General features: G+C 44.1%; 3 protein-coding genes across 3 annotated transcripts; 1 reads left to right on the forward strand and 2 right to left on the reverse strand.

Annotated features, from left to right (window-relative positions):
- Positions 1-18,566: 18,566 nt before the first annotated feature.
- On the reverse strand, positions 18,567-21,865 carry LOC131281897 (inhibitor of nuclear factor kappa-B kinase subunit epsilon). Its single transcript, XM_058311264.1, has 5 exons — positions 20,619-21,865; positions 20,266-20,545; positions 20,112-20,187; positions 18,898-19,569; positions 18,567-18,804 (listed from the first exon to the last, which is right to left on the reverse strand). The coding sequence occupies exons 1-5, from the start codon at positions 21,730-21,732 to the stop codon at positions 18,694-18,696; spliced, it is 2,253 nt and encodes a 750-aa protein (XP_058167247.1). The 5' UTR covers positions 21,733-21,865; the 3' UTR covers positions 18,567-18,693.
- An 818-nt stretch (positions 21,866-22,683) lies between these two features.
- On the forward strand, positions 22,684-26,014 carry LOC131289170 (myotubularin-related protein 2). The gene is made up of 5 exons (XM_058318381.1): positions 22,684-23,058; positions 23,127-24,152; positions 25,027-25,197; positions 25,267-25,474; positions 25,543-26,014. Exons 1-5 carry the CDS (start codon positions 22,960-22,962, stop codon positions 25,836-25,838), a joined length of 1,800 nt encoding a protein of 599 aa, XP_058174364.1. The 5' UTR covers positions 22,684-22,959; the 3' UTR covers positions 25,839-26,014.
- Positions 26,015-26,832: 818 nt separating this feature from the next.
- LOC131293256 (beta-1,3-glucosyltransferase) lies at positions 26,833-39,324 on the reverse strand. The gene is made up of 7 exons (XM_058321336.1): positions 39,234-39,324; positions 36,485-36,594; positions 32,453-32,671; positions 31,636-32,016; positions 30,121-30,259; positions 29,870-30,032; positions 26,833-27,790 (listed from the first exon to the last, which is right to left on the reverse strand). Exons 1-7 carry the CDS (start codon positions 39,322-39,324, stop codon positions 26,833-26,835), a joined length of 2,061 nt encoding a protein of 686 aa, XP_058177319.1.
- Between the last annotated feature and the right edge of the window lie 24,157 nt (positions 39,325-63,481).

Below are 63,481 nucleotides of genomic sequence, written 5' to 3' on the forward strand. Positions count from 1 at the left end.
ATACCCGTCCACCCACTTCTCAGGGGCGGTTCGCGGACCGGTGCTCTATCAATAACGTAATTCGTTGCGGGGTCAACGGTTTCAAGGGACCGGCGCGAGTTCAGCCACTCCCGACCCACCCAGCCGTGCTCCCTCCCGTACAAAGGCTTGCACTCTCTTGCAGCCGCGGGCCGCTAATAAAAAACAAAACGTACGCGGACTACGAGCGCGGAATTGAATTGGGAGAGATTCGATCAGGAGAGAGCGGCACAATTTGCGCGCTTTTCTTCGCGCGTCAAGCCCGCGGAATTAGTTCCTCCCAGATGAAAAACACACGCACACATACCCTCCCCCAAAAGGCACACATACACACACCACACGCTCGCCATCAGAGGACAAAGGGGGCGCTCCACCGCGAAGATGAAGACCACCATCGTCGTCGCGCCGCCATGATGGTTTAAATTTTATCCGCGAGAGAAGCGAAAAGCATGATTCGCCGCGGAGAAAGAGAGAAACAAGAAAAGCGCATGCTCTTGGAAGCATTAAAAAAAATCCTGTCCGTCTCCCTCTCTCTCCCGCTTTGCGCCACGAGTCTGCGCATGATGCGGGCCCCTGCCACCTCACCCCCAACTCCCACTTTTTCATCCTGTTGGTTCCGCAAACAATGCGGAGCTTTCCTCCGCTTCCTTTCTTTTCTTAGTGCGAAATAAACTAGTGTGGCACGGAACACGGGGGTGTTTTTGAGTGAGTATGTGTGTGTGTGTGTGTCTGCGCATCCGAGCCTTCTTCGCCGACTCATAAAGACGGCGCGACTACCGCCCACAGCTTCCCTGCCTTCCCTTCCGGTGCTGTCCGCACTCCATCTGCGTTGGCTGCTCCACACAACTCCCGCCCCCGTGTTTCTATTTTCCCTTTTAAGGCGGAAAATTCAATCACGCTGCATCACCGCCAAACCACCCTGGAGCATCGTCATTGCATTATCTGACACGCAGAGCATCTTGTTCGCTCTTTCACTCTATTCAGCATGGTTTCAGCCCCGCCGGTTGGAGGGTTGGTAGTAGTTTGTCTGAATTATCAAGGTATAATAACACCACCCGCTAGTCAAAAGGTATAAGTAGCAAAACGTTAGCAGACATCGGGTGCCGCGCTTCGTTAGAAACCACGTGTGTGCAGTGGAATTGGGTGTCATGTCGGATGAAGATGATGAGGAACAAGAAGAGAATGTGGTCAGGTCACGTTAGTGTCCACGCGGTATTTGGGCGGTGGGTGCCTACTATTTGCCAATCACTTGTTGGATGAAACCGAAACAGGGTGAATCTAGAGTACTTGGAATTTGTGTTCCTTATCTTGTTTTATGGTATACGAGTAAAGATTTCAAATATTTCCGAAAAATAGTTGCTTAAACTTTACTCATGTCATTTTAGATAGTCAACGTTATTGTCACTGATTAAATTTATGTAGAACCACTTCTTGATATTCTGCAAGTTTTGACAAAGCATTACAGTACGGCATGAACGGGGAATATTATGATATTTAAGTATGATTAGACAACAATTATTATGCAACGAAACGTTCGAAAAGAAAACAATAGTAGGAACAGCACGAGAAAAGTTTGCAAAAAAAGAGTTGCAAAATTTTCAATTCGCAATTTATCGGTTAATTATATAATTTATACGTATAGTTTAGAGAAATCCCGTGTAGATGTTCAAACTATAGTAACATAAAACAAGTCATGATCATGGATTAAAATTCTTGTCAAACTCCCGGAAATATTAATAGTGCAATTTTTAGCCACACATAGCGAAAAGTATTTATAAAAAAATATCAAGGCAACCATAGAAAGAAACTTTCTGATACATGCTTTAAAAAGGGAGCTGTAAAAAGGCGCGAAATCGACCTTATGATTTATCAAAGATCGGCAGGGAAAGCCAACCAAGCCGGAATGGGAAGTAACAGCACCACATCACGAAAAAGATTTAAGAAAAGAGAAGAAGAGAGTCCTGAAGAAACATGTTCAATTTATGTTCAATTTCAGTTCAATCATTGTTGCCGAACAATTCTCGCACGAACAGAGGACGCAGCCAGAATTCCCTTTTCTACACCAGGGGGGGAATAAGAATCGAATCCGATGGAAAGATGGACGTGAGCGCGCGAAATATACGCGAATGTTGCAAAAATACCGCCAATTTTGACCAGCATTTGATTTTGGTGAAGATGAACGAATTGGGGGATCGAGGACGAATATGCGGCCCCATGCCTTCCCCTAAAAATTGGTTAGTGTTGGTGTCGCGAATGTGTGGATTTTTAATTTCCTTCCCAATACCACCACCTCCCTCAGATCGTCTCGAGCGAACGAAGTTTTCCAGGTCTGCCTCACTCTTCATCAGCTCTTGCGCGGTATTCATTTTCCGTCAATCGTGTTCCTCGCGTTTCATGTTTTCTCTTCCATCCTTCGAAAACACACGCACACACATACAAAAAACACATCCCTACCACTCGGCGGGAGATTAATGTAGGATAAATTAATGGTGGCTGCAGAATGACAGTGGGTGTGGGCAGACTTTTTCCTCCTCCTTCGCCCGTTGCTACCTGGCCCCACCCCACGACAAAACGATTCTCGTGTCCCAGCGGGGAGCCATAAAATGAAAATGTACGCGGGGGGCGCACACATACCCGGTACAAACATGCCCCGCGGGAAGCGGCACGGCGCGATCTTGCAAAAAGGAAAAACGACGATCATCATCATCATCATCGTCGTCGTCGTCGTCTGCTTTATTGTCGTCGAAGAGCGAGTGGGAGAAGGGGTGGAAACAAAATAAGCGGGAATAAAAGCAAACCGACATGCTACATGGATCTCCCCCCCAACCATTGTTTTATTTCTCCGCCTCTTCTTCTTCGACCTACACAGATCCCGCACTCGATGCGGGCCAGCAGCCGCCAACATTCTTCACGGTCCAAAGGACATGCCACACCACACCATTGTTTCGTTTCGTTCCACCTCACCAACATGAGCGTATTCAAAATTACTTTACCTCCCCCTCACCCTACACTAAACAGATGCGGGGGGTGGGATAGATGGGGCTCCAAACTTCCGACTCCGAAGAACATGTGTGAACAAAAGGGTGGCAAGCATCACACCACACACCCGGTGTAGAATTAATGTTTTATTGTTTCGAAAGCAAAACTTACGATACTGCTTGCTGTTTCGTTTACGTTTTTCCAAAATATTTTTTAATTTTGCCATGCACCTCTTGTACCATTAGTTTGTTTAATCACTTGTTTTCCTTGCATCTATTTTATACGAACTTATTATACCCCCTCTCACCCTCCTACCGATTTCTGCTTCCCCAATACACAACAATCAAATCACCGCCCCTTCGGAGGGGGAGTAGTGTAAGGAGGCCGGGCTCCGCGTTCGTTCAACTTGGTTTGTCTCAAAAAAAAAAGCGCAGGCGGCTACACACGGACGACGAAACGCGAAAAAGTCGCGCGAATCGTGCGTGTGTGTGAGTGGTAATGGATGGGAGAATAAAAAATGAAGAAATACACGCACCTACGAAGAGCGCAAAAAGAATAAATAAAATAAACGAGTGCAAAAACAAAAAGACACACGCATGAAGAAGAACATGACCGCAGGGGGGCGACTCCAAGTGTTTCGGGTCGCGTTCGTTTCGTGGTTGTGTATTGCGCGCTCGCGAGAATCGATACAAAGCGACTTTTTTTTTCCTGATAAATACAATTCCATGTTCACGCGGAGGATAGCAGAAGCGAAGAGCACCGACAGAAACGCGGTGGAAATTAATCCGCGGAGCAGACGAAGAGAAGTAATCGAAAAACCAGTCCGTCCGTCCGTCCCACCGCTGCGCACGACATGACGACGGCGTTCTTCCCTCCCCCTCCCCAACCCTCCGCTGACTCGAGCGAGGGGGAGGGGGGAAAGATGAGGGTAACACAAAAAAAAAAGAAACAAAAACACAATCCTGCCCCGCCTCCTGCTGTCAGAGAATGGGAGATCGATGACTTTTTTCTCTCCCTCTTTTAGCGATACTTTGTCTCGCTCGGTTTTGGAAAGGGGTGGGGGATGATGATGATGGGGGACAGCTAGGGGAACTTTTCCATCGCTTTCTCGCGCAACCGCACACTCCATGACCTGTGACACAACTATGTTTCTCTTTCGCTCTTTGAAGTATTTTTTTTTTTGGTAAATCATCGCCGCTGAATGCTGAATACGAAGGACCAGACTACCAGGAATTTCATTCGATGAACTTGAAATTGGAGGTATGTTTGGTTTGCAGTAGTATTAAGGGCTTATTTGATTTGTTGTCTAGTAAATCGCGAAAAATCGCCATGATTTCTCAGGTGAGTTTAAACGTCTTTTCAAGCCCTCCCAAAATTTCAAGTATGTAAATCATGAGCACTTAAACAAAAAACAGAAAAGAAAAATTGAGTGAATAACATATTCTAAAACAACATATTTTTGAAAACGAAATAACTTGTTATAAAAATTCTAAATCCTTCAATAATCATACAAAATTAATATACAACGCCCCGACCGCGGGTACATGGGCAAGGAAACTCAGCGAACATGCAACAAATAATCCAAAACAATCAAACAAAGTAGAAGACGGCGAGAAGAATTCGATTCGAAGATTGTTTGCCGTCACTCTGTCCCTACCACGGTCCCTCCGTATTCTCTTCTCCTTCCTCTAATAAAAGCCGGGGAGCTCCCGCACGCGCTCTCCTCAATCCCTTCCACTTCTAACCTGTCCTAGAGGGGCGGCGTTCTATTGACAAAGTTTCTCTTTCAACTCTCTTCATCAGTTTCTTTGCCGTCTCGCGACGAGCATCGGCAGCATCCATAATCGGCACCCAAACCCCTTTGCCATGCTTCGGCTTTGAGGTCTGTTTCCTTTTTTTATGGTATTGTATTTTATTTCCAAAACCTCCATTTATTCTTCCTCCTTCGTGCTCGTGGTTCCTGTGCCTTCTACGCCCCATTGTTCAATGCAACATTAAAATATATTTCCTCTTCCAAGTGCACGTTTGAGCGTGACAAGATGATGTTCTTCGTAAGAAGGGACTATAAAAGAAAACATTGTGGCATAATGCAATAAAACACACACAACTCGTGTGAACCACATTTGGAGCATTTGTTTTAAATTGGAAACTTGCCATTGCACACACTTGCTCCATTCTGCAAAGCAAAATATAATCAATCCGCTTTGTAAAACCTTTTATTATTGCTCAATAATTTTCACTTCCCCTTTTTTTCTCAAACTGATCTCAATTCAAAGATATATTGAGTCAAAAAGATTGCTTATATTGACGATAAAATTACTCGCAAGCAATCGTCATTGTAATAAATATTGCCATTGGGTTCGATTTTTATTACTTCCATTATCCTACGCGAGTTGGTTCCCCTTGCCACAACCGTTCGATCGATTCCAATGGCTTTTCCACAGAAGGTGAGGAAGGAGAGGCGACGGTGTAAGATCGATTACATTTCGATGGTAAAAATCTGACTCCAAGGCGGCACCAGCACAGTTTATGCTGGAAAACTGGTTCCAGTCAACTTTCTCTCTCTTTTTCTCTTTTGCGCAAGGAAAATAAAATTGAAAACGCCAACTTCTCCAATGGAAAAAACGGCCCAAGAGGAGGCAACGAAAAACGCTGAATAAAGCTCCCTTCTCCACTGCCTGCAGCGCCACACCGTGACGGTTTGCATCAACTAACCGATTCTCTCCCTCTCTCGTTCTTGACAGCAAGGGATGTGCATCTGTGTGCCGCACCCTTCCACCCGTTTCTGCTATTTCTCATGATTCTAGTGGTGGTGGAAGCGAGGAGAGCTCCCGCACACAATACACGCAATCATGCGCCGCGTCACTCACTCCACTCCTCTTATGCTGGTGGTGGTGGTGGGAGCGGCAATGGCTGCGTTCGTTTGGTTGCTTTCCACCTTCTGACTGGCTGCGTTAGTTTATAATCAGACTGGCCCAGTAAACGCCTCCTTTTCTAACATGCTTTCATTGTATGTTTTTATGAACGAAATGTGACACGAAGCCGTGTTTACGGAAGTAATTCGTTAGACAGTTGTAGGTAAATCATTGCTGTGTTTCGTTTACACTGTATGCCATTGTACACCCATTTCTAGATCATCCCATATCTGCCCCAAAACACAATTCGATCTAAACCCACACACGCAGGTTCAAATCTCCATCAACATCAACAACACAGCCACTTTCACTCACCGGTGTTATTGTTTATAAAATTATCGCCACCCTTGCGTTCTACGTCTTGCCTCTGCCACACTTCCGTTGCCCAGATGCGGGATTAGATGACGATGCGAGACGGCGATGATGATGGATGGAAGAGGCGTTTACCTCTACCGTCACCCCGTTGCCTTACTTCGGGGAAACAACCACACTTACTGCACCGTACACACGACACGCACGCACACACACGCACACTAGCAACACAACAGACGCAAGTTATGATGCACTTTTTTTTATCACTCTTCTTGCACTTTCCTGTACTTAAACGATTTGGACTCTCTGCTTCTACGGCGCACTTCTACTAACTTTATCTCTGCTTCACTGGATAGATTCAACGACATTCACACCATCCGCACGCACTTGTGATTTAGCACCCGTTTTTTGAAACAACCCGCTGCTGTGGCGCAAATATCGATGGTAAAGAAAAGATAAACAGTTAGTTACTGCAATGCATAGTGCTAAAACAGAAAGTAATCATTTAACTGCCCTTTCTTTGCTTATTCCATCATTTCCTGGCGATAATTTTAAATAAACCATCAAGATATCCCTTAGTGATGCGGGTGATGCACTTTCATTCTACACCCATACACACACGCACGTGCACATACAAACACCCATGAAACTCGAAAAAATTAAACAGACTCTAAGCCGAGGACGAGAAAGGACAATATTAAAATCTCGTTTCCATCTGCAGTAGGCGATGATGCTGGTGGTGGTAGTGGTCGTAGGAGCGACAATGCGTGCATGTTTATCGCCAAACACGCAAGTGTTCTAATGTTCCCCTCGTTTCCTTCAAACCCTCCATTAATGGTTTATTACTGTCCTCTGCTATTGCTCTGTGGACATTGTTGTTAGCAATCGACATAACGATGATGATGTTGATGACGGTGGTGGATGACGAGAAAAATTATGCCCGTTGCGGTAATGGTGGTGGTGTGGTGTGAGGCTTTGGTGGGAAAGGAAAAATAAAACATGAACCCCACCCCAACCAAACTGCATACAGCGCACTTGTACGCACGCACACCACTCTCTTTCCACTTCTGGTTCCCCGCATCTAACGACGACGCCAGCCACGATAATAAAATGCGCCTGGTACGTTTCCATATTCGATATGAATGTCGTTCGTCGTCGATGTCGTCGAAAAATAAATTAATCAACCAAGACTTTTTTCATATGCTTTCATTAACGCACATGGGATGGTTTTAAGAGTGCGCCTCTACATCGGAAAATAGTGCTACCAATGATGCACCACACATACCATATGCACATCCAACTGCAGATGTTGGTGTGGTGGTAGATGGTAAAAAGGGTTGACACACGAGAAGGGAGCAAACATAAAGTTTACATTCATGATACATTATCAATTTAAAAAAATACTCTAAAGATCACAAGTTACTCCACAGGAACCTAAAAATATACCTCTTCTTTTCTTCTGAAAACCTAAAAAAAACTTATAAAACATTGTAAATTACAATTTTTATTCATACAATAATGAATTATGCTAGAATTGTACAAGTACGGGTTTTTGTACCACTCCCCCAACTGGGATAATTATAATATTGCATTATTAAAAACTGCTCCCTTATAGGCGTCTCTTACTCACATGCATGTTTGCGCGAGTTCTGAGCGAGACACGTAGAGAATGGAAGAGCAGGAGTGGAGCGCGAAGCAGGCGCTGCTGTGGGGTGTAAAATATAAATTCTACTACTAAATCTATTTTTAAACACTCTTCCTCCGCTCGGAACCCTGCGCAGGAGGTAAAACAAGAAAACGAGAAAAAAAATCGTTTGTCAAAATTACCACCAATTCTTCTGCTGCCAACGGACGGACAACGCAGTAGAAAATTTTATTTTACGAGAAAAAAAAACTAACCACCCATAAACGAATGCAAAGTGAAATGTGGGTGAAGAAAAAGGGAACAGTACAGATGACCTCTCCATGCACATGCACTTTTCACGTCGAGAATGATCAAAGACGACCGAAAACGGGGGAGGGAAAGCTTTCGACGAACCGAACTTTTTCCAACCATCATCATCCATCGACACTAGCGGTGGAGAAGAAGGTTGTAATAAGAATTGAACACTCCACTCACACCGACGACACAGGCCAAGGTGTGAAGTGGGGGGAATGCAGCAGCACTGCAACGCAAATAATTCACAAAAAAATCTCCTGCATTTTTAGTTGATACAACTTTTTTTCCGGATGCCGAACGGGAAGGGACGAATGGAAGAACTTGTGAAAACGAAAAAAAAAACCCTAGACTTCTCTACACGCACATACACACACACACACCGACACAACACCCGACGTCGTCAAAAAGTCAATCGAGCAACAGCAGCAGCAGAAAACGGCGCAGGCAAATGGCGACGCGCTTCTATTCCTGGGACGGAGCCCCGTGCGTCGCGCTGTCCGATAAGAAAATGTACCCGTCTACCGTCGGGGTAAGACAAGAGGGTCCGGCGGACAGTGAAAGCGCACAGGCGGTGGTGGTGCCGCAGGTAGGCAAGCTGCTAGAGCAGGGACGACAACCAACCGCACCCCCCGGTAGGAAAAGTAGATGAAACCAGCGCTTCGCTAGAGCCCCAGCGAAGCAAGCAAGCAGCAGCAGCAGCAGGCCAAGCAGGTCAAGCAGCAGTGTAGCACAGGAAAAAGCGCACTCACAGAACACGAAAATCCTAGACGGCGGTGCGCGGCAGAGTGTGGTGAGAAACTGCTCTCTAGACCCGCACCGCGATCGCAGCGAACCCACGAGAGCACACGACCCAACCACGGTCGGTGCACGGCGCTGCGAGAGCAAGCGAGAGAGAAAGAGCGCGAACATCATTCTTCTCCCGCCGCTGGTTGGCGGCCCGCGTCTGGCGTGTGTGCTTTTTCGCTCACTCGCTCGCACCCAGCGGCGCTTCGCGCTCGCGCACTTCATACCGCTACCACACACACACGCACTTCTGAGCAGTGATCTCTTTTTCGCGTCCGTGTGCTCTCCGTGGCATCGGATCACATCATCAACGGGTGACGACGACGACGAAGAAGACGAAGGCGCTCTTCTCGTTGCCGCACGTCGTTTTGCGCGGGCGCCATGACTCTCACTCTCTTCAGCGAATTTGCTTTTTACTCGCGCGACGGCGGCGTTCAACTGTGACGGATAATTTTTTTTTTCACCGTCACATTCTTGCTTGCAGTATTACAAATTTTGCTTCAATTTTCCTATTAAAAAACCCCTAATTTAACATAAAAATTGAATGGAAAAACAGAAAACAAAATTTCTCATTCTCATTTTACATTCAACCAATTTGAAATCCGCACATCTTCTTCCAGGCGGAAGCGGGAGTTTGAAAAGGGTACGCTGACGACCTCTGCTGACAAAGAAGGTTGTGGGGAGGTAATTTTCAGTGCGATTGAAAATGAAAAACCCATTTCGCGGGACCAGCAGGCGCGCATTTCCCCCCATCCCGCGAAGTGTGTGCAACTTTTCGTGTTTGCTTGAAATTTGCCTTTGAAAGGGACAATAATGGCACGAAATCAGCTTCTCTGTCTCCCAAGTGGCGCATAAGAAAAGCAGCCACCACCCGTCCGCCTTAGCAAAGCAAAGAACCGTCACCGTCGTCGTCGTCACCGCCGCCATGTCCGTGTCTCGTGTGTCCGCCGCTGATGCCGCTGCGACCGACCTACCACCACATGTTCGCGCTTGTTCACGCACACAACACCCGTTCTTCGCGTTCACCCTTTTTCCCGCATCCACAATGCGCGACGACATTTCAATTCGTTGCTCTGCTTCTTCTTACCGTTCCCCCTTTTGCCCAAAAGCAAGGGATTCTTTTTTTCCGCGCTACGCTTCGCTGCCCAACACCGACTACGACCGATGTGTGGTTTCTCGCGCGTCTCGCTCTCTCACGTCGTGCATCTCTGTTACCCCGTTTCGTCCTTATCCGCGGCGCAGCAGCAGTGCGTCTCGCCCGCATCTTCAACGGGTGTTCGAAACGCGCGACCGCGCGCGCTGAACCGCAAAACTTTCCGACGGTCAGACCGGTCGCCGTCGAGGAAGGATTTACTGCTCCTGCTGACTCTGCTGGTGGTAGGCATAGCACAGGGTGCCGGGCCAATATAAACACACAGCGCAACATGCACCCTCAGCTACACAAACACACGCATACACATACGTCGAGATTCTTTTCCCAGTTTATGCTTCGTTTGTTTGTTTTTTTTTTCTTGACTCCTCATCTTACCCGAGCCAGGGTGGTACTTTTTCCTCAACGCAGCAATTTTTGGGAGCACGAGAGAGTGATAGAGAGCACCACTATGCGGACCTCCTCAACCAATAACACAGTGAGGAAGAGAACACCGAAATGTCCTTGGGGCAAAAAAGGGCAATTTATGGGGCCCGCGGAACGAAAAAGATTGCACGCACAGCGACGGCCCCCGGGGCCAATCGATGAAAATACCGGCTCCAAAATTTTCTGCCGGAGTTAGCAGTCAGAACCTTCATATTCAAAGAAAAAAAAAAATGCCGAGACAGAAACGAGTGTCAAGTGTTCGTTCCGTAGGGGTTTTAAAAGAGATAGTGAAAATCTTAATTAAATAATTTTATCAATGGAAAGGATTAACATTTCTTGCATATTATGTAAATCACTTTCTACAACAACATTTTCGATGAATCATTCCTGTAAATGGGATATGTTGCGATTGATTTCCAGTTGTCGCACCACATACTAAGAGGGATGGCTTTATTACAAGATAATATTAGGTGATAGGTAGTTTAGGAGTTGGTTGAACAGCCTTAACCAACGGATAAATAATTTACGAATATCTTTAACGTTTATGGTTTGCAGAAGTAACACTTGTAAACAAAATCAAAAGAAAATAAGTTGTACAGGAAAAAACCGAGGCAAATGGCTTTGCGATGAACAATTATTTAACAAAAGTAAACCTGAGGGATTGCTCATTGCACTGTTATGATGCACATTTGAATGCGATACGAGTTTAGGTGCCAGAGAAGTGATCAAAATTCCGGCCACAGTTGGGGCACTTATTTTGGGCTCAGCATCCAATTACAGCGTTTTACATCTCACCTAGCAACCACGGCAGTATATGTAGAACATCAAGAATGATAGCCTACTGTAGAATATTTGATGTTTAATAGCAAAACCCACAACTGGCAACACAAACGGGTAAGTAGAAAATTCATCACTTTCCAGGATCTACCAGAATGAAAGTTATCTCGGTCAATATTTCCAGGTTAGCTTGCGAAAGCCCAGGAAGCTGGATTCAAAAGCCGTACTGAAGTAAACCCTCGTCAAAGAAGAAGAAGAAGAAGCCGAAGAGTTCAAAGCTGTGGAAATTGAAAAAGAATAAATGAGAAGAATAAATATGCGACTGGATAACCAAAGTTGGTATGCCAACTTTGATAGTGCAATCGGTGTAAGGAAGGAATGAATGCTATGCCTTCGCTTCTGTCCTGAAAAATGCTTTCGGTAAAGAAAGTGTGATGCGAAGCGTCGCCTTTTCTGCTGCACCTTTTTGGTTTTTTTGCCAGACCACGAAAATGCGACGGTGGGGTTTAATTTCATACCACCGTAAAATATCATAGCGCTGTAGTCCGCTCGAGACGAGACGAGTACACCACACCAGTACCCTGCTCCCAGATATGGCTGCGTCCTTTTTCCGGATGGAGAGAATAAACGGCGGACGCAGGCGCGTCGAACGGGGGAAAGAGTTAGAAGATGCAAACATATACCGCCTATCCGGGAAGGGGCAAGCGAGACGCAATGATACGCAAAGTGTCGCCATCATGGCGGCGACACGGCACGGACGACTGCGGCCCGGCCAGGCCCACACTGAAAAACCGCACACGCACCTTTTTACGACTGAAAAGGGTTCCAGGAAATGGTCGCACTGGGGGCTTTTTAAAAATATGTTTTCGTGGGCGCGCAGGTAAACAGCAGGCGAAAGAAAAAACAACATTGCGAAAATTTCAACGGCATACCATGCAATTGCTAATTCACAAGTAACGCAACCTTCACCTTCTATGCGCACGATCATAAAAAAATGCCGACAAAATATGTCCTTACTGAAGGTAAAAATATTTATGCGAAGCCCGAAAAAAAGTATATCCATCAGCATAATTCAATGGACGGATTCACAACATCGTGCCCGCAATACCTTAAATCTTGCGATATTCGCAGTAATAGGGTGGATGGATTCACCGAAAGCTGTGCACATCGGCGGTGGCGATGAAAGGTATATTCAAATGAATATCAATGAATATTTAGCAATACATCGACTAAAACAGGGGAGATGGATAGTTATTTTCAAGAAATCTTATAAACGTCTTAAACTTCGCGGACTGTGAAACGAACCTCTATACCCAAGGAGCGCGGTCTTTCGGTCAAATTAGACACAGACGGAGTTTCCTTTTTTTTCTCTCACTATGGTGCAAATTTTTTCCACCGGGTGATAATTGTTTGCCGGGTTACAGGAATAACCACGGAGCAAGAAATCACGGTACGCTGAAACCTTTCGCGAGGCAATCCCATATCATCGCTGGCCGAGACGCGAGAAAAAACGCGCGATTTTACCACCAGCAGCAGCATCGCGACACCTGCATGTTGTTTGTACGCTTGTTTGCTTTTCCCATACACCATCCATCGTTCCAGTCGAGTCGAGACAGACCGCGTCATCAGACCCACCATCATCGCCATGACCATCCCCCGGGCGACTGATACCGTTTGCCAACGCAACAACGCCAAGCAGCTAAACACTTCACTTCACAGGAATTATTTAATGCAACCTAATATTTCTACCATCACGTTTTCAGTGCGTTCGGCAATAGTCTTCTTTTTTGTTTCGCCGTCCCAAACAGATTGCTTTTGTTTACGCTATTTAACACTGGCGATAAGACAAAAATAAACACGCACACACCCACCGAAAAACCCGCCCAAATCGCGACTTCAGTGATAACGTGGAGAAGAAAAACATAAGCCCGCCGACTAAGAGGAAACCGAAAAGTTGGAGGCAAAACGCCGGTAAGTGTTCTTTTCCTTCCAAAATAGACAACCGATGTACGACCATAACAAAAACCGGACCACACGGCTTGACCTTCTTCGCTTCGCTCGTTGGGACAGGTTCCCGCGATTTTCCCATTGCAACCACCGGTTTCGAGTTTTCGCGCTCACGCGAATTTCCACCGTGTTCCACTATTCGTCGAACGAAGGAGGCCGCGATGGCAACCGGGGGTGTCTAGCCGGTTCGGTTGCTGCTGCTGCTGCTGATTTTCGTCTTTCTGCAGCACTAAGAGTGTCCTCCTTTCCGCGGGCCCGGTTCGTCCGTTCCATTGAGGAAAGACAAATTTTCACCCTCCCCGTCGTTCTTCACTGTCAGTGTTCACACGCTTTTCTTGTCGAACAATTTCACCTGCTGCCTTTCTCCGCACACAGCCGCGCACACACACACACACACACTCACATAAACACACCCACCTTGGCCCAAACGGGCGGGCCGACGACGGACGGGTGTGAAAGAAGTAAGAAGCTTCACAAATCAAACATAGCCGCTGCTGCTGTTGCACTTTCAGCCGCCGGTGCATGCAAAGCAAGCAGAAAGGGCTGCGTATGCTGCAGCTGCACACTGCTTCACGCCGCAGAACGCTTTCGACTTCGGCTCGCCTGCCTGGGGCCTGGCCTGGCCGCTGCTGCTTGGCTGGCTGGCGGTGCAAGGATTTTTCGCAAGCACAACGCACCACTAACCGGACCGACCCGCGCTAACCGACATCGATTACTAGAGAGCAGAGCAAGGTAAGCACGGCACACGGCAAAAAGGACGGCCACCGCCACCGCACGGAAAGGGATTCAGCGCAAACGTTGCGCTCCCGCTGCGTTTCCCAGGACGAAGGGAGAGAAAGAGAGAGGGAGAGAGAAAGTGTGCATACCACCGTCGCCTAACTGCTCACGCACGGGCGAGGAAAAGGAGACACCGCAGCGCAACACGAAGCACACCCTGGACTGTCATGGCGTCCCTGTTTACCAAAATGGTGTGTATTTTTTTTTTTTACTGCCTGCCCCCTGCGCGTTCTCCGCTGAAACCCGCGCTCTCTTCAGCGCGAGAGCTGCGTACAAAAACAACAACAAAAACTCTTGCCGTCTCGTTCGCTCATACCACACAAGTAATGTAGCCACAGGCGAATGCCGGTCGAGCACAAGAGAGGGAAGGGCAAAGAGCCGCACCACATACAGTTCACCTTTCTGTGCTCTCTCGTCCCGACGACGACGACGTTGGTTTTGCTGAATTGCTGCGGGCCGCTTGCGCTGCCAACCGTCCACACCAGAGCCGGGGAATGGCGGCGACAGTGGCGACGAAAGAGATTTTTAAAGAACTGCTGCTTACTCTTTCGGCAAAATCCAAGCGCGCCCGATTCGGTTCCGGACAGGAAAAAAAAAAACAACGATTGCACTTATTTGATTTAAAACTGCTTTACGCCACCTTTCCACTCAACGACACCAGCAGCCGAGGGACATCCGCCGCACGCGTGGTTTTTTTCTATTGCAAGCTAAACTTTACCCCCGATGCTCGTCGTTTACGGAACGCGTTTGTCAGCAGACGGCGGTAAGCCTCGCGGAAGTTACACATGCTAAACGGACCTGCCGAAAGGACCGCAATGGCAAAAGAAAGGACATCGAGCCCGGGGATTCGGGACGAGACTAGCGCGACAAGCGTGTGTGTTGACGCACACGGGCAAGGTATCAAAGGTGGCTGAGGAAAAATTAGGAAAGCAATAAAACAAAGGGAAAAAAAAACACTTACATTTCCTACACCACTGCTTCTGCTGCTGCTGCTGGTGCTCGGCTGCTCTTCTCGTCCCACTTCACGTACACACTACCTTGTGCGCCGGGGGTCGACGGGGGTATGACGGTCGGTTTTCGGAATTGACCGTACAACAAAAAGCCGCCGCGGAAGGTAGACGACGCCGCGAGAGAGCACATATACGGCAGTCGTACGCCGTGCGCCGTTTCGCCTCTATTCAGCACTTTTTGCCAGGCCTGCCCATTGCTCGGAAGAGAAGCGAAGCGAAGAAGAGCACACCTCCGCTCTCTTCGGGTGGAAGAGCACGTCTCTCTTTGCGGCGGAAGAGCGGAGCGGCACCGTCATTGGACCGAAGGAGAGAGAGGGAGAGTGTATATGTGTTGTTGTTCGTTTCGCATTGACAAAGCGCAGCGCTGGCTGCGTACGTGCGAGCGTTCTATAATGGCTGCGTGTTTTGTTGTTATTATGTCATTTTTTGGGGGTTTTCTCGGGGAAAGGGAATTTCAGTAAAAAGTACAATTTGTGCCACCATCGGTTGGTGTTTTGGCTTCCTCTATAAATCAGCATCTCCTGCAAAGAGAGGTGCATACGGACCGAATCATCTCCGCACATTTTCGACACCATCTTTTTCACCACCCCTGTACAAAAAAGGCGGCACCAAAAAAAGCGTAATCGTCTGCGTGTGCGGTTAATATCCAAACGTTGCGTTCTCCGAGAGCGGAGCGGAGCGCGTTGCCTCGCGGGGAGAGCGCGGACCACCTTCGACAAAATGTCCGCCGCATCGCGTCGTCCACCATTTGAGGGGGAAAGGCGTCGTAATAAAAAAAAAACATGATCATTTCACCGTCGCACCACCAAACCGCTCCCGGCGCGAAAAATGGAAAACCACAGGAGGAAGGGTGCGGCACATTACTGACCGATGAATTCACCGGCCCGGAACCGGGCAAGGGGTTGCGTACCCGGTTCCATCATCACCATCATCATCATCATGGCGCCTCGTAGGAGGTGAAGGTTAGCACATGTTGGTGTTGCATTTTTAATATGCCGGCTTCGCTTTTGCCGCATGTGTATCGCGATGGCGACCCGCGGGTCTGGATCGAAGCAAGCTCTTTTTTGTATATTGGCGGTAAAAAGAATAAAATCGGAGCACCCCTACGGAAGGGGCAAACACAGCAGAAAGAAAACCTCCATCCCTTGGATAGCAAACCGAACTCGCTCCTCGCGCTCGGACGCTTATGCTCACTGTGTTATGCTCTCTTTTTTAGCGGAAAAGAAAAAATGATGCAAAATCGTTGGACCGGCTTTTTTTTTGCTTACCGGTGCCCCCTTAACACCACCCCACCGGAGAGGGTGTAACCTACCTCCAAATTGTGGTTTCGCCTGCTTTGTTTGTTTGGTTTCTACAAACACTCCACCACCGCAGGGCTTCGAACCAATGCCGATCGGCGCAGGCATTTAAACTTGTTCAAGGCGTTATGGCCTGTCTAACCCAACACCATTTTTTTGTTTCCATTTGTTTTATGAAAAAGAAAAAAATACACAAAAATAACGGAAGAGAAAGGTCGAGTTTTCTCGTACGAGCACCTTTTTCTTCCGCAAGGTTTGATCCCTCGAAGGTACCGGCACAAGGATGAGCACGCTTGCGCAATTCGAATCATTGGCCACGTGCATGCCTCGACCGTTACACAGGACGGCTAGGAAGGACACAAAGAGAATAGCAAGCGATGGAGCGAAAAAAAACCCTCAACCACCACTAACCGGCTAAATGCACAACGAGCGCACCAGCCAACTTTCTCTGTATCCTGTTGGTGTTTTCCTTTTTTCCCCTACCTGCCATCAACTTTCGGTGGCAATTGTTTTTTTCATCACCGCTTCACCTGCTTTGCGCTCGTCCCGCGTCCTCAGGAGTCCTTGATGTCCTTTGACGGAACCCGGGGGCAGCGACCAGGAAAAAAAGGTCCTTGGTTATCATCCCATTTTCATTGCCAGCATAAGGGCACCCCGTGCATGAGTGTGTGGGTGTATGTAGATTTTCCAAAAGGGGACTCGGGGGAGATGGTTTATGTGCCCGTTTTACCTCGTTTTCCGCCTGTTCTTTCCTACTTTTAGCTCGCTTGTTTCGCATTCCGCACGATCAAACCGCGACCTTACCAATTCGACGCGTCAGGTACCGTTATCGCTTTTAGGAAGGCTGATAAAGGGAAAAAAAACAAGGGAAATCACGCAAGCGGAAGTAAGCGGCAAAGGATTTTCCACCGTCTGGCGTCGGAAAGATGACTGATGATGGGATATGCTTTTTTTCTTGTACCTTTTCCACCCGGGCGGTGAAGATGCGTGCGAACCTTTTAACCTTCAAGCATAAATAAAGGATGGACACCCGCCTCCCTGCTTGGGGGAGGCAAAAATGGGTAACATCTGTTTTTGGGGGTAACTTCATGGCTTTATCGTGTTGTTGTTTTTTTTTTTGGCTCAGACCCAGGTTTGGCTTCGATTAATTGAATTCTGTTTGTCAGTGCAAACAGTGGTTTGAGAAAAGAAGCTGAATAATCTGATAATTAAACATTCTATAATCATGGAAGCAGCGGCACAAATTTCGAAGAAGAAAACTAAACAATTTGTTGCAAGAACAACACTCGTAAAGTTATTTTATGCCCACGGTCAAATCGATGAGAAACTGAAAATATGTAAACTTTTAATCGATGATAAGTAAAGAAAAATCATATTATACAGTACCTTAAAATCTGCTTACCTCGTCCATTATTGCCTTGTTTTATCTATTCATTATTTCAATATCGAACAAATCATAATGCTTCCTGCTGCCGCCGATGTAACGAACCGCTATTCGGAAACCCTGCGTGGGCTGGGAAAATCCAACGGAAGTGTGTGAAAAAATCGATATCGTAAATGATTTTCCAGCTGTTGTACCACCGCCAGACACCGTCAGGGGCCTGTTATGAAGGAAGTAGAGAACATTGCGTGAGAGTGAGAGAGAAAGTCGCAGTCCTATGGACGCGGGTAGGATAGAAGATGTGTAAAAAAGAAAAAAAACGAAAAAAGAAGGGTGTGACAGTGTCCTTGCGCCGGGAGAAGAATACAAAAAGAACACAACAATAACTATTATGATTTTGCTTCCTTAAAATGTTAAATTTGCTTTAATAGAACAATCACAAATAATCCAAATCGCACTCAAGATTTATTATTAGCAAAGTAAACTGCCGGAAGGATATGAATTTTTCTTTCCACATGATAAACGGTCTGAACGTAACATTTGTAGTGCTCTGCCGCAATGAAAGTACGCAGCCAACTTGAAACTAGGATGGTTGTTGTCCCAGATATTACTGCCTACTTTACACAAACTTGTTTATGCAGCGAATTACCATTTTACTTGCTTCATTTTAATCTTAACAGATTCGTGAAAGAAAAATTCGTTTGTTATGAAAATATAGTTTATTTGTAGCACAATTATAGCCTATTAAATAGAGAAAATAAAGGTTAACACCAACAGAATACTGCCGCGTTGGGAGCAAAGTATTATTTATATACACAGCATTACATTTAAGATCTTCCCTAATCATCAGAGAACGAGGAATAGTGTCAAGAGCGTTGTATCACCTTCATCCGGTCAGTCGATTAGTGGGTGTACCTCCCACTACGTCGTACCCTTTTCAGCGCCATCCTGAAGCAACCCTTTGGTGGCGGCCAAGAGATCAGTGTTTTGTTGTAAGATTTTGTGTAAATCTTTGATTTGGTTGTACATGTTCTGCGGTTTAGGGAAAGAAGGTAAAAAAGGATTAAAAATTACCATAAGAACGAGAACCCGGTGGTATGTTCGACTGCCTATTAAAAACCGTACCATAAAACACAGCAGCTTATACTGATTGTGGCGTGCGGTCGATCCTTTATCTCCCGTGTTCGCCGTACCATCGCCTACCGTTGGGATTGTTGGTGGCACCATGGACTTATTGGCTGCGATCGTTGTCGATACCTCGCCATCGGTGCTGATTTCCTCCTTCAGGTCCTCCCGGTGCTGCTTGAGCTGATCGCGCGCGTCATACATTGCGTCCACGTACGCCCCGACGTCTTTCAGCAAGAACTGCGTCTGTAGGAATATCGTCTGCGCTTTCTTGTACCAGTCGGCCAGGCACTCGGCTTCCTGCTCGACCGCCTGACGGACGGCATCGTTCAGTAGGGCCTTCAGGCGCTTGCCCGTTTCCGCGATCTTCACCTTCTCCAGCACGTGGAACTGTTCGTCGTTGTAGGTGAGGGCACGGGTTGCCCGGTCGCGCAGCATGTGCTGCCAGGAGTCGCGTAGTCGATCGACGAGCGATTTGGCTTTCTCGCTGTCGCGGTTCTTGTTGGGCGTTCGAAGCGCCCGGTAGCCCGAGTTCCACTCGCGTACGAGCGACTCCTCTTTTACGAAGCGCGCGTAGAGCTGATGGATCGGCTCGGAGACGCGCTGGAACTCGGACTTTTGCTTCTCGTAGGTGGCCAGAATACCCGTCGCTACCTTTTGATATGTTTCATGCTGAAAGGTGCAGAGATAAAAAAAAACGTTTCATATTGATTACTTTTACATTGTTGCTCTCCATTTCAAGTGGCCGCACAGGCTTCAGAAAACTTAATGTTCTTTTAGAATCGATAAGAAGATAACGTATCTATTCAACAACTATCTTACGAAATCCAAATTTGGCTTTTAATATCAATTTGCTATACCGTTAATAGATTAAAAAAATGCATAATAAATCAGATTTATCTTTTTCTGAATCTTGTGTAATACGCGTAGCCATGAATAAACATGAACTTTCTTGTTTTGACCTTGACTTTGTTTTGTTAAAAATTATCATAATAAAAACTGCAAATGGTGAAGAAAATTCGTGGAACAAAAATTATACATACAAAGAAACATGCAAGTGGTCTAAGTAAGCACCGATAGCTTACTATGATTGGGTTTGGCGTCAAAGTAGTTTGAACGATAAATACGACGTACAACAAAAACGATAGGAAGCTTTTGGAGTGCCTTCTAGATGCTACTTTTAATTGCCCCTATCATCAACATATCATACTTACATTGGAAGCGGCCACTTCGAACATTTTTCCAAGCTCACAGATAAGCCCCTCTATTTCCTCCAGGTGATGAGTTCGCCTAAAAATACGAAACAAATCGTCAAAAGTTGAAACAAATAAGGTCATGGAGGATAGTTTTAAATTAACTGCACCATACTTCAAAAGATTCACCAGCAGTCCACTAAGGAATCCGGAAAACTGATGTACGGCTTTGTTCATCAGTGTGTCCAGCAGGGACAGGTTCTCGACCCGGCGCTTACACTCGTGGCCAACGCTGCAGGCCACCTTCGCCAGACTGGCATCATTTTCGACCGAAATTCCGTTCGGGAATGTAGGAAACTTTGGCAAATCCCACTCACTCGGCAGGATTACGTTGTAGTTTTCGATGTTGAACAGCATCACGGGGTTGATGGGATCGGTGGGAGGGTATCCGCGTGCTGAAGGAAGGTAAAATGCAGAAAGATTGCATCAGACAATGTTTTCGTTTAATGATTTTCGTCACATTCTTACCGCTGGTGTTGGCATCAACCTTCCTCTCGAAGAGCTCATTTTCCAGGAGTAGCAACTGCGACGGCTGCGGAACGTCCGTCTGGGCAAGGATATGCTCGCGGAGGTGGACAAATGTTTGCTCCGGTTCCATGTACACCTCAATCGAGGTCGCTCGATTCACGTAGAAGATGTGCAGTACCGTTTTGTTGAGAATGTTTTGTACCTCGAAGAAAAACTTATCGAACGACCACATGCGTCCCTGACTCTCCTCCAGCAGGCCCGCCAGCAGGGGTGTGACGAGATATTTTAGACCCTCCTTTAGCTGGCAGTGGGCCGGCAGCGTCTTCGCCCACTCGATTGGGCCGTTTTCACTCGTTTGCGTGCCCGAGATGACGCCCGGTGCTTTCTTCGTGGTGATGTGGTACATCGTTTCCTTGTTCTTGCGGCCACCGTACGGACGGAATGGAAGGTTTCCGGTCGCCACATGGTACAACGTAACGCCGATCGACCAAAGATCGACGTTTGCCGTAAAGCTTCGATTGATGGACTTCCGGAGTACAGCCCGTTCGTACATGTCCGGATGAAGGTACTCCTCCGTTCCGTACAGTGAGGCGAACTGCTGATTCTCACCGAGCTCACGGGCCGCACCAAAGTCGGTCAACTTGTAGATGGTTTGGCCGTCCTCCGAGATGTACTTCATGATGTTTCCCGGCTTCAGATCACGGTGCACCAGGTTATTGTCCCGCAGGTGCTTCATACCGGCCGACAGGTGCTCCAGTACGAGCAGAAACTCACGCTGCGGCAAACCGTACGTGTTTTCCGGATCGTCCAGAATGTTAAACAAACTGCCCCCGGTGCACAGCTCCATCACGATCACCTTTCCCCGGCCCTCCTGGTCATCTTCGATGTCCAGCAGCTTGACGATGTTGTTGTGATTCACCTTCCGCAGCACCTCGAACTCTCGCATCTGCACATCCGGAGGGCGCATGTGGCTGAGCTGGTTGAACGTCTTCACGGCCACCGGTTCTCCGTTGTGTTTGTTCACCCCCTGGAAGACGGCCCCCGTAGCTCCCTTGCCCAGTACGCTGGTCGTGCACCAGACGTAGTTCATCGATCCACGCAGGAACGAATTCATCTTGGCAACCTTCGAGACGGCACAGGAATGTTTCACATACAACTGGTGGTAAATCTGCTATCTGCTCGCGGTAGTTTGCTGTTTTCCACTGTCGAACTCCTACTGAATGTACACTGAAAACCAACGCAGTTGTTTGCTGCTTTCATCTAATCACCGATGCGTATGCAGTTTCGTCAAGATTTGCAACAACTTTCCAGAAGACGATTAGTACCTCTACAAAAACAAACTGAAGTTGTGCTGAGGCAGTGGTCTACTAGTCAATGACATAAAAATATGTTTAAACACCTTTATCCACCGATATTTTCAAGTAGATCTTTAAATTGAAAAAACCTAACTGGTATCAACAAATTGGTCAATATTTCAGAACGAAAAGTGAGATTTGGTGAGTGAAAACTTGAATTTTCAATATGCTTGTTTTGCGTTATACACGTTTCTGATAGATCACGGCCTAAGGACGTTGCTGTCATTAAGCTAAGGTTGCTACATACAGCGGTTTGTTTGTGATAAGAAATTAAAATGAAACTCTCTTTGTTAATAAATAATACAAGGAAATTGAAGCTGAAACTGGTGACCTATTTTAATCAATTTTTTTTAAATTTTACCACAGATCTAAACCTGCGTAAAAAACGTTTCTTTTCAGGTCACCAAATGCTACAGTCACCTTGTGCTTGTTGTGATGCTGTCAATATTGTCAGCGGCTGTTTGTTTATGTTTCCCCGTTTGCACCTTCTTCTCACGCACGCACTCCCGTTTCTGTTTATCGCTAGTGCAAGGAATAGTTGCGTGGAATGCACGCAGACTGACTCAAATCTCAGCGGAACTCGGTAGTGCTCTGGTTTTTTTTCACGCACGGAATTAACCAGTTCGTAGCGCAAGAGCTGACGTCAATATTGCTCAGCTTTGGGAATGCTCTGTGCCGTGCAAGCGCCCCGATAGAAAAAACAGGGAGCCTGCATTCCGTTTCTCGTGAAGAGGGCTTATTGTTGGCTACACTGCTCGTTGCTTTGTCCCACCCAACCCCTGTTTGGGCGGCTCGTTTCGTTTATTTAATCCAATTAGTGCGACGTTGATAGCGTTTGTTTGCCGTACAGGGGGAAAGACGGCGATAGCAGTTGCAAGTTGTTGGCGTGACAAATTTTGCGGAAGTACCGTCTGGTCTACTTTGATAAAACAAGTGCTCGGGGAAGGTAGCATTCGCGTGGCATCTGGGAACGGCACACAAACGCAATGGAACATCACGGGACGGATTTTCATCGAAGCTCGAATTCCTTGGATTCCGATTCGAAATCCAGCTCACTGAATTCCAAACACGGGATGGACACTATCGTAAGTGCGCCTACGAGTGGCTTCCAGTGCAAATAATTAACGAAATTGTTGTTCCATATGGTTTTTAGGTAGCAAACGAGTCCGGTTTCACTTACCTGTCGGGAGAAAACATGCAGGACCGGAAGAACGATGTGTCCTACATCTGCCCGTACAGTGGGCCAGCGATCGGTACACTCACGATCACAAACTACCGGCTGCACTTCCGCTCGCAACCGGCGTCCGACAAGGATCCGGTCATTGTAGTCGATTGCCCGCTCGGTGCGGTTAGTCGCATCGAGAAGGTGGGCGGTGCTAGTTCACGGGGTGAAAATTCGTACGGAATCGACATTTTTTGCAAGGACATGCGCAACCTGCGGTTCGCGCATAAGCAGGAAAACCATTCCCGCCGGACGGTGTTCGAGAAGCTGCAGCTGTACGCGTTCCCGCGCGCCAACGAGGGCCATCTGTTTGCATTCAACTATCGGGAAAAGTTTACCGAGGACGGGTGGACGGTGTACGAGCCGGTTGCCGAATTGCGCCGTATGGGTGTGAACAGTGCGAACAACGATACGTGGCGCATAACGCGCCTGAACGAAGGGTACGAAATCTGCGACAGCTACCCGTCGGTGTGGGCCGTTCCGAAGACGGCGAAGGATGACCTGCTGAAGCAGGTGGCAGCGTTTCGGTCCCGCAACCGACTGCCGGTACTGTGCTGGATCCATCCGAAATCGCTGGCCACCATCACGCGCTGCTCGCAGCCCCTGGTCGGGGTTGGCGGGAAGCGTAGCGAGGCCGACGAAACCTACATCAATCTGATCATGGAAGCGAACGCACAGTCGGACAAGCTGTCGATCATCGATGCGCGGCCGAGTGCGAACGCGATCGCCAACAAGGCAAAAGGCGGTGGGTACGAGTCGGAAGATGCCTACAAAAACGTGGAGTTGACGTTCCTGGACATCCACAACATACACGTGATGCGCGAGAGCCTGCGAAAATTGAAGGAAATTTGTTTCCCGGCCAACGATGACCACAAGTGGCTGTCGGCGGTCGAGGGTACGCTTTGGCTGAAGCACATCAAGTGTATTCTGAGTGGAGCGGTGCGGATTGTCGATCGGGTGAGTACGATAAGGGCCACAGTGAGGAATGAGTCCCATGGGGATTGGATAGGGCAGTATCAGTGATTGATTGGGAGTATCGAACATTTGCAATACGCAATGGACACCGTGTTGTTGATGAATTGCTTTTGAAATTTTATTTGCTTAGCACTTACTTCACGAGCACAAACAGTAATTTGTGCACCGAGGAACAGTTCTTTTTGCTATTATCCGCGGTAATAGTTTTTTTTCGTATAAATTTCTAACATTATCGAAATATTGGACTGTAGACCGTTAAAATTGATTGATTCAAATAATTATATATTTATAATCGGGTACAATTTATCGATAAATCAAAAGAATCGATGACTGGATGTTATCGAGCCGCAAACAATAACAATAATCGTGTGTACGAACACTTGTTCGATAATGCTTTTTTTGAAGCTTACTCTTTTTAAACCGAATGGATACGTAATTAATATGTTACTATTAGTTTTTGTTGAATCAACTTTTTTAATACATTCGCTTCGAATCAAATAGCTCAAGAAGTGCGGAGAATGACGTAGTAGGTATTGACTGGAACGCTTTCGTTTTTGATAGCCAATATTTTTAAAACAGAAATGGATCAAATATTAATTTAAAAGCGTTTGGGAATTCTTTTTACAATCGTACTTTATAGTTGAATTGGGTAAGAACACTTCAGTTCCTTCGACTGCATTCTAGAATAAGCTAGTTGAGTTTTCGTAAAGTGATACAAGCGGAATTCAGATAAATAATGAATGCTTGAAGTGTCACACATTCATAAACAAACAATTATAGTATTCCTCGATTTGTAGGTTCTATAATCTTGACTAAAATCTATAATACTTTCTATTTACTTGACCTTTGGTAACAGATTGAAAATATGCGAATGTCCGTGGTGGTGCACTGTTCCGACGGATGGGATCGCACATCACAACTCACGGCTTTGTCGATGTTGCTGCTTGACCCTTACTATCGAACGCTGAAGGGCTTCGAGGTGCTGATCGAGAAAGAGTGGCTTAGCTTTGGACATAAGTTCGAACAGGTAATAAACAATTGGTGTTCGTTATGAAGCAGTTAGTTAATTGCTCGGGGTTGATTTGTTATTTTTCAGCGCATCGGTCACGGTGATAATCATCATTCGGACGCCGATCGTTCGCCGGTGTTCCTGCAGTTCATCGACTGTGTGTGGCAGATATCGAAACAGTTCCCGCATGCGCTCGAATTCAACGAATACTTTCTCATCACGATCCTGGACCATCTGTACTCCTGCCGGTTTGGGACCTTCCTCTACAACACCGAGCGTGAACGGGTCACGAATGGTAAGGATTCATAATCTTTTTTAAGTTTTGCGTAGGGAAATGAATCACTTCAAACGGTCCATTTACAGACCTGAAAAATCGCACCGTATCACTCTGGTCGTTCATCAATTCCTCGCACGAGGAGTACCGTAATCCACTGTACGGTGGGTTGAGCAACTATTTGACCTCGATGCCGGTGCAGACCGTCCTGCGACCGGTAGTCAGCATGCGCCACATTCGCCTCTGGAAAGGGCTCTACTGTCGTTGGAATCCTAGCATGCGGCAGCAGGATCCGATCTACCAGCGAACGCGCGAACTGCTAGCCCTGCAGGCGGAACTGATACGCCAGCTCGAAGACTGTCGAACGGAACGTGCGCTAAACTAGTCCGTGCGATTGTGTTCCGGAGTGTTGATGCTGAAGGCATGGCGATGACTTTCGAACCCATTCTGCGTTTGGCTGCGTATGAAAGGTAGATTTAAATGTGGCAGTACTATAGAGAACCTTCCCATTTATGTTGTTATTCGTTAAATGATAATCAAACAAATGTAACCGTTCAGTTCGCCACGAACAAAAAATATTATTATCCTGTATTTGATTGCCGTTCGCGAAAGGTAAGCAATACTGTATTATTATAAAACTTTTCCATTTAAAATAACTTACTTTGCGTGAATTTGTTAGTTTTCGAATATCTCACATTCTGCAAAGCCAGTATAATATGTATTAGTGACTTCCAGCGTCCTAGTATGACGGTATGAAATGAAATGATTAATGTTTAATTGTTTAATATATCATTCGTTAATCGCAACCTATACTTCGTTTCAATATGTTATATTCGTCTAATAAATCGATAAAGACAATTGTTTCTCATACAAATAAATCTGGAATAAAACCTCATTGAGTCGCTATTTAAAATAACAATTTGTTTAATTCTACCTGGCGTTTTTTTCTTCACCAACTTTTAACTCCAAAACATTTACCAAAGAAAAACACACGGGTTTTCGGACCAAACTTTTCGGACTTCATTTTTAAGTGCAATGAAAAACAAACATTTTAAAAATTAACCATATGTTGTAATCTTTATCGTTTGTTTCCTACAGTTGTGTACGTTATTGTACTTACTTTCTTTGTGACGTGAATGTTTATGACGCCAAGCAGGACACGTTCCTTTTAAAGTGTCCTTCGTCGGTTCCCTAACGCATCTTTCGGGTGCTGAAAGTCGGAACCAAATGTTATGGGTTCCCTGTGGGGATCCTTTTAGCACGTGACTAACATCGCATTTTCCATCTCTTCACGCTCTTTTATTTTCCCTCGCTCGGTGAAAGCTTTCCATTTGATGCCACCTCAGCAACATCCCCCTCTCCCGCTCTCCCCCTGCCGTCTAAAGATCGGTATGTTTGATTATGTTTGTCGACTCCTGGAGGTTTGCCTGCTGCCGCAGCAAAAAGTCCCCGTTTGATTGAAGCTCATTACTTTCGCACAGTTGCTTGCGAGCGATATGTTGCGTTGGTGTGGCGACTGCTACCGCTGCCACGCCAGGTGTGACTGGACCTGCGACCGTCGGCGTTCCGGTGCTGACGCTGCTCGTCGGTATCGTCCCCAGAACCGGACTGTCGACGGTTGGGAAAGGTACCGTGTGGGTTTCCGTTATCGCCCGGCGCACCATGTGTTCCCCCGGCTGCTGGTTAAGAGGACCGCTGTGGGTTTCGGGGGAAGTTTGGTGTGCTGCACGTCCGCTTTCCATCCGCAACGGACCTCCGGTCACGGTGGTAGGACGATGCTCACGTAGGCTGTCGTTTTCGTTCCGTGCCGCGATATGGCTCGCTGGGCGCAAGAATTGACCATGCTTCCGATGTTCTACCGGCACGCTGGAGGCATCCGCTTGGTTCTCTTCTACCTCGACTTCCTGCAGGCGGCTGTTGGTGTCCTCACATCCCCCGCGGGAGTTTTGCTCGTCGAGCGCCCGGAACCACCTGTTGTACACCTGGTGCGGATCGATTTGCCAGTGCTTGTGGAAGGACACCGTACGCCTCGGATCTAGCAACTCCGGCGGGTAGTCGGTTGGTCGAGCTTGGTGGAAAAGCGGCGAGTGGATGGGCCGTACGCCGAGGCGCTGCAGGCAGGCCGCCAGAATCATATCGTCCGGCGAGGACGGAGACGGACACTCGCACGTTTGCTGCAGTGCGTCGAGGATGGCCACGCTCAGCACAATGCCGCCACCGCCGGTCACGTAGTTATAGCCCCCGTCCGAGCCCATCAGGTGATAGCCGTACCGTTCGCCCAGGTACCAATCCCGACCCGGGTCATAGCAACTGAGGAATCGCGCCAACGACGACGAGCTATGTATGAAAGTGAAAAGAAGCGTAGTACCAAATATAAAGATAACGATATAAAAAGGTGCAATTTACTCAAAGATAAAAAGCAGGACGCGGTCGTTAGAGATTTATGACACGCAATGTCATCAACGCTCATCGTGCAGTCCCTTCCGTAGGTCGTTGGAGCGCCATTAGTAGCGTTGAAAAAATGGAACGGCGCTTTCTTACGCACGAATGAATTGTGCTCCGAGTGGAAACGGGTCTCGTTTTGCATATGCGAAAAAATGATTTCCTACAAGATAGTTATTTTTTTATCGCCAAAGGTTTTTTTAATGGGTTTTTAGCTAAAATTTGTTCGAACGGTGTTTCAAATGAACGTTGCTTTTAAATCAAGGACCCTGCAGTTTAAATCTGCATTTGAAAGTAAAAATAATCACCTATGCAAGTTACTTCGCATAGATTCTGTTACTTTTCAAATGCGTGCTAGAAAATTAAGAATGTTTGAAATATAAACAAATGATACAGTGATACAAATTAGTCAAATGAAAATACCGATTCAGATGGCGAAACTTTGCTTTGGTATTAAAAGGATACACTACGTAGAAGAGTGTAAGTAAAATATATAGGCCGATATGCTTTGTATTGGCGTTCTCAGCCTTTTTCTAAGGGGAAAAAATCCAACCTGAACGTTGCATCAAGCGACCTGCTTGAGCCGGGAAAATTTAAAACGAAAACGACATGTAAAATGCCCCCAAATGGTGGTAGAGCCTTGCACTAATGCCAAATCAAACACTCCCTGCAATAAACCATGCACTTGAAGCGTCATATTAAATCGTACCCTCCGGAAGCGGACTCCATTGCCGATTTCATACATCAAAACTGCTCCGGCGAGTTTCCACCGCGCGTTATGGCCGTGGTGTTATCCTGACCAAGTTGGTGGAAGTAGAGGGAGTTAACTCTTTCGGTTTTTTTTTGTTTGTTTATTGTCCCTTTCCTGGACCCTTCCCAGCTGGGCGACACGTGGTAGGTAACGTATGGAAAACGTGGTAGGTGTCAGTTCGAGCATTGCGCGTTGAATATTTCATGAGTGTCGCATTGGCCAATGGGTGGTGTCCGGAATGGCGGAAGTGGCCCCGATGCCTTGAAGGATATTTGATAAAAAGGATTGACTGCGGTTCCGATCGGACCATTTGGACTAGCCGGAGACGGGGTGGCAAACCACCGCGGGATGATTTGTGAGCCATTGTGAGGAATTATGGTTTCATAAACGGCGGTAGGTCATGGTTTGTATGAGGTTGTGGTTGTGTGTATGCTACATTGGGTTGGATTTTTCACGAATCTGTAAGTGTGCAAGAAAGGACCTTTAAATCACCTTTCCACCCATTTCCATGGGATCTTAACATAAGCCCTAGTAATGAGTATTTTTGCATTCAAATTGTATCATTATCGTAATGCTTCGTTTGTAATTCAATCCAAGCTGATCGGGGCATGCATGGGAGGTAAGTCGGGAAATTAGGCTAGTTGTCGCTTCATTACGAGCCACGTAGGATTCAGGATTGTTGTAAACGATTCGTAGTCGCAGCGGTTTGAAGAAGTCGTCTTTGTGGTTTACCTTTATCCATCAACCGTGTTTCGTAAATCAATCAGTCTGGCTGTCACCGAAGCCGACGGTATTTATTCATTTTCATCAACCTAAAGCAAGCTTTTACTCTCTTGCATTCCTTCTCCTCCTTGCAGAACCTTCTATTCCAGCCGTTACCATAGCAACGAAAATATCCTTTTCACCTCGGTACGGAACCGGGTTGTTTTTTGTAAAGAGTTTGAATATGTTTCACCTCACACAAATGGCGATGGCGTGCTCAGGCCCGTACTCTAATTGAATTTGAATATGGAAATGGTTTCCCAGCCTTTCGGCTTAGGATGTACACCGATTACACACCGCGGGAATTCACGCGCGTAAATTACGTTACGATAACGCCGATTGAAAACGTGATCAATTCGTTTTGCTTTCATTGGCCTATTTTTGTAGAAATTGTTTTATGGAACTTATAAATCGTAGAAACGGCACATGATGTTCAGTAAAAAAAGCGATTTTAAACACACCTGAGAATCGTGTCATCGTCGACCAGCATCACCCACCGGACCGCTTGCAGGGTGACGTTGTACCGGATCTCGTCACCGATCAGTTGAAGTATTTCCAGCGTTTTCGCGCAGTGTCCCGCGCTCGAGTTCGGAACGGAAGTGACGACCGTCGGAATGGAAGGATCTGCCCCGGGTGGGACGGAAATATTATTGAAACACGCTTCATGCATCCGATGTTTCAGTAGAGTACATTTGTTGAAGGTAATACGTACCGGCGACATCACTGAAGTACCTCAAATGCTGTACGTGTCTGGTCCAGGTACGCTGGAGGACGGGAATGCGATCGTGGTGGTACTTGTGGCATGTTTTCACCGCAAACATGATTCGATCAACGTCCGTTGGAGTATTGGCCTGGAAGTAAGAGAACACGGACATAAGGAACCAGTCATTTTTTTAAATGTAAATTCAGTTTCAGACAGTAGCGGTTAAGTACAGTACACAAACCAACAGGTTTCGTTTCTGATCATTCAGATTTTATTTGCAAAATCTTTGATATTTACAAAACATAACTTTCCGATGTTAAGTATTGTATTTCAAGCAGAAATGAACTTATAGATCAAGGAATTGTGCGGGAGATTTTACGGTGCTCCGTTTCTATAAAATATAAATATAAGAAAAAATACTAAACTATTGTAAACGAACCATAGCAGTACATGCTTATCTAGTTGATAAAAGATGAATAAAATAAGGAATGAGGAAAACGACAAATAAAACTAAAAAAAAGGAAAATTTCGAACAATGTTAAACGAGCAAAAGAGGATTTTTACCAGCCAACATGTGTTTTAAAAGTACAATAAAAAAATTTTGGACACAAGCAGGATGTTCCAATTTGCGTCTGAGAAGGAACAACCTAAAACATCGTGAAGATCATAGATTAATAAAACAGCATTTTTTTTTCTAAATCGGTTGACACGTGGACACGCTTATCTTAACAGTCTCAAAAAGTTGACACTTTTCAGGCTGACGATAAAAGGAGGTTAGAATCGTTAGAATGAGATTTATTACAAGCACAATTTTGCAGCACAAAATGTTTACAACAAGTTTGGTTTTTATATCTTGTTGACACTAATTTGCAATTTCCGTAATCTCTTTATAAGTATTTTAAATGCCAATGAGCAACAAGAAACATGTAATTAAAATATAATCCTCGCGTAGTAAAAGAGTTGCTTGACTTTTTGATACTGTTTCATTTGTGCTTATGGATTTCAAGGTACCCATGAACGGTTTAAGTTCTACACTTATCATTAATGGAAAAAATGAAAAAACATTGAAACAAATGGAAATATTGATAAAATTTTGAACTCTGATTGTCGTACGAGTGTTAGCTAAGCGATGTTCGAGGAAACATTTACCGCTTGAACTTATTTTATAAACAGAAACAACCGCAAATTGTAGTAATAGTTTAAACATTGTTGATTTATACAGTTTTAGTACTTCATTATGGGTTTCAACCTCTAGTATAGAGTTGGAAGGTTTTACTTTCAGACGGATGCTGTCACCGATAACTAATTATGCTGCGAGATTATGTTTTGGTGGAACTAAAATTAACACACCCCGCTAAAAAGATATGAAGAAGCGGAAATACAAGCCGTTGTTGCAACTTCCGTACGGACATTCTTTCCATTGTGATGCGCTTCGTGCGTTTAATCAAAAGAGTTGAGCAAAAAGAGTCCATGAAGGGTGTCCGTTCCGGCAGCAAAGATAAAAGGAAACTCGTTGGTACTTACACAGCCAAAGTCACCCGCGGAGAGGGCTCCACCCTCGCTGTTCCGGTCATTCCCGGCGGATGCGGTTGTTGGTGTGGCTGCCCAGATCGCACAGCCCGGTTGCGCTTTGGCGCAGAGGTAGCGCCTCGGCTGGAGCGGATATCCTGCGCCGTGTTGCCAGACGAGCAGGGCGAACTCGTGAGCAGGGTCGATGAAAAAATCCGACAGCGCCTGCACGGTACCGTCGGTCAGCAGGTCGACCAGGTGATCCACCAACGGTACGGTGAGGGCGACCCCGGCCGTCAGGTAGGGATAGAGGAAGCTGGTCGGGTTTTTGAAAAATGCGAAATGATGAATTATGGTCGCCTCGCGGTCGTAGAGCGGGTAGCCGAGGAAAAGCTTCTGCAGGCCACCGGGGACGATTACCGGAAAAAAGAGCAGCGTTTAAGAGGAGAAAAGGGAGATAAACCGTCAGAAGGATAGACATCGGATGAAGCTACCGGACATGAAGCAATGCGAATGGTAATGTGAGCCATCACGTGCCAAACTGACGCCGGAGGCTCATGAAAGCGACGTGATCTTTTCGCAGCCATTTTCCTTTTTTTCGGATGCTGATGATGATTACAAACCTTAGCCGTAACTTAGCAACGAATTTGTTAAGTTTTGGGAAGTTTTATGTCCTGCAGAAAAGCAAACATTTTCATACAAACATTTTAAACTTCCTTCCTAATCTTTTCTTGTCAAATATCATAAATGTTTTATTTAGTTTAAAACACAATTTATTTCCTACACTCACACAAACTTATCGTGCAGTTTCTATGCAAGTGCGCACACCTACCTCTCGATAGTCTTCCTTGGCCAAATGGTGCGTTAATAGGCTCACGTTGACGTGGCTTTGCTCCTCGCACACGATCAGCCAGCGGGCGGTTCGGTGGGCTGCCTTCAAGATCGACGACCGGATGTGGTGTAGAATCGGTGTAATCGCCCACGCGCCCTCCTGCTCCGGAAACAGCTCATGCGTGAGAAACACGCTGTCCGGCTCGTTGGAAGCGATTTCCTGATTGAGGATATCAAAACGCCGTGCAGTTCGTAATGCAATGATAGAGATGACGAGGAATGAAAGAGAAGTATAAAGTAGGGGAGAACGAGAGAAAAGTGTTTATATTATCAATTGTTTTCTTTCTTTTACGAGCATAAGAGATGAAGGATCACGTATTAAACAGTACAAGCAACTTTTTTGCTGCAGAATGCATTGATAAATAATGTTTTTCTGAACCTAAGGACCGGATGCTTCCGATAACTGTGATTGTTTTTTTTTCAAAATTTCCTGTAACTGGTTGAGAGAATCCGAATAGAGATAACTTCGAGATAACGTCTAACGGAAAGCGTTATCAGTGAACTATCAGTGAGTGAAAGAAGTCCCAATCCTCAAGGGTTTTTGGATAACGAGTTATTTCCGGCCCATAAACATTAAAATAATGAATACATAATAATATTATTTTAGTAGTAAATTAATGGCATCTCTTCGGATCAGTAACGGTCTTAAGAAAATTAATTAAAGAAAACTAATTTCGGATCTATGAATAAAAATACAACAGAAGAATATGATGGGTTCCCGAAAATTTTCAGACATATAAGAATAATTTTAAAAAAATTTGAAATTGATAGGATGGTTCACATTTTATTGGTTCACATTAAATTATGAATTAAAACAAATGTTCCATGAGCCAAATTACCTAGTAGACATCTAAAAGAAAGGTTACCCCGTACAAATAGTTAACTACAGAAATAATATAGTACTATTTTAGGGTGGAATGATGCTTTCTGTTTGCTGAAAGACAACAAACACAAACCATCAAGGATAGCGTTTCTAGGCGAATTGCATTTGGAGGAGGTTGGACAGTTTTCCAGCACAGTTACAATGGATGAGAACATTGTTCCAGAGGAGGTTGGAACATATTTCAGCTAAGATAATACATCCTCTGGAAGCAATGAAGCACATATTATTTATAAAAATAATTGTGTGCATGCATAGTTATGATCGTCTCGTCATTTCATACCGAGTTCTAAATAGAACATCTAAATGAAATGATATCAAGTCGATCAAATGAGCTAATGGCGGAGATAGAAGAGTATCTACGAAATTAAGATCACGTGCAATTAACGATAGTGTGAATAGTTAGAGTATAACTTGAACGAGTGTGGCACAATATTTTGGTAGTTGCCTACATACGTTCAACTAATTATTCACAGTAGAAAATCTCAAACTGCACGTTATACATAGAACCGCATGTTAAATCAGTAGCACAGAACACAGCAAACTAGAAAAAACCTCAAAGATATGGTTTTTTCTAGAATTATCTACAACTCATTAACTTAACATGACTCTATGCAAGTAAGTTAAAGTGAACTACGTCACCAAATTTGAGAAGAAGATGGCATGATCTTATTTAACGCGATGTTCACATATTTTAAGTTTTTCAGAGTTTCGTACTACACGAACAAAGATCTTGGCATTAACGTTTTGCAATCCTCTTAAATGCTTCGTGGTGCTTTAAAATATTTGAAACAAAAATCTACCGCTTATCGCATTCAAACCACGTTCGGTGGAGGCTGGACAGTGTTTCACTATAGGTTTAACGGTAAAGTAGATTTGCAAAGCTTACGCGAGATAACATTTATGCTTTCCGCATCATTTTTGTAGATTTCAAACTACATCACATAAAGAATTACGTTTCATGCTAAGGAAACGTATGATGATTGAAATTGGTAGCAAAAACGAGTAGTACAGCTTGAAGAAGTAGGAAAACGTTTGTACAGCAATAGTACGAAACAGTTTCGAAATCATTTACTATTTAGAATGAAGGAAGATTTCTAGGCAACATAAAGCCATAAAGAAACCTACTTTCATCAAAGTGGTAAAATGTTTTCTAATAAATAAGAAATATTCCAATGGTGTTCGACGAGTGCCTTCATCTGCTCCGAGTGGCAGCCTTTCCACATCCGCCATCCAGTTCAACGTTGAGTACAGCGATCCTTGAAGTTGTACAAATTTATCATCCACAAGGTTGATGAATTGTAGATCATAACCTGCTGCACGCGGCTTATAACTTGATAGTCCATTCGCCATCGTCTGGACCATTTTGTTGTAGATCCTTCAGGAGACGAACAGCTTTGAGAACGGCTGCATCCTCTGTTTGACGACATACCAAAACGCAGAGTAATACACTACCACTAAACAAAATAGTTAAATTAAAATCAAATTATCGCCGAACGTGAAATTCACAATGTAACTTACTTACATGGCTTAATTTTTATTAAAATGATATGTGTTATAGACGCTGTAGGGTTCAACTATATTTTCATTCCACCTTGTTTCATTAACATAAACAAGGCGCACAACTGGTTTACTGATTTGCACTATTCGTTGATTTCTTTTAGATAAACTTTGGCTTTTTCCTCATCCATTTTTCACCGCTTAATTTTGGCCACTTCTGTCCGCCACCAAATCCATGAGCAGACTGATTATTGAGCCTGGAGAAAGCTAGAGTCGAACCGTATGATTAGCACAAGAAACGGGAGAAACAAAAACTAGCATACCATGTGGCCTGTGCGATAACATGCGGCCACGTAACATAATGCTCTCGTTGTGTGGATGTTCAAATCAGAAGGGTATGCTATGAAATATTTCTTTGGCTTTAATAAAAAATAGTTATTTAGATAAATTATTTAGAATAACTTGGATGATAAGTTTATACATTTATAAATATATTCTAAGTAAATTTGTAATCCTGCAACATTGTTGCTCGTGCGATAATTACATTTTATTTATTTTTTGGAAACATTTGACATTTGAAACTTCTAGATTTTAAAAATTATTTTATTGGGAAAACTGTAAAAGCTAAAAATTGGTTGTTGATTTATGCTGCTAACATTTTGATTTTTTTAACTGGAGGTGGGTGTAAAATACAGATGTCTTTGTGCGCTCTCAGTGATAACGCGAAACACTCCACATCTGCCCATAATCGTTAGCTGCTCGGTTTCTAGAATTTTCGGGTTACAACCAGCAGAAAAAAACATTCCGTTGTTGCTGGTCAGCTTGGTGTGACGAGGACGTGATGAGAAGCGTTTTCAAAAATTGGGGGTTTTTGTGATAAGTAATGCATGTGCGGATGTGGTTTTCTTTTGTTTTGTGTTTCATTTATATTTTGTCAACGCATTGTAGCCTCCGATTCCCATCCCGACTACCATCGCAGTTGAGCTGGATTTACTGATAAACGACTCTTATTTGATGCTCATGCTTTCTCGGTTTCAAGTCAATTATGTGCGTTTTTGTCCCAATTAGAGTTCATGTTCAAATACAACTGTTAAACTTATTGGCGATCTTTACAAATTGTACATAATTGTTGTTAGCATAGAGAATTCTGTTTGCAACCCAAACCCATTCATAGCGAACCAATTAATTAGCGATGGCCACATCCGGTCACTAAAAAATGGAACATGCAAACACATGAGCTGCACTGTGAATAATTAAGCTTAATGCAATCGATTCCACTAATATGTTGCAATGGTCAGGATTTTTTGTTCCTTTTCTACGAGTTTTTTTGTTTCGTTTTGTCGTGGATTATCGATAGAATGTGTGTGTACGCAAATGAAAATTGAAAAATTCCCTTTAGATCACGAATCAAATAAAAGTATAGTAACTATTCGTTGCGCCGGTAACGCACTTTAAGCTTGCTGCTTAGACTTATCCATAAAATCATGTGCTTCAGTTTAAAAAAAGAACTATGTACGAAATAGCAAAAGTAAGGGGTGTATCATAAAGTAACCATAAGTTCAACTGTGCTTTCGAACCGGCTAGAAAACTCACCTGATCCAGTCCCTTTATCTGATCGATGATGCTTCGCCTCAGTCGCTGCGCCCGGGCTGCGTTAAACTTGGCTGGCTGGCTTAGCACCAAAAACGATAACTCACGGGAAGCTGTAAATAATGTGGCCCCCGATAAAGGGTCACCAGAAGGTTAGTAGGGTGTACAATTTCTTAAGTGCGCGGAGCGATACTGAAGGGTGAAGCGAAATTTTCTCTTCTTCTAACGGTGAGTTAAGGACGCAAAAGAATGGTGGTTGAAAATCTACCAGCAGTTCATCCTTTGAATAAAGTTTCCACAAAAAGTAAACGTTAGACGATGCGATGAAAAATAAAGAATAACAAGTGAAGATTTTGAAGAGAACAACCATGAATTCATCTAAATGCAGCTATAAGTTTTCACACAAAAGTTAGGCGGTACGTTACAGTTTTATACAGAAAAAAAACTCAATTTCCGCTGTAAGAAAAACAATTAAACATTTCATTAGAAGTTAAATTTCTTCGAAATGGTTTTAATTTTACCATCGATTATTGTTTGTAAATTCATACACGCTTAGACTCAAATAGAGTGTATAATAAACCTGTCAACTTGAAACAGTTTTCACATTGAACTTTATGTTAATTTAGTGTCTGGCCATTTGCTTTCATCCCTTTACAGCCTTCTCCTCGGTTCGTCCTTAATATTGCTGTTGCATAGAATGTCCTTCTTGGAGGTTTGTAAAGGGTTCCAGTGGCGTACGATGAAGAGATTACGCGGACCACTGTCATCTGTCCCGAGGTTGCAGACCATGACTAAACCACACTCCGCTGCTTGAACAGCTGAGACCGTACGGGATTGGCGGGGATTTTGCGGGTGTGTGTAACACGCTCGCTTGGTTCCGGCAGCCACGTCGAAAGGGACACGACCCAAATCTTCGTGATCCAAACGAGTTTAAAGTTTTAGCCGAATTCCATCCTGCGGTGCATTAGTGCAAGTTAAAATGTGAAAAGTTGTGCACGGACACATACGGTGTGGGGGGAAAAGAAAAATAAAAGCCCACAGCTGAAAGCTACCGCACGAGCGTGACCCGGGTGGTGGTACAAATTCGATAAAAGTGCAATAGTGGCAGCACGATCGCGTGTGTGTTCTTGTGTCGCTAGGTTTGTACAACTCCATGTTGTCCGGGAACACTGTTTATCCTGCAAGTGGGTCCGTTTTCACACCGAGCCAGAACGAGGAAAAGCACATGTGCTTCGGGTGGAAAATGTTGTTAAAGTTGCGATTAAAACTACTGCCAAACTAGTTACCGGCCGCACGAAGGATGGCTGTAACGGGAAGCCAATTTGTGCGTGCGTGTGTAAGTTGTTTTGGTGTGAGCCACCCGGAAAATTGCATTCGGAAAGCGCACAAATATGGCACTAAAACCGGGAGCAAGCCAGCGGATGGCGAGACAACACTTTGCCAGACTAATTGTGGTCACCCTGTCCTTTGGTCGGACCTGGTCTGTACGGTTGGCTGAGTCGGGAATGAATAAATTGAGCAGGGAACACTGTTATCCTGCGCACAGTTAATTTCCATAACACTGCAGGAAACTTTTTCAACCAAACGACAGTGAGCTGTATGTTTGAATATTTCGCCTAATCTTGTGACAATTTTCGATTGGTGGGCACGCGATGTTGAACAATATGAAAGAAATGTAGAAATTTTGGATGATCCTAAGTAGCTAGAAACAGGTAGATTTAAAAAAAAACTGGTTAGCAAAAACTGATCGATACATTGTTTGACTTTATCTTTACGCTTGTGCATTCGTTTTTCTTTAAATTCGTTGTTGAACGATGGAAATTTAAGTGGTCGTGTAGTAATTGGTCGAACCGTTGAAACACTTTTTATCACCAATGTAAAAATACATGGTCTAGAGGTTATGATACATTTAGTAGAAAATTATTGGCATAATAAAATAATTTTCCAGCAAATCGAGTGATTTGAATTAGATAAATTCAAGTGGTTTGAAGAGCTCAAATTTGTTTACGCCTCCCAATAGAATTTTTCGTGTCAACAAAAAATTTAACCCTCAAAGTTATTTTACATTTTGGTAAAAATGAATGATGAAAATTATATGTAATGTTTTTATTTATGAAAGTAACATAAAATTGAATACCAAGACCATTACGACAGTAATAATCTTAGCAAGAAGTGCTATTTGAAAGAAGTTTGAATTAAATTACAGATACAAACCATTCAAATCATTTGTTGCAAAATCGAATGTTTTAAGTGACTGAAAAACAAATATGAATAACTTACCAATAAGTATAGCTCTATATAAAAAAAAGTTTGTTGAATTTTTAATGAAAAAGATATCATCAAACTGAGCTTTGATGTCCTCATACTTCAAGTATTTTAATTAAAACAACATTGGTACGGGAAATCATACCCAATTGATCATACGTTGTACTTGGCTCCTGTATGCCTGGCACAAGCCTCCTCTCTTCTAATTGTTTCATTGACGTGTGATTCTGTTTTAATATCAAACATCTCCATTTCCAATCACCAACTGCAGGTTGAAACGAGTTTAGTTTTGGCCGGCCACTTTCCGATGCCGCTTTTCGGACGCGCTGTCACCAATTTAAGCGCACATTCATCGATGCCAGCAGCATTGGAAAGCGTTTCAGTTTCGTCGATCCTTGTTGGCATAATATTATTAATTCAACGCCCAATACCCCAACCCTAGTCCAGCTGTCGATGATCATGATGTTGACTCTTGCGAACCACTGACGGCTTTCGTTCGCTTCCGACACGACGTGTTGTGTTTGTGCCCTAAGCTCATCAACGCTCATGTTTCCCGTCCGAGTACGTTCGCCAGCCATGTTTGTCGACTTCGACCGGCGCTTCGAGCGGAGGAAGCCGTGTGGTTGAAATTAGTGCAAATTAATATCGATAAAATTATGCTTGCCCAAACCGGCGGATCTATGGGCGACCGGGACGGTGTTGGATCGAAAATTCCTCCGTTCGAAACCTCGATAGAGCGCGAGCGAGGGACAGGCAGGCCGGAGAAAGCGGGTTCCGTGACTTTACAGCAAAATCTAGGTAAAGAGCTTGTTAGAACTTTTCAGTTTGGTCAATGGATGGTTCAGCGATGGCCTTGGGGAGAGATGTTTGCATAAGGATTCTTCATCACACCCGCAAGATCCACCGGCGAACACGTACAACACCGCCACAACTTCCGCCGCACACGCACTCATGAAGTTCTTTGGAAAAGTGTCCGCTTCCCGGGGGGGATTAAAATTATCATACCATAGTTTCTACCGAACCAACCGATACGCGGACTGTTTCGACCGAGAGGACGAACGTGAACGGTTGCCCTAGCTGCGGGTCGATCATGGACCAGTAAAACCAGAACCAAAGCTGCCATGGTCAGCGCCAGTAGCGTTGCAAACAAAAAAAAAAAGGACACCATGGGGCTTTCGATTGCTGCCTGCGGTGGTTCCGGTGGAGTCCATTAATGGGAAAACGGCGTGCACCACGGATGACACCACCGGGCACGTCAAACGGGCACAAGTGGAACCGCACGGAAGGGCTCATCATTATGGTAAATGCGCGATCGGAATTGTAAGTGTGCCAGCAGAGGGAGGGATCGAGATAGCGAACGGGAAGATGCTTGGATGGCAGTATTATGCTTATTTTTTGTGAACGGAAAATGAGTCCCAACGAGCGGACGAATAACCGAACGTTCGAGCTTTGGATGTGACACTGCAGATGTTCAAGTAACTGCGAAAAAAGGCTGTCGTTAAAAAGAAAGCAAAATGGAAGCTCTTAAAATTCGTTTAAGGCTTTTGTAGGCAGGTTGCAAACAAAATGAATCAATTTAGATTTCACGTAGAAGAAAGTTGACTTTACGTTTGACGTTTTGTTGGTATTTATTTCGGTAGTACAAAGTTTAGTTAAGTGCAATTGTGGTCACAATCATGTTAACGAAGTTCATCAATTAATCTACCTTATTCAACATAAACCATTAGAAATTAAATGGAAGTTTTCAGAACTGTTTATAGCTTTCACGGTTCTTTACGTGTTCATTGATAGGTATTTTAATTATTTTTTCATAAATAGTCCTACAAAATACCAACAATATTCATTTATTTAATGATTTAGAGCTCACAAACTAACCAACAATTACAAAATCAGGTTATAAACGAATGACTATTTCCTTTTAGCGTTACGCTCACTTTTCCGAACACACCGACATTAAAACCACGGCCATCGCGAATGCCATAGAAAGGTTTTAATAAATAAAATGTCTAAACACCACTCATTAGCAGGACGCACAGCGGTAGTTCTGGGACAACGGACAAAGCATCGAACTGACCGGAGCGCTGTAACGATTTGCCCGTACTTGGGATTACAGTAGCGAGAGTAAACTGAACAAGGCACCGAAAGCAACAAAAAAAAGGAAAAAAAAAGGAAAAGGATATTATTCCACGACCATCATGCCCTCCCTGTGCCGGCGAAGGGAAAATTGTGAAAATTTTTGCCACTGACAGCACAAAGCTTAATGGCACCCCGACTTGCTGTGGCTTTCACTGTGGTATTTCGGAGCCCCTGAACCGAACCGAGGTTGCGGCGGTAGATTGCAGCGAAATGGATTATTGGTTAAGTTGCAAACGGTTCGCCGGAACGGGAGGGAAACGCTCGGGGGCGAAAGTCGGTTGCCAGTTTTCCTCCCGCCCCACCGCTTCCTCTCGCCGACCTACTTGTTCTGTCGTACGCCGTTAACTGGCTGGTGGATCATTTCGCGAAATGATAGCCAATAGTTTCGGTAATTCGCTCCAGTCACGGGCCACGGGGGCTTTCGCTTTTTTCGCTTGGCAAGATAAAGTTGAAAAGGAAATGGCCCATGTCACACAGTTGCCAGTACCTCGCATCGTCCCTGTTCGGGTAGAAGGCAACATCACATACTACATCGGAGGCATGGGTATTAATTTTCATTTGAAACATTAAATTATTGCAATTTGAGCTGCAGCAGCATTATCATGCCTGCATCGCATCCCCCAAAGGTGGGCGGGAACGGCACGCGTTTTCCACCGGGAGGGGGTTTGGAAAGCATGTCACAACCGACGGAAAGAAACCATGCAGCATGGTGCGCAACATAGACAGGTTTGTTAATCTGCCCTGTACGTGGTGCATGCACGTAGATAAGAAACCTTCGGTGTCTTGCTGTTTGTGGCGATAATATCCGCTTCTCCGTACGCACCTACTGGACGGGAACAATGACGAGAGCATGGACCAAAGACTGAGGTACCTTCAGATGTTTCGCAACAAAAGGGACGCTCCATCGACACGATCGCAATCTGCTCTCATTATCGCCATCATCAGCGAAAGGCATCGGGCAGCGCCTTTTCGGTCGGATGCAACAGCGTCCGGTGCCGAGATGAATCTTCGAACGCGCCCGGTATCATCATACTTCCCGGCGCTGCACAAACGGCTTCTTTGCCAAGACTCTGGCCCAACAGCTTCGTTGGCCCGCCACTCGACGATAATGGCCAAAGCTGTTGATTCCGGATGCTTGCAGCCGACGACGACGACGACCCGATGTGGATGATGATGATGATGTCAGCGCAAAGGATCTTTTATGCTGACGTTGATTTTGGACTGTGTGAAAGTTCTCCGAGGGAAATGAAGGTGAATGCCGCAACGGTTCGGCGTTGAAACGGTTTCAATCCACTTCTAGCAACGCAATGATTTAATGTATAATCATTTATCAAATCGGTTGTTCAAACATTAACCGAAAATTGTCGGTACGCGGTTGAAAAGTGTGCTACAGACAGTTAACGAGATATTTTAAAACTTTTGGTTGTATAAGGGAGAGGTAGGTAGTTTGAACATTTGGTAGAGAGTTTGAATTTAATTATTGAATCAAACATCGTTTATACGAAATCGGAATTGAAAGTAGAGCATTGGGAAATATTTGCATCAGCATCAGCTAGCATAAGATTAAATTTACAAAACTGACATTTTACATTTGTTTAAATTTGTTTTAAAAGATTTTACAATATTATCTTGCGTGATGAAACCGTACTACACATGAGGTTTGGGTCAGATGAGTTTTTAGTTTAAGAAAATATTTGATTGCAGGTATTCTTATTTACTGCATAAAATAACTACATTACGAACATTATCGCAATATAATAATTTCAAAATCTGAATTGAATTATCCCTTACAAAACAAATAAATAGAAGCATAAAAGATATAAAAGGAACCCGGGAAGAATTTTTCACAATTTTCAAAACTTTTATATGGTGAAACTAATGAATCAAAACTTCAAATGAGTAAACTAAAATCACTGCAGAGAATATAGTGATGGAAATAAAATAAAAATGAATTTAATAACAATACTTTTGCATCGAATTATGTATGTTACCCACTTGCACTGGCGTTTACCCCGCAAAATTAGGTGTTAAAGAAGAGTGTTTTATTTGTAGGTCATAATAACACACTTCGTCGGGACATCACGGTTTGGTTTTTTTCCTCCACGCAGATTCATGTTTAACTGCTGTTGTTCACACTTTTATCGTATCGCCAATCTCGCTAAACGGTTTCGCCGGTACGGGTTTTCCAGCGCTCGAGGCGGTCTGCCGGTCTGCTTCTGGCGTAAATTTATTGCCACCAGTTTTAAAACACCGTAATTAGAATAACAAAAATAATTAAGCCTCTCGACGCTGCCACCACTCGACCGGCTGGACGATGGATGGAGAAGAAAAGCTGACCAAACGGGAGTCGGTGGCTGCCTTCCCGCGTTTGACAGGGGGAAATCGTTCGTACGCGGGTTTTTTTTAAATTTATTTCCCTGTTTTTTACACACCAAGAGGTGAACGTGTGATAATAAATTAGTTTAAATTTACATTTATCGCTTAATCTTTGCGGCCGTTTCGCTTACGCAGGCACCTTCGCTTGTTGTCATTGACGTAAAAACGGTGAATGTTTTTGACATCAGTGATGCTGCAACGAACTGTAAAGTCGGCTGCGCAGGACAAATGTCCTTTTGGGAACTACAAACATGTAGCAAATCTATATCCAAATATCCAAACATCTAAATCCAAACATAAAAAATGTTGCCTAAATGGTTGTCAATTGAAACTGTGATACTATTTTATAAAATTATTCTTGATCTGAGTAAAAATTATCTTTAATGTGAAGTATATCTTTTGAGTAGATGAGAACATGATCGATATATGAAAATAAACTTAATATCAACCCTACTGGGGAAGCAGAGTATTAGGAGGCGTCCAACTTAACCGGGAGGTAAAAGCAGAATGCCACTTATACGTAATCCAAAATACAATGTTACGAAAAACGTGCATGAAACGCATTCATGTTCACAAATACTTCCAAGCATGGAAATTGTGCTCACTTTAAAATCGATATAGGGTGTTTTTGTGTGTAAACGCAAAATATGATCACGCTTGATTATTTCAGCCAGCGTGCAGTGAAAAACCCACCAGTCCGGAGTGGTGATGAAGTGAAGGAGCAAATTAAGAGCGTGAAATGGCACTACGAAAACGGGGCATACATATTCAACTGTTCCGGGAGCCTCCTTTGCGGAATGGCAAGAAAGATGGAGGCAGGGAGTTGCCCCAACGGAAGGGGAAAAAACAACAAAGACGTTGTTCCACGCGATCACTAGGCCCGTGCTTCCCAGGACCCTGTTTCCGTTCCCCTTTCCCGGGCTGGAAAGCGAGGCAAGTTTTCATATATCCCGCGTAGGCTAATTGAAGTGGAAATTTATGACCGCAGACCCTGCGAAAATAAATTGTCAACGATGAAAATTTAGTGCGGCATTGCGCGACGGCAATTGCTAGGCTTTCGGGTTGGGTGCGGGAGCGAAGGGAGGCAAATTGTGTTCCGGAAAAGCTCGGTCCTCTGGTTGGGCACGGCGTTGCCGTTACATCGCCCATCGGGGGCCCAGGTGTGCCGGTTGGTTCGTATGACACGGGGGGCACGCACACCTCCCCCCATCCCTTTTGCGTTCCGAAGCCGAACCGATGGAGCCGCCTGGTCGCTCACTGGGCCGCCCGATATCATAACGAGCATTTTCCGGTTGTTTCGGGTGCAGTTCTCGGGTGGAAATTGCTGGAAATCACCTGCCGGCAGTGGTAGTTGCTGCTACTGATGTCATGTGTGTGTGTGTGTGTTTGTGAACGTGTGTAGGGAAAAGTTATTTCCACCGAGTGAAGAATATTAAAGGGAAAATCAGAGTACTGCTTTCATTTATTTCCGGCTCGCGGGTCGAGATTGGACCGAAGGCCCGAAACTCTGCCCAACGCCGGTTTTGGAGCGCGTGTCGGATGGGAAAATCGCGGAAATCGACCACAGTTTCGGTGCCACATTCGGCGCCCATGCAGTCGACCACCGACCGAGGCTTGATTCTTCCCGGCGATTCTGGCGTTTTCCCCGCTCGGCTGCGGGCATGTGCTTTTGGTGCGCACCGGTTCGGCACTGGCTGCGGTGAACACCGTGGTGCCCATGACAGACCGTCCCGCGACTTTTATGATGTTAATTATGACTGCAATAAAACATGTAATTAAAACTAAAAAGTATAATTAGCTGAAACGCTGAGGGCGCGGATTGTGCGGCTGGCACAAACAACTTTGTGCCGACAGGTGAGTACCACCAGCAAGAGCCATCCTTTTTCCGCGTGCGACCCACGACCCTGCGGCTGTCAGAGGTGAGATTGTTTTCCAACCCTCGGGGAGGCGCGGAACAGGCCCCTTCGCTTCCGCTTACCCACGCCGCAGTGACACATGGGTGTTTCTTCTTCAACTGGCGAGCCAGTTGCAGTTGTAACTAGATGGCGCTCACAAAACACCACTTGATCCATTTTACGACGAACGTACCGGTTCCGGAAAAGTTTGTCAGAAAATTTGCATTCGCAAACACAGCAGGAAGTCGCATGGGTTGGTCGATTCCCATCGGGTTTTGTAACGTTCATAATATTTCCCAAGCTGACTACTCCCGATGTTCGAATCCTCGTGGACGATCCAGCAGGCGTCATGACTTTTGCCAAGCGGACATTGCACCTGTAATGCTGCGACGTTCCTGTCACCATGCACGTGGCGGCGGGGTTGTTAGTTTGTTTATTTTTAGTGTAGGGTGAGTGTACCAGCAATTGGAACTTATACTAGTGTTGGCGTTAGTAAAGAGGGAATGGAAAATCAAATTTGTTGCTAGTTACCAAAATCAGCGTCAGGATAAACTTTTACTTATGACAATAGTTTTGCTACATTTTAGTGCTTAATTCTTAAAACTTTTAAAATATTTATTATATATTTATAAATAACCAACATTATTTATTTTTGGTTATATCAAATGTAAGCATGGTTTTAACAACATCTCTCAATCACACGTTAAGCAGTTAAATTGCGTTATCGAATGAAATATAATTTACGCGGTGGGAATGCAATTATTCCTATTTTTACACAAATTTTCCAAACATTGTTGAAAAGCATTACTTTCAGTAGAAAAATATTACAAAAGCTCTATCAGAAGATTATTCAATGATTAATTGAAGTAACGAAATGTGTTGTCTCAAACTAAATTTTTAACATTTTCATATGTTGTGAATTATCTAACTCCCTTCTCCAGAAGTTGTAAAAATGCATCGGAAAATTATTCGCGTAAAAATAAATTCTATTTATTCCAATTTAACTATAACTGTGTTAACAAACCTAATAAAGTTGATTCATTTGATTGTTAATTTTTATCTGTTTTTATCATTTTCTGCATACACAACCTGGTTGCAATTTGTTGAGTTTACGGGGTTTGTGAAACAGAGATTAAAATCCAATAGATCCAAACTTCCTCGGTGATAAGTCATCACAAGTTTATTTTGTCTATTTAAAATAAAAAATTCGCTTCAAAGCTATTGTTTCATTCTAAGTTTTAGGTTTGCCAATCAAATATATTATTTAGAATTTAATTTGAATTATTTAAAAAAAAATACAGCATCAGTTACCGTATCTTACTCTTCCAATGAATTTCTGAGTATACCAAAAGATTGTCCTAGGAGGCTCGTGGAATAGAACATTTGATAATGAATGTAATGACACATCCCCTTTGTCCATTATTTTAAAATCTGACAGTCCAGGATCAGGTTCATCTCTGGTCAGAACGTGAGCATCAACTCTCGGCTGTGATTTCTTAGTATAAAACGGAAAACAACGATCAGCACTCAGAAGGGATGATGATTACGAATTAAACGGTCCGAACGATGCGTCCTGGAATGGGGTGGGATGAAACAATAACACGGTATACCGGTATACTATATAGTTTGTTTCGTTCGGGTTGGTGTGGATGAATATAAAATTCCCAGAAAACAGTCAGTACCATTGGTAAATTACATGATTAAAGAAGCAGCGCTAGGTGCTTGGCAGTGGCTTTTAAACATTATTTGAATCAAGAGTGCTGTTAGCAAACCACTGTGGTTCTTTTGCTTCAACGTATGTTTGTTAGTTTTGAGGAAGTTTGTTTAAATATTGATATTATCAATCATTTTTTTAGCATTGGACGAATTAAGAGAAGATAGAAAAAAATAATTGATTGCATTTTACAGTTAAAAATCACTTTCTCATTCATATTTCTCAATCCATTCAGCAGTGTAACATGTTTCATGTAAAACGAAGTGTGTAAACCGCCCTGATTTATGGTATTTGGAATACATTTCGCATCCAACTCATCCAACAAAACTTATGATGCATTTCGAGGTAAAGTTTCCGGTGGAACAATTTTAGCAATTTTAACTCATGGAGCTGAAACAATTTTAAATCAAAGCTTTCCTTTTTTTACTTTTTGATGAATAATTTTGCTACTTCCTGAACGGTTAAACCTTACACCGAGCTGTAAGGTAAATACAATCCCCGAGCCCAGCCTCTCGAGCCCCGGAAAGAAAACACCGAATGTGTCGTAGGCTGACACACGCTGCCCACACGCTCACACGTGGCTTCCTGTTACACTTCCCCTCCCTCCGTGTACTTACCGAGTGTGGCCCGAGTTCCTGTTGAAGGGGCGGGCGAGGGCGACGACACCGGCACGGATGATGCAACGAACGGTGGCAACTGCAGCAACGCCAGCAGCAGCAACACCGGAAGCAGCAGCAGCAGCGACGGAAACGGCAATGCAACTTTATACATAATTGATTCGATTACGGGTCCAATTCATTTTCCACGCCACCGGGCTTCCGTTCGATTCGCGTATTCGTCTGTTTGTTTGTCTGTTGGCGCGTTGGTTTTCTCCTCCCTCTTAACTCCCACTACCCTGGCAGGCACTCCTCGAGCCACTGTTGTTTTACGTTTGTTGTCACGATTGATCTTTAGCGTGATTTAAGCGCCAGCGTAGGCTTGGTGGCGCGAAAAACCCATATGTGTGCACACTTGTGGGTGCGTATGGCCGTGCAGCATCGATTGCAACCACCGAGTTGTCCGTTTTTCTGTGCCTCACCCATTCCCGGTGGTGGAGCTCACTTTTTTGTTTTTCCCCCAGTTGGTGCAATGGGTAAGTGGTCCGCGGTGTCGATGTGTTTGCCCGATGGTTTCACTTTTCAACTGGATAAATAATTTAAAATAATCACAATCATGAGAAGCTTTTAATTTCCTCAATAAATACCCGCGTGCTTTTAGCTCGGTAGCGTAATGGATCCTTTTTAAGTTGCAATAATTCATTTCAACAACGATTGAAATTTATTACGAAATGTAAAGTAAAACTAATACCTTACACAGTGAGACCAATTTCAAAACCACTTAGAAGCTTCTTAAAAGCGAAGACACTAAGACACAAGGCGTGACTGTTTCCATTTGCCACGCTCTGCCCTGAAACACACTCAAAAGGGATTTCGATGGGATGACGGTTGCATCACCGGGCAACGTGACGCAAACAATCTGACACGCCGGACAAGCGGGAGAAGCGGCTAGCGCCCGACAAAAACAACAGTTTTGCTGCACGATGTGATGGCTGAAGCCGATGGGTGGCTAGGAAATGCATCGCTCTAGCAGGTGCATAATTTATGCGCCTACTAATTGCCAAACATATCGAACGGGGTTGAAAATCGCACCGGAGCAACCTTACGGGGTTTGACGATGAGTCGAGTGCGACGAGACCGACGACGTGGGGGAACTAAATAAACGGTACTGTTAATCTTCGACCGCGACACCAGCTTGACACTTATCTGTTTGTGCGAATTATTTCGGGGTTGCGATTTTCCTTATCAGCACCACGCTTCGTCTTCGAGCCTTTGACGCTTGGTCTTTGGTCGAAAGAGGCGTGTGATTCGCACGAAATGTAATGCGCCACAATGGCGGCAAGGCGAATGTGCGAATGATGATAATTCCTACGGAACACGCACCGACCTTCCCGGGCGAGCGTTGTTGCACTGTTCAAAACAAGACACACACGTACACGACACGGCATCACACAACATCATCAGCAAAGCCGACCTCGCTGGCAGCGATGGACGTTCGACAACAGACCGTGATGGGCATTATAAACGCCCAACCTGCGCCTTGCTGACGCTGTGTCCGGCCAGCCTTAGTACACTCGAACGACTGACGGACGTGTTCTGGTGCGCTTCGGTGCTGACCGAAGGCGCCGTACCCGTCCGCCAGGATACGGTCGTGGAATGTAAACAAATACGTTCATTTTGCCTGCCTGCTGGATGCGTCCGGGGGTTTTTGCGCAGTCTCGTGCAAACCGCCCGTCGTCAAAATGTGCCGCCCGGCGTTCATTCGTGGCGCCTTCGGGAGCGCGCGGCCTGCTGGGATGAACACCAACAAATGTTCGTGCAGCATTCGTGCAAGATTTGCTTTCCGTTAATTTTGGCGGTTTCGAAGTGGCTCCAATGGGTGCTTGGAGGTGGAGGATATACTTACGATCCACGTGCATGTTTAAAGGGTGTTTAGTATGAATTTTTAAAAGGTAATTTCTTCAATTTGGATTTAAAAAAGGGGTTTTAAAGAAATTTTAAGTCCTAAATTTATGCCCACAATATACCCATAAACCATTTTGAATTTTGTATTGCATAAACTAATTAGGAAAAACCAGAACTGCCCAATATGCGAAAACTCACGAGGGTTAATTTAATATCTTTCCGTGTATTCAAGGCTGCACAGTCCATTGCTTTGCACGTTTGCTATTAGAGTGGTTCCGAGCGTCAAAAGTAGCATTAGCCATTAACACCTCATTACACCTGGGTCGACTGAGTTCCCCTTCGTAAAGGGCTCTTCTTTAGTATATGCCATTTAGACGCAGCCTTGTTCAGGCTATCGTATATGCCGAAGGTTGCTCCCAAAAGGACACTTCACTTACAACGCCAACCGTCTTCGTTTGTCTCATAGTTGGTAGTGAACGGGAAAATCATTAACCCACCGCCATTAGCGTCCCATTTGAGGCAAAAGGTTGGTTGCTGAAAGGATAACGTAGAGAATTGTAAGGAATAGAATATTTCATTTCTAGGGGTTGGCTTGTGGCTTATAAAAAGCTGTTTCCATAAGCAAATTCAGCTTTAAAAAGGCTTGTTTCAAATTTCTTAAATTTTATTTTATAAATTTTTTTTGGAAACCAAAGGCTCTCGGTTTCAAGAAACTGAGCTTAACCTACATTACCACTTCTTCTTTCAATTCACCAAAATATGACCCGGTAACGATTGGCGGGGGGTGTTTTCAAAGTACCATAAATTATGCAGTCTGCAAAAATCCTTTTTCCACCTATCCACCATGCACGACTCTCACCCCCGCCCGCCCAAGGTTCGGATGTGTTTTTCGTGATTATTGTGGCTCAGTGGCGGCCGCTGTAGGACGAAGCGGTTCGTTGCGCCCTGCCGACGAAAGCGATGGAACGTACATCCTTCGCTCCTATTTACATTTTTCAAGGGGAAACCCCACCCAGGGGGAGGGCTGTCACCTGCGCCACTAGCATCACGGCATTACGGTACACCGTCATATATCTTCTCCGCCGGTCCGCACTCCGGCGCTCCGATTTACCGGCCACCGTTCGGAGAGCCCTCGCTTGCTTTATCAAAACCACGATGGCCCGCGGCATTTGGCAACACATCATCCAACATTCAATTCCGTATAATGACAGTGAAAGAGTTTATTCTTTTCCATTTCTGCTTCTGTCCCTCACTGGGTTCAGGTGTGGTACTCTTTTTTCACACCGGCAGACTACAGAGGGAGGGAAGAAAATGTAAAGGTGCTTTTGTTTTTATTTCCGTTTTGCTTGCCATGGCATTGATAGGCCTTCTGTAAGTATGTTGGTTTATTTTTTCTTTTATACCTTTCCATCTCTTGTCATCCAGTTTTCCTCTCAGCGATCAGAACATTCTCGGAAATTTATTTACTCATCGTAAATACGGTTCAGAATCATAAGTTGCAGCATGACAAAACCTGCATCAATTTCACTTCCGGTTGTCAATGAGAACGTTGTATATTAAATACGGTTCTTCGTACGGAATAATAGCTGAAATTTGACTGACATAATAGAAAAGAAAGAAATACGCAAATGTTTTCAATCCACGTCCCATGGGGCTTTCTGTTCTTGGAAGTCAACATGGGTAAAGAGTAAAGAGTCTTCTTTGACATAAAATTCAACTTTCAGCCAACCCTAGCTACTGTAGTTCTAGAAAGTCATGCAACTATGAAATATAACTTTAATGGAAGCAAAAAAACTGTAAAATAGACAATTAGCCTTCACCACAAAATTGGATGGAAATGCTACATTAAACGCTGGGAAAACGTAGATGTATCAACATTCTTTTCCTCAGGATAGCGGATTCCAATCTTTGCTCACCCTTTTTCTATCGCATATCACACTCGATAAGACTCAACTTCTCTGTGGCTTGTGAATCATATATTTACTTAGGCATATTTCTCTTGCTACAGCTACCAGCGCAGTTACATCCGCTGGCTTCAGCAAGAGACCGGCAAAAGTGTATACTTGAGCGGACCACATGCGGGATGTGGTTATAGTCAACATCAACGTTCGTCTGCATCGTTTTCAGATTGCACCCTCGCAGGATTTCCTCACCACTTGACGCTTGAACAAACATAAATAACATTAAAATAATGAAAGACTCCAGCTGGAGTTCAAGAACAACTTCCCTCTTCACCGATTGGATCAATGCTTTCCGAGAACTTTGCACGGCGGGAGGCAAATCATTTGAGATTTTTGATTTCATCCCCACAGACATCCTTGCAAATCATTCGCTTTACGGTGGAAACAAGAAAACGGTTTTCGTTGAATCTTATTTCGTTGATCTTATCGTTTTAGGGAATTCATTTTTCATTTCCCCCACTCAATGGACGGTTGAGAAAACTCTATCGACGGTGTTCGAGCTACGATTAGGCACTGACCTTTTGACAGCGACATCGACCGAGAAGTGGATCAAATTTAAATTAATCGGCTTTGGAAATTGAAATCAAATTATCGTAACGGAGCCCCTCGCGGATTCCGGCACCGGTCCGGATTTACGTTTAACATAATGATGCATAAATAATGTGCACTTAAGTCATTTTTTTACCTTTCTCGCCAGCTCCGCCGGCAGCCTTCCCACCCAGCCGAAGAACTGGCAAATGGATGACGACGGTTTGCCGCCGACAATCTTGATTCCGACCGACAGTTCGGTTTGTTGGTGCCCGTGTTTAGTGGTGTGGGAGAAAATAAATAATGCCCAAAGAACGGAAAAAGAACGCGGAAAAGCTTTCGGGAGGTTATTTTTCCAGTGGCAAAAGAACACCGGGGATTTTTACCTTTGAAAATGTCATCCTCGTCGGCGGGACGGTTCGTTTTCCGGGGTTGGGGTCTCGTTGCTTGGCCACTTCCAGGTGGCCTCTTCTGGATGAGGATACTTTCATTTGATCTGTTAAACGCTTCATGCTATTTATTTGAATCAGATTACATGCTATTGTGAATTCATGAATGCCTCCGCTTGCAGAGGAAACTTAAATGATAATGTTACTACCTTTTGTAAGGCACACAAAATGTAAAATTTTACTAGGTGTACTTGTCTGATATCGGTATGTAGAGAATTTGATAAACACTTAGAAGAAACATTTTTATTCTTATTCACATCATCATTATCCTTTTAACACGTTAAGCGCTACGTCGGCCCCGTGGGGCCGACAGTGTTCTTCCTCGTAAGCCGGCGTCGGTCTGCTCGGGCCGACAGAGCCCGTTACAATTTGCGCGTAGCGCTTAACGTGTTAAATTTAAATTCCATTTTATGTCAAGTGTTGAATATCGAGTTTAATACGAGCCCGTTGTTGGTTAGTTTATTCAAGTGATCCTATTTTTATTAGATCAATTTTCTGTTCTGTTCCGCTGCCAATCTGACGAAAGCTAAGATTTTGAATTTCTTTTCATGACTGAAGAGAAGTCCTTTCACTCCCCATCTCATCGCGTCGCGAACGTGAACTGCTAATGGAATGAAAGCAAATAAATGGAAATTTGAATGATCCACAGCACGAAGTGCTCTCACCGTGCGATGTTCCTTTTCTGGTTCGATTTTCCGTTCGGTTGTTAAAGAAAAAAAAAACACAGAAAATGGAAGTCAAGCAGCGCGCTGGAAACGTCAGTTAAACAGAAATCGTTTATTTGTAATATTTGTTTGGTGAAATAGAGAGATGAAGATGGTGAAAGAAATTCAGCCAACAAAGAAGGATGAATAGCTTGGCAGTATCATGAAAATTTAATTAATATATCAATGAATTAAGTGAATGGTGCTGACCATGGAAAAGTCTGCTGAGCGTTTTATTGAAACGTTATATTTGTACTAAAATGAACTTGTTCACTACGGAATGTTTTATCAATGAAAATGCTCGTACTTCAGACGGCAGTTGAAGATGGCTCGTTAGCGTTCTGAGAAAATCGAATAAAGGTAAAATGAAAATTGTTCAAAAATTGGTTTCCACGATCAAAACGCAAGGTATCGGATCACTATTCGCGTCGATAAAGAGCCTTTCGATGTCGATGTCTTTGTTTCTTAAGGCGCTTCGCAAAAAAACCCTCGGTACTGCTCACAGAACACGGTTCGATTGATTCCGTGGATTTTTCCAATTTACTTTCGTTTAATATTAGATTTGCTCAAAGTTGGCATGGAAATTGAGCGAAATCCCTGCGCTACTTCGCTCGTTCACTTTGGCCTGTTTTGCAGACCTGTTTCCTGTACCTTTTTTGTCCCTTTTCTTGCCCCGGATTCACCAATAGCAGGCTTGAGGCCGCCCGTCTCAGGCAGGCTCGTTTGAGTCGCACACTTACACGAGCCCCATTCGCACCTCATCTTCATGCCCGCCTTTTCTAAAGTCCCCGCAGTACAAACTATCAATCAAAAAGTGTGGCAGGAACAACGGGATGGCAAAAGCACGAAGGTTTTACTTTCTCAACCGTGCACTCCTACGAAAGAACTAGGCCATCGGGAGAAGGGTGCACTTTGAAGTGAAATAAAAACAAAGATCAAATTGAAGAAAGTGAAAAATCAATCAGTTTTCCAATTTGCGACGCATTACCCTAACAATATATTGGAAGTGCCAGGGTGCTTTTCCTTTGGTAGACAGTCTCCGGAGGTTTTGTCACTTTGACGAGCCGAAAAGGATCCTTGATGGTTATGGGAATAAAGAGTTTTCCGAAAACTTTGCTCATCGTGGGAATGTAATGTTGTGGAAGTGCTATGAAATAAATGGTACCACAAATGATAATGTCTTATTCAAAGTATATGAGGTTTTCCCTTGATGTTTCACGGATTTCTCTAGAAACACCTTTTAACCTCTTTCGATCCAATCTACGCTACGGGGTCAGCAATTTTCACCCCTTTCCCCATAACATACCATTATAAATGAGGGAAGACATTTTCAAATTTGCATTCCTTAACGATCCATCGCGTTGTCAAAATCTGCTTGTACAGAACACAGCACAGCAGTTCCGGTGTGGTTTACGGTGTGGAACAACGGCAACAACCAAACACGACCGTTTGGAACACGGAGGATGCCGGGCTTCATTGCATCGCTAAGTATGCAACCGATCGTTTGAAGAATGAAAGAATAATTTCACCTTTCACCTGGCAGATGGTGGAGCGGATTATCGACAGGAATGGATGGTGCAGGTTGTTCGGGGAGCATTCCCCGAGTGGTTCGGTCTGGCACAGATTTCCCGTTCGCCCGACGGATTGCGCTCGAGGTGAGAATTCGGTGCAGGAATGCGATGCAAATATCTTGATTTATGTTGCGAAACTGAGCGACTTCGGGATGAAAATTCTGCTGTGCCGGTGCGATGTAGAGGTTGGGTAGGGGCTTAAGTGCAGTTCAAAAGAAACGCTTAGCACATTGAAAAGCAAGCAGTCTTAGCTTGAGTTGTGAGATTCAGTTAAAACACTTTGATTTGTATACGATCAATTCATTTCAAGTTATTTATTTATTAATATAACTATCTTCATTATAGAACAAGTATATAATGTAACATATACAATGTACGTAAACGTAACGTTTTTTTAGTGAAATATCCATACTTCATGTCATATTCAGAAACGCTTAAAGAATATCTGATAAATATGATAGCAAGAGACAATGAAGGTAAACTTTTGATTGATAGAATTCGTTCAAAAGTTTCCTTTGTAGCTAAGAATTTTCGTGATAAGGATTTAGGAGCTATTTAGGGCATAGACTTACCTGTAGATATACCGGTTCACATTCCATATGTAGGCAAATAGAAAACATACTATTCAACGCAACAATATAATATGTTTTAATATTGTCAATCGATGTAACCAGCTGGAAGTAATGTTAACAGTTTCTATAGAACATGAGTTTTAAAACCAACTTACAAAACGAATGTGCATAAACAAATGCGACTCAAGGGAAAAACTACTAAGCCCGGTACCGATAATATATACAAACACTATTCAAATCATTAAAAACAATACATATATCCTGAACTTTTGCCTACCTCCATCCAGGTTACATGACTGCACCTGTGTGCAGTTTCGATTACTGCTCCAGTGCGATTCAAATGCTGGGCTCTTGTTTACTAGTTGAAGCAGAAGTTCAAAAAAGTTCTATAAAATGAAAATGAGAATGGCCCGATTTTTATGCTCATACGGCACATGGTTTGCCATCATAGCCTTTGTTGCAGCAAATCGTCCCTACCACCAATACCCTAAACCTGACGCCCTTACACCAAACCACAGCGATGTTGGGAAGTGTTTTATGCTTGCCTCCCGCCACACTTGTGCACACAATCAGGGCGCAGGGCTATTATCGTATGCTGGCTATGCTGGCCAGCACAAGCGAATGGTAAAGTTTTAATGAAATGAAAAAGCCACCGACAACGGTTGCCCGATTGCATTAATAAAGGCAACCGAATTCGAATCGACCGCTTCCGGAAAAGCGTTGTATTTATTCGTTCATTCATTCATTGCGGTACGACTCGGCGTATATGGTAGAGAAAGTAAACACTTGCAGCAGTGTGCCCTCTGTTAGCAAACACCTTCCGTCGTATACTTTTCGAAATGGTTCATTTCGGTGCGGAACGAAACTTTTGTATAGTTTTGGCTATTTTAAACTTTTTTTTTATTTCTTGATTTCCCATCTCACTTTCTTCGAAATGTGTGAAATGAAGCCCGAATCTGAGATCATCTATACGGCGTTCAAAATTAGTTTGGACGGGAAGCAACGGGACTTTCATTTGATATGTTTTATTTGCACAGTTGCATCATAGTATCTAAATTTATTTCTTTAAAAATAGTAACATTCAACCTCGAAATAATCCAATAAAATTTCATGCTTTCCACGCAAGTAAATAACAGATGGATTTATATGAAAGAATTTAAAAATCATTACAATCTTAATGTTTTTTTTAAATGTGTATTTTCTTTCATAATTAAGTGTTTGAATTAGTTCTATCGTTTACTTTTACTTACCCTCATACTTTTCGGAAATGGTTTTCCTCTTTGTCGCTGAAATCCTTTCCACTATACGCCACTTCCCCAGTTTGCTGACATCATTGTAAGCATTATCATGAGCCACCTTGGAGCGACGTCAATTTTTCATGTTTGAGTTTGAATATTTGCACTTAAATCAGCGCTGGCGGTTCATCGTTTGTCGACGCCCCCGAAAAGCTTTTTCAATACAATAAAGCCGCAAACAAAAAGCAGCAAAAGAAAAATGAAAAGAGAAAAAAAGTCAAGGTACGGAAAAAGGATTCGCCCTTTCCGCCTGCAGGCATGAGTTTCAGTTCTATTATTACTGCCCCCATTACGTAACGTACGGTGGATTCTTAGCGCGTTTGATCAATTGCAGAAAGTTGAGTGGCTCCTGATTTTCGTTTTTCAATCCCACTCCGCAGCCGAAACTCTACGGGAGATTCTTTTCTTTGACACAAAAGGTGGAAAATGCAAAGGCAAAGGATAAATCAACCGTCCGCCTTGGGACGTTCCGCCGGGAGATGCGGAATGGAGCGGACCGAAGCCGGTACAAAAGGTGTACGTGGATAGAAAAGGCTGGTAAGAAACTCGACGGCTCCATGCCAAGGTGGGAGTAATGTTGCTACACGTTTTTTTTGTAGGCCATGAAGGGAAGTTTTGCGCTGTAATGCATGCCGATGGTGTTAAGTGCGTTCGATGAAATACTTATTTTTTACTTTTACAATACTGATTATTTTTAACAAAAGACCCAAATAGTGTAACCAAAATGGATATTTTTTACTCTTGAACACAATAAAATACTTTTATTTCGTTATTTTAAGGATTACCTGAAGATAAATTTCATTAAACTCGAATTCAAACAAACGAATAAAGTTCTCTATGTTTCCTTACAGTTGTGAATTGAACAAACAGCTCTCGATGTTCTCGGTCTAAGCTAAATTTCATGTTACTTCAGATCATGCCAACTCCTAGCTCGACTCCACTTAAACGCTAACAATCTTGATGATGTTATCCAAACAAATCCACTTAACTTATCCATGAGTGGCGCGTTTACTGTCACAGTACCTAGTTGGAGAAAAACTTTAGTTCAACCCTCCTACACCATCATGGACCACCGTGATTTATCGTTTTATATTCTACAAATTACTGGTGAACAGCTTCGGCTCGCATTGTTGGCGTTTGGTTCGTGCGGTTGGGCCAACAGCCAGGATCAATCAGGATCAACGCGAAAGGGCGCGAATGTGGGACGGGTGACGATGCTCAATACCGATGTTTATGGGGAACGAAATCAGTAAATAATTAACTGCGAAAAGTTGTGCCCTCTTACCCGGCAACAGCGACGACGAAGAGCTTGAATAAATTATCGCCCCGGTTGGCAGGAGTCAAGTGAAGACGACGATGTTTTGCATCACGATGATTCACGTTTTGCCCGACTCTCCAGCCTAGAAGAGCACAAGTTTATTGCTTTCCTGCGCAAGGGCGTCGGAATCGTACGCAAGCCACGTGCGACATGCAGTTGGAAAACTTTTCCCGAACCGGTACTTAAAGCGATCCGGTTGAAACGATCACCGAGCGAAAGTTTTGGTTCATTTCACCGGTTTGAGTCGGCTTTCTCCCTCGGTACGATCGGACGGTATAAGGACACTTTGGCATTCAGAATGGAATGGGGCTCTTCCTCCAGTTTGGAGAGCAAACTTTTTCACGGTGGAAACTTTTGAATCAACCAGCAACAGCTCACTTTATTCATGGCCTGAAGTTTATTTCTACCCTCTCTGTCTTTCGCCATCTACGGATCTCCTTATGTTATCTCGCCCAAGCTGTACATACTGCGCCGTTAACCTTCGATCGCAAGGTAAAATTGTAACGTCATGCGCCCCCAGGAGGGCGGGAAAGTTTATCGAATTGGTTTGGAAATAATTTACTTAAAGCGCCTTCATTAGGGAAAACCGTACGGTACGGTTGGCAAAGTTTGGTGTGAAAAGTGGCAAATAAGTTAGCTTCATCCCGGATTACAACGCGCACGTGCTTCGCGGGAAACACTTCGGCACGATTGCAATACGTTGAGAGTTTAGGGAAAATCATTGCCTAATCATGCCTTGGAAATATCTGAAACAAATAAAATGTTAGTTAAGAATTTGAACTCGACTTTTTTCGAATCTAACTGACTTTTAATATTCTAGTTTTTATTTCGATTATTAAATGAAACTTGAATGCATAAGTAGTTCACCTTAAATGTCAAAATAAAAGGAATCGAATTAAAATATAATTAGATCATTTAACAAGGGATTTTTACTGATCTTTTTACTTTTTACTTCACCTTTCAGAACATTTGGAGACAAAAGACATGCTCAAGCAAACGACAAAACTTATCAAATTGAACATTTCCCAACGAAACTAAGCAAATTATGTAAACGTTTTTCAAAGTTATTGCAAATAATAAAGATGAACTTTCAAAAACTTATTTCTGTTTCTACTAAACTGCAGTTGTTTCACTTGCCAAAATCCTGCGACATCATCGACCAAACATATTAGAAATCGTACCCACTAATTCAAGGCTCAATCACCAAAAAGTGTCCCCGTACGACGTTAAATGAACGGCCCTGGAATAGGAGCTCGATAATTTGGCCGTTAATATTCTGCAACCGTTGTGCTATGGTGGTGTAATTCAAAACTCCACACAGCTGCCACGCGAGCGAATGGCGGAAAAATATGAATGCAAAACAAAAAGTAAAAATTCCACGATATTATTCGTTTCGTTCCATTTCGGGAAACCGCGTACAACCATCGCCATTGAATGGTTCCATTTCCTTAGCAGTGGCTAGGAAGTATGCATATGTGTGTGTTTACATTGTTCAGTGATTACTTGTACATCGTTTGGTTAAGGGTGTACATTAGTCGCGACGTTCCGACGAATATGCTAAATCAATCACTTCACGCCAAATCCTCTTAACGCCTGTTTTTCCCTCCGTTCAACATAACACCGGGCAAGCGAACTGCTTCGATTTGCGATTAATGACGTTCGAAAGCATACCGAAAATCACAAATGGCCGGCTGCATCTTGGCAGGTCGTAAATCGTGCACCAAGGACGGATGCAAATATCCGTGCAAATAGATGCTCATTTGCATAAGCGTCAAATTCCCCCCTGGAAACGAACTAAAATATTAAACTAAAATGTCACACAACCCTACCGAGGGCGAAAAGCCAACCATTGGTTCGAATGCACCACGAGAAAATGCAAATGTTTGTGCCAAAACAGAGAACCTTGCGCGCTTTCGAAAACGTTCGGATTTTCCTCGGCATACATTGATGGGCTTGGAAACAAAATATACACGGGCCTACTGGGATCAACTAATTGGGATAGATGCGTTTGGTTCGCAATCATAAAAATGGTGGCTGATGATAATAGTCTGGACGACATCCGAAGGAAAGGCACGGACTTTTTTACGAACTCCGCCAACGGATCAAACAAGATGAGAAGAATCCCGTTCTCGTTCAGGATCGGAATGAAAATACACAGTCAGTAACCGCATTCGTCAAAAGGGCGCCCGAATCCGGGGGAAGCCGAAATATGCGACATCGCCTTTACCGGTCCCATGTTGATCGTATTAATCCTTTTTCCCTTTCGATTCTCGGATTTCTCGCCACCCTGCGGGTCGGCCGGGAACGAAGGGGTTGGTGGAAAATATGCAAAATTATGCTAATTTCTCTTGTTCATTTATGTTTGCGTTTTTCCTGGCTGCTGACGGTTCCGGGGTTTACTTTTTTAAATGATTGCGTCCGCTGTGTCACACACCTTTGCGAATTTTGCCCGGGTCGATAGGATCAGCACTCCCCGGGACCCTGGGAAGGGCTGAAACGGGGCTACATGGCGAAAGTGGGAATATTAAAATCGAACCGAGGTAGAAACAAAAAAAAAAAGAACGGTCGCGAAAATCCTTTCCCCGCCAGGAGCGCAGAATTATGATGATGCTGCAATGCTTGTTCGAAAACATTGTACCCGGGATGGGTGACCCGGGATTACGGGGCGAAGGGAAAACCCCGCCGAAGAAAGGATAACGACGCTTCAACTCGCGGAAAAATGCGTAAAGTTTGCTGACAAAAAAGAATGCTGTGCGGGCCAAAAATTAATAAACGTCGATCGAAAAACTGCCCGGGCGAATGGTAATAGCACACCATGAACCCTACTAGGACCGGGGGTTTGGGAAAAACGCATAACCGTTGGTGGAATGATGTTACCCATCGTTTTTTTTTAAATTCCAGATTGAACAATATTTTATGCATATTGTTTGTGGACGTGGGGAATTAACCGAGCGAAGGTAATTAAATCGCGTTTGCATCTTTTATTTACCGAAAATCAAGAGATGGGTAACAACGAACAGATAAAAAATGGAAAACGTTGTCGTAAATCGCACTTCCTCATGGAATGCAATGAACAAGATGCGTTTTTCTGTCAAAAAAAAAACCTTAGGAAATCTCCCCGGGGTGTTCGTGAGCAGGTAAAAGGGTTTATGAGACGCTCTTTCGTTTCCTACACGCCGGGAAATCCCAGGCAGTCTCATCTCTTAGCGAGAATGAAGAGAAAAAAAGAATGTGGGAAAAGTTACGAAACCGAAATCGAAAGAACCTTTTCTTGGAGGTAAGGATGAGCATTTGCGTTACGACTGTTTTTCTCTATGTTTATTCAAGGCTGTGCTGAGTGTATCACACGTTGCATTGTATAGATAACAATGTCTTGTTGAAAATGGTTGCCTTTGTTTTCGTTTTTTAAAAGGGTTATTTTGCTATTTCGTTACAATGGGAAACATTACAGGGGAACTGTGTTTAGCAACTTCACATAGATTTGTCCTTTTAGATCGATTTTGTTCATAACATTATAACTTTTCATTTCTATTAATAAGAAAATATAATTATTCATAATTAATATTAATGTTTATGAAAATATAATTATTTATGCCACTATAAAAGCAAGGTCTTGCATCCAAAGCATGTTGTGCGTTTTCATTTGTGCATCGATATTATTTCAACTTTCGAATTGCGTCGTCGTGCTAGCGCTCTTCTCTGAGTCTATAATTATATCAATCCATCAATCGGTGTTTATAGATCAATACAATTCTTTTTCTTCTAGACATCGACTCTAATGATAGCTTTGCACATATTTTCTTGCTTTCTCGTGGCATACCATCGATCATTTAACATATCCAACGCCAGCCATATGTGTGCCATTCCAATTGCAGCCATTACCATACAATGCAGCCCCGCCAAGGCGTGCATGGTGCGCGTTCGGCGATCAAATGGCAGTGAAATAATAGAAACAAAACCTTCAAATTACTATCACCATTACGGAGACCAAGTGTGAAGGGGTTGACAACGATTCAATCATGGACGCCGAACAAATTGTCGCCATTGCCGATGAACGGAGGGACATTTTTGCATTTGTATCAAAAACATAACACACGCTAGCTCGCAACCCCGGGGTGACCAATATATCCATGTACTATGAAATCATCCACATCGTGTCACGCGGCGCCCAATCGTTGATGGTGAAAAACAATAAAAACACGCAAAACACGCAGAAAAACTGCATCCCCAGTGGGTTTATCCAGTCGCTTCTCTAAAACACAATACACTGCAACTATTTGCGTGCAGCATAAATCAACTCAACGCCATCGTTTGCCGGTTCGCTTATGGAAAAATGTGTATTGAAAACAGAATAGAAACAATTTCGCCACCATTCGCCATTTTGGAATGTGTCCCTGTTGGGTATTCGGGTCGTAGCTGCAAGCGGTGGTAGAAACGTGTGTTTTGTCTAGGGGTGGTGGGGATGGGCCAATTGTTTTTTGTACAAATTAGATACAAATTTGTCGACATAGGCCCCATTTGAGAGCTGGACTGCAGTTTGCGCGGGGTGAATGGAGTTTTGCATACCGGAAGAGGGGGATTCCCTAATCGAGTGATGAAGGAAAAACAGATAGACGGGTGGAGAGTGAGTCAGGTGAGGGAGGCAAAACACATCGGTTCGATGCTTCACGCACAAATAATGATGAATGTTACGAATCGCAGCGATTGGAAGGCAGAAAAGAATTCAATATTCAATTCGCCTTTTATTAATCTTTTTTATTTTCTTACCGAACTGGCAACTTTGCAGCACCTTGCCATTTCCCCTGCGGCCCAAGCGGCCCTACGTGAGCATTTAATTCGTCCGGTATCATGGCGGCTCACCAGCACGAGCACCGGCAGCGATGGCGACGCGCATTGTGCTTATTTGTGCGAATGTACTTATGCGACTGCACGTATTAGGTCCGTTTCCTATCATTAAAATAATTCAAACTAGAAACGATCATTTATCCAAATGCAGCATACAATTATCATTGTGGTCGGGCACGGTCGTCCGTCCAATGCGTCCGTCGCCACACACGCGGGAATCAATGGATCCGATGTGCAATAGTTTTTATTTTTGGTGCCTCCATTCCGCCAGCCATTTTGTTTGCGTACGGCCTACAAAGAAAAACGAAAAAGAAACTAAAAAGCAGCATATTGGGATGGAATGAAATTTAAATTGAAAAGAAACGAAAATTGACACACCGTACACAGCAAAGCCCCTCATTCGGAGCGTGTACGTGCCGGAACACGGATGAGCACCGGGTCCGTTTCGGGCTGGACGGAGGCTAATAAAAATAATAATAATCGTCAGGTGAAACAAATCACAAATCGTAACGTCACGCACGCCCCGTGGTCGGTGCTGACCGATCTGGATAATTTATGCATCGCTTTCCACCTCCCAACGGAGTAGGGCCGAAAATTCAGTAAAAAAGCACAATATTTATGGACAAAATGGTAAATAACCGTCCGATAAATATGGTATTAAAAACAATTGAATTCGAATACAATGAAACAATTAAAATCGACGGCTTTTGGCGCGGTGCGCCCAAGCCTTGCCGGAGGATCCTTCATGTCCGTGTTTAAGTATTGGTGTGTGTGTTCGGTATCAGAATTGAATATTTTTTGGTTTGTATCAATCGATTCCCGATGCTTTCCTACACGGTCATCGCTAATTTGCGTGTAGTCTAGCGATCA

This window comes from Anopheles ziemanni, chromosome 2 (assembly GCF_943734765.1).
Source record: "Anopheles ziemanni chromosome 2, idAnoZiCoDA_A2_x.2, whole genome shotgun sequence".
NCBI lineage: Eukaryota > Metazoa > Arthropoda > Insecta > Diptera > Culicidae > Anopheles > Anopheles ziemanni.

Excerpts from the sequence above, each read along its gene's own strand:
- LOC131293256 (XM_058321336.1), bottom strand. The coding sequence starts at position 39,324 with ATGGCTGGCGAACGTACTCGGACGGGAAACATGAGCGTTGATGAGCTT. Across the intron at positions 30,033-30,120 it reads GTACTTCAGTGATGTCGCCG|ATCCTTCCATTCCGACGGTC; the intron begins GTACGTATTACC and ends CACCCGGGGCAG. Across the intron at positions 27,791-29,869 it reads GACGATGACACGATTCTCAG|CTCGTCGTCGTTGGCGCGAT; the intron begins GTGTGTTTAAAA and ends TTTCATACATAG.
- LOC131289170 (XM_058318381.1), top strand. The coding sequence starts at position 22,960 with ATGGAACATCACGGGACGGATTTTCATCGAAGCTCGAATTCCTTGGAT. Across the intron at positions 24,153-25,026 it reads CGGTGCGGATTGTCGATCGG|ATTGAAAATATGCGAATGTC; the intron begins GTGAGTACGATA and ends CTTTGGTAACAG. Across the intron at positions 25,475-25,542 it reads GCGTGAACGGGTCACGAATG|ACCTGAAAAATCGCACCGTA; the intron begins GTAAGGATTCAT and ends GTCCATTTACAG.
- LOC131281897 (XM_058311264.1), bottom strand. The coding sequence starts at position 21,732 with ATGAATTCGTTCCTGCGTGGATCGATGAACTACGTCTGGTGCACGACC. Across the intron at positions 19,570-20,111 it reads TCGAAGTGGCCGCTTCCAAT|CATGAAACATATCAAAAGGT; the intron begins GTAAGTATGATA and ends TGCACCTTTCAG. Across the intron at positions 18,805-18,897 it reads ATAAGCTGCTGTGTTTTATG|AACATGTACAACCAAATCAA; the intron begins GTACGGTTTTTA and ends CCTAAACCGCAG.